We start from the raw sequence: 72,089 nt of genomic DNA, 5'->3' as shown, positions 1-72,089 counted from the left end.
GGTAGCTCTTAACCATTTCCCTGGAGAACAGTAGAGGAAGAAGGCTTTGCACTGCAGCAGGGCCTTGTACCAGCTCAAAGGAAATGCTTCCAACCTAAAAGGGTAGTGAGAGGTTGTTAATAGGAAACATTTCTCTGTATCTTTCTAGAGATCTTTAGAAATGGATCTGAAACTCTGTAAGAATGGATCTGAAATCCTGTAAGAATAAACAAACCATTGTTTTGTGTCTTTCTTTCCCCTGCCTCATTCCCAGGTAATAGATTTGGGAAATAAACTAGGTCACCCTCAGACTACAATTGCTTCTTTATTTTCTCCAACCTTCCAGATTGGTGTTAGCTTCCTCATTAAGCAGGTCAGAGTACTGTTAACACCTAGTATGGTCCTACTTACCAATCTTGGTGGATTGGTTATTATATAGTAAATTTGCAACAAAACAAAACAAAACAAAACAAAAAAAAAACTTATGCTTATTGAAAAGTAAGAAAAATTACATTTTTTAGTCGTATTTCTTTCTTATTTTATCTTATTTAATTTTATTGAGACAGGGTCTTGCTCTGTTTTACAGGCTGAAGTGCAGTGACCCAAACATAGCTCACTGCAGCCTTGATCACCTGATCCTCCTGTCTCAGCTTCTCGAGTAGCTGAGACCACAGACATGGGTCATGATACCAGGCTAAATCTCCTAATTTTAACTATACCAACTTTAAAACAAAACAGAAAATTTAGTTTCAGGCTTTGAATTGTAACATTTTAGGTATTCATGGAGACTTTATTGAGATATATTAAAGCATGGTAAGCTCTAATGAGAAATATATCTAGATAGACAGCATTTTCTTAAAAAGTGTAGCCAAATTATGGCTGAGTGATTGCCTGGGTTTTTCTCCTGTACATCAGTTTCTTAATCTTGCATTATAACCTAAATTATTTGGGCCTGGAAGTATCTTAGCAGGTTCTCAAGCGATTCTTAGAAAATACTCGTGCAGCAGCCTCTCCTAGACAAATTCAGACAGCAACGGGGGAAGTTTTTATGATGTGGTGGATTAATTAGGTTTAGAATAATTTCTTGCCTCCAAAGTAAGCAATAGCATCCTCAGTAGTTGCGAGAACTCCTTTTCCCACATGGACAAGTTCACCATGAAATCTGAAAGTTAGGTGCCGCTTGGCAGTGCGCTACACTTTATGTCTGGGTGACCAAGAGTCACAGATGGGATGGGAACACTAGGATTCTGGGAGGCAAAGAGAGAAAGCCCGAAGTTTAGCAAACAGTCTCTACACTGTCACAGCCACATGGTAGCCTTTTTCGAATCAAAGAAAAAAAAATTCACCTATTTAGACCATTTTAGAATTGAAGGTTGTCAATTTTATGATTTAAGAACATTAGGAAAATATTTCATGAGTCACTGTACCATACCCAGAATCAGGTGCCTGGATACACAATTAGAGAAATTAATTGCACTCTTTTTACATTAAAATTACTCTTCCATATGCCAGGTGACATGGCTCCACCTCATTCAAATGTTCCTCCAACTTTCCTGGCTTACCTTAGTAGAAGAATATATTCCAAAATTTCAGGACATAGTTGTAACTAAGAGATCTTACTAACATACAAATGGCAGTGTGTCCGGAATTGGTGGGTTCTTGGTCTCACTGACCTCAAAAATGAAGCCGCAGACCCTCGCCGTGACTGTTACAGCTCTTAAAGGTGATGTGTCCAGTTTGTTCCTTCTGATGTTCGGACATGTTCGGAGTTTATTCCTTCTGGGGGGTTCGTTGTCTCGCTGGCTTCAGGAGTGAAGCTGCAGACCTTCAAGATGTGTGTTACAGCTCTTAAGGCAGGCGCGTCTGGAGTTGTTTGTTCCTCCCGTCCGCAGTTGTTCATTCTTCTCGGTGGGTTCGTGGTCTCACTGGCCTCAGGAGTGAAGCTACAGACCTTCACGGTGAGTGTTACAACTCATAAAGGCAGTGAGGACCCAAAGACTCAGCAACAGCAAGATTTATTACAAAGAGCAAAAGAACAAAGCTTCTACACTGTGGAAGGGAACCCCAGCGGGTTGCCACTGCTGGCTCCGCCCGCCTGCTTTTATTCCTTTATCTTTTATTCCACATCCTGCTGATTGGCCCATTTTACAGAGAGCTGATTGGTCCATTTTGACAGGGTGCTGATTGGTGTGTTTACAATCCCTGAGCTAGACACAAAAGTTCTCCAAGTCCCCACTAGATTAACTAGACACAGAGCACTGATTGGTGCATTTATAAACCTTGAGCTAGACACAGGGTGCTGATTGGTGTATTTACAATCCCTTAGCTAGACATAAAGATTCTCCAAGTCCCCACTAGACTCAGGAGCCCAGCTGGCTTCACCTAGTGGACTCCACACCTGGGCCCAGATGGAGCTGCCAGCCAGTCACCCGTCATGTGCCCCCACTCAGCCCTTGGGTGGTCAATGGGACCGGGTGCCATGGAGCAGGGGGCGGCGCTTGTTGGGGAGGCTCGGCTGGGCAGGAGCCCACAGCAGTGGGGAGGTTCGGGCATGGCAGGCTGCAGGTCCCAAGCTCTGCCCTGCGGGGAGGCAGCTGAGGCCCAGCAAGAATTCAAGCACAGTGCCCGCGGGCCAGCACCGCTGGGGACCCGGCGCACCCTCCGCAGCTGCTGGCCCGGCTGCCCGGGACCAGTCCAGCCGCTCCGAGAGCGGGGCCCACCGAGCCTACGTCCACCCGGAACTTGGGTTGGCCCATGAGCACCACGCGCAGCCTCGGTTCCTGCCCACGCCTCTCCCTCCACACCTCCCTGGAAGCCGAGGGAGCCGGCTCCGGCTCTGACCTCGGCCAGCCCAAAGAGGGGCTCCCATAGTGCAACAGCAGGCTGAAGGGCTCCTCCAGCGTGGCCAGAGTGGGCGCCAGGCTGAGGAGGCGCCGAGAGTGAGCGAGGGCTGCCAGCACACTGTCACCTCTCAGTAGTACAGTCCTTATAGATGATATAAAGTAGAAAGCCCTTTAGTTGAGCTTTGGAAAGAAACACCAAGCCCCAGATAATTAAGGGTTGGCTTAAAGACAAACTATGACTTTGGCAATTTTGTTTTTCATTTTCATAACTTCTGTTTTATTGGATCAAGAAGCTCTTTTGTGGGTTCATTTCAATGATGTGCCTGTCAGTTTAATCCAATCATAAGTAAATTTAGTCAAATAATCAGTTGGAATTGATTTAAATGGATTGACAGGTGGTTTTGAGGTCTTCAGATTATTACCTCTGAGGCTATTTACTCTACGTGTGTGTGTGTTCTAAAGCCAGGAATGTGGCCCAAGGGAAGAACACAGAATGGTAACTATAAGAGAAAGAATATTACTTTGTGTAAATATAGGTGAGGCCAATGCAAACATGACAGGCCAAATGTAATCCTGTGTGATGGAAATTTTTTTTTAAGTTCCAAGTCAGTAGAATTATTTTCACATAAAAAGATGGAATCAGATCCTTTTGTAGTTTATGAGCATGATGATTGAGTGTTCACACACGGGTGTGAGATGTGCCACCCTCAAACTTGTTACGACTTCGGCTTATTACCCAACTGACCTGAAGAAAGGGAAAGAAAAGGAAAGACTGACTCTTATTTAAATAACAGTATTGATACTTGACACTGTTAATTTCCTTTTCATATTCTTAGGAGTATCTATTCATAACAATATGAAAAACATTGCTTTGACTTATATTCTCAAGCATTTCTTATGTTTGGTAGGTAAGAAAGTATATTCAGTTATATCTCAAACTAAGATATAGTACTATCCCTGCCTTCATCAGAAACTGTGTGAAAATAAGTAGTCAACATTTTGTACTGTTTAGGATATTGTGTGCTTATTTAGTGGTTTGACTTCAAATACATTTACAGGTAATGTAGAGTGGCTGCCTTCACAAAGAAGGGATGGAAAGGCAGTCAGAGAGAGGTACAAGGAGAACAATAACCACAGAGATGGTTTATTCCTTGTTCAGAATATTAGATATAGACTAGTTCATTATAGTACCTTAAATCATATCATATTTCTAAGATATTTAATGATAATCATTCAAGTACTTCACAGCCTGAAAAGTCTCCATGCACTTCCCTATAGAGATGGGTCCAAAATATATTTGAACACATTTTAAAAGTAAGTTGTTTATCAAACCTTCAGTTTTTTCTACCTCTCTGCTCTTATCTCAAAAGGAGACGTTCCCTAAAGCTTGCAGGTTGCCATAAATTACTGAGCTTTGGAGAAAAGTAATGAACGCATTTGCTTTGTTTTTGCTTTACAACTTTACAGCAACCTTGAAAATAAATGAAAACTAGCAGGATGTTTATTTTAGGAAATTTTCATGGACTTTATATAAACTGCAGTAAGTCATCAAAAATAAAAGAAAAGGCAATGGGAAAGAAACTAATGTGATAGTGATGACTGAACTGTGATCTCCTAATTGCAGCTGTATATTATCTACCTATAGCTACATGGCAACATAATATATTTATATCAATAAATTAGCAGCAAATTCCAATGCTCTTCGTCATTGTTTGCCCCATACTACCTACTTAAACCTCTTCGTCAAACTGCTAATTATTAGATTTTTTTCACCTTCTGCATGTATCTTCAAAACATCTTCCTCTTATTGATTAATGGCCAGTCACTACATTTTATCAACTTACTCTTTCTGATGTCTGATAGGATTAAGCCTGAGGGTGTCAAGGAAGCAGGAGGGAAAAGTATTCAGATCATACCTTAATTTGCATTCCTTTTAAATACAGGAGAGTTTACAAAGCATTTATTCTATTACAGCTATCAATTTGCTATTTATATAGGCGTCCTGAGAGCCAGATGGTATCAGGTTAGAGGTTGGTCCTATCATTTCAGGAGCAACCTCCACTTCTGAAGTCACAGGCCCCAAGAACAATGACCAAGGTCACCCTCCACAGCAGGGCTTTGCTTTTCTTTGAGGAGAGATAGCCCTTCAATGCTGAGAAACCCAGCTTCCAGGAACTGCAGGCCTCAGCCCAGGCACTGTCTTTCACGTAGTCCTGCAGAGAACAATTGTGTGAAGCACGGTGACCTCAGAAGCCCAAAGCCTGGCAGGCTATTTATGAATGCAGCGTGCTCAGAAAATGGGTTCAGGATGAGGAAACCCTATCAGAGCCCAATTTAGCTCCCACTCTGCCTGTGAGAGCATCCTATGAGAAAATGAGGGTAAATATAGCAATAACCAGGTTGCATGTTGTGCTTCTGAGAGCAGAAATGAGAGATCTTCAGAGAAGTTTTAGCCAGACAAATAGGATTTTGGGAGCATTTGTTGTGAAGCTAAATTATTGAGGTGTTTTTCTATTGGCTTTTTGTCTTTTTTGAGGGAGTTGAAAATCTGGTCAATGAATTCCCACTTTTACGTAAGAAAACATTTTACAATGAATATGGGATAAATAATATTGCTCATCTTCGAAATGTGATGGCCCCATTGTTATTTCCAGAGCAATCTAAATAGATAAAATAGTTTCTTTCCAAGCATGTCAGCCACTTTGGGCTAATGCAGCTTATCATCTGTGAGAATTAGGCCTGGCCTGAAAATGCCCTCAGCAGGCTTCAGTATAGTTTCCCTTATGTGATATAGCCATGTTAGTAATAATGACAGAGGACACTCTGTCCCAGGTGTCAATCACCTAGTAGAAGAAGGACAAGAGCTTCCTCAAAAGAATGCAGCAGCTAATGCAGAATGCTGTAAGACTCCAGCTTCACTGCTTTGAAACCTCCTGCAGATTCTTTTGTTCTTCACACACGATATATTTCACTCTTCAAATAGCTCCATGCTGCTTAATATCTAGAGTTCCTTTCATGAACTGTCACATGCTTAGGTTGAAGCAGACAGTAACTTAATTAAAGCCTCAGGGAGCGCATGTATTATCCACTATAACTGGCCCTTCACTGAAAGGAAGATGGCATTTAGTAGCAGTTTTGGGCTGTGATAACCAATAAAGTTAAAGTAAGAAGAATACTGCAAGTGGAAAATGCTACAACCTTACAGAAAAGCAACACGACTGCATGAAGCAGGGGCTGCCAAGGAAGTCATAATGTTGAGCCAATAATTCTTTTGGAGTTTTTCATAAGCAAATAATCAATAAAAACCCAAAGCTATAAGGACACAATTGCTCATTGCAATAACTGATATCCCAATCCCCAAAGAACAGAAAACAAAATCTCTGTAATTATAAATATGCATATTGGGAATCTCAGTCTGGTCATTGACTAAAATATATTTTAATTTTAAAAAGCATATATTTATAAACATACACATTTGAAAACGTGAGCTATGTTCTAGCAGTTCAAAGGCATTTGCCAAGACGTTACAATAATCTTGATGTAATTCCCTATTGTTCGCTTAAAAGATTATAAAACTTCCATTGAGCTTTTCTGTATTAAAACGAAACAACTCCATTCTACCTTCATCCCCTCTGGAAAGAATATAACACCACCTTTACGTGTTTCTGGTATTAAAAATGCATATTTTAGCCAGTGCTAAGTGGAGAATCTGTTGCTTACTATTTGTAACCATGGGCTGGTAACAATTTCTCTCCAGAGTCACAGGTCCATGCAAAATGAGAGTACATGACCTCAGGCCTTGCCCTTCTCCTTCTCCGTCTTTACTAACATGCAGGAGTCCATACCCAGGACAATGGAACTGTATATGAAACAATATAATTCATGATAACACAATGACTCCTTAAAAACAAAGCTTCCCAAGTGGTGTGAAGGAAATGACATCACTTTTAGACTGGACAAGAGACTTAGTGTTTCAGCAAGCATATGAATACAAGTTCTCTACCTGGATGAAATACATGCTATCATAAAGTAGTATTCACAGCATGATTAGGATGAGAATACAGTCAGAGATGACAAAAATAACCTTTTTATGTTTTTTAATTCTGCACAATTATTCTGGGGCTTTTAAAAATGATTAATGACAATGGCTGCCCGATTCTGAGACTTTTTACCTGTCTATGACTTTAAAAAATTAGAAATGCATGAGTTTTTAAAAAGTCAAAGTGAGAACTCAGAAGTGTTAAACTGAAAGTAATAAAAGCACTTTCACAAAATTATTTTTTACCTAAGGGAATCTATTTCAAGTCATATTCAGGATTCTGACTGATGAGTTGATGGATATGTCTGAATTCCATAAAAGAATATGAATTCAAGGGCACAATGTATTTGGGGGAGGAAACAACTTTATTTAAAAGGCATTGAAATTGATGTTCAAAAATTGTGTGCTTCTGGGGAATAGGAGAGGACAAATTCTCTAATGAGAGCTGAGGATGAAAGTGAAGCGTGTAGGAAGAGAGATACAGACACATAGAGAGAGGCTTTGCAGATATACATGTAAGGGCAGTCTCCATCCACAGCCTGAAGAAGTACAAAAGGTCACTTTCTTGTCTCTGACATATAAGAATAGTATTCTATCATGCAGCAGCCTCTATGAATTTGGATACCTCAGCTCATGTCTGAAAACAAAGAATAAAATGTCAAATTCGCCAGTATAAGTTCTGAAAAGTTTCATTATGAAGTCCCCAAATCCAGTAGCATAATTATTAGCGAGGTCTTGACAGCAAGTGTCAGGATGTGTCAATATTGCCTGAACCCGGTCGTGATTCAGGAACTACAACACTGACCTTTACCCCAGACACAGTGAGTCTAAAGGCAGTTGTGACATAAAGCTCATTTCAAACAAATGAATAGGGTTGTAAACTGAAGTATAAACAGGATTGTACATAAATCTTTCATCCCTGTATATGTTCATCCTTTTTTTTCAGCTGCCCCAAACATACAAAAAAAGGGAGCTGTGTTTATTTCATTATTTGTATTATAGACTACTTTCAGATTGTGTTTAGAGAAGATGTCTCTTCCTATATGCGTAGGTAGATATACATTGATCTTCCTGGTTGAAGAGAGTTATAAGCAGTGTTTACCTTTTGGTTCCTGTTGTTGCTCCTAACACAGTAATTTTCCTTCAATAAATATTTATTAAATAAATAAAATATAAATAGCTTTCCTCATACGTTACACCATAAGCATAATTAGAAATCATTTTTATTTTAATATCAAGGAGCTTGCTGCATATTTCTAGTTATAATTTGCATGCCACATAATGTAGCATACTGCGCTCTGATTCAGGTGGAGCTGAGTCCTGCCCCTGATCCTTTTTATTAGCTAGATGATCTCCATGGAGGTCATGACAATTTTAAAGGCTCTACTTCCTCAACTGGAGGACGGGAAGGGAAAGGAGGAAAGGGAAGAAAAACTTACCTGGCTTATTTCATAAGATTGCCCTGATGATTGATTGAGATATATGAATGCCGGGTATAAAATATACGACCCCCATCGGTACGCAGTTTGAAAAACTCTAGCAATCATGTCACTCCTTCCAACATGCTGTCTATAATGTGAATTTAGCCCTTATCATTTTTCTCACATTTGTATTTACAAGGCATTTTTCTTTTTTCATTCAGGAACAAAAACTAGGATTCAGTTAGTACACAGACTATTAAATGGGGCTTTCATATAATGAATATTACAGCTTTTTAAAGCCATTTCTCATTATATTGAAAGCTTTAATTTTGAAAAGAAACTCATGTTTTGCCAACCAAGGTAACATGTAGTCTATTGTGTGCAAACAACACAAAATTATTGTTTGCAAATCTTTTTGTACCTAATTCTAGGATTGTCAGGGAAGTGGAAAGATGAAAATGAAATACACGTAGCCACTCCAAGCTTTTGCTTTACTTCAGCCCACCCACTTTTCAAGCACCAAAGTTTGAAGTTGGTTTCTAAATTCAGAACACAGTTTCCTAGAGGATCTATATTTGGAAGATGGATATTTCCCTTGTCTAGAAATACACCCTTTCCTGTGTGCTCTGCAGATATCCAAATGGGAGTTTTCCCAAAACCGAGTAAACAATATCAACTCTTTTGCTTGTTATCTTAAATTTGAATTGAAATCAGTAACTTTGGAAAAACGGTTGGTAATTTGACACAAATGGTGAAGTCTTCCAGTGCTGTGTTCGGACCATGCCTCTGCTCTGCTTTTATGCCCTTTACATTCTTGCATTATTGTACCTACTGTAATATAATCCTATTCTATCTTCCTGATATAAACTCATTGAGGAGAGAGACCTTATTTTTCATTTTTAAGTCTCCTGTGTTTGGCATGGGTTTGGTATAAGGTAAGTGTCTGGTAAGTATTTGTTGAAGGGATGAATAAATAAATTGCATATGAATATACAGACACACATACAGTAAAATGAATTTATAAGGTCAAAACACAGCTGTTTACACAAATGATAACTAGTCCAGTCATGGAAATATAGTAACAGTGACTTAGAGCACAGATTTGTGGTGAGATAAAACAGAGTTCAAAGCCAGCTCTGCCCCTTTGGCTGGCTCTTTGACTTGGGCAAGTTACTACATCTCCTTGTAATAATTGCAGTTATTACATCTCTCGGAGCCTCATTCTCCTCATCTGTAAGGTATGGAATGGGTAACACGATTGAAGGAGGTAAAGCCTGCAAAAATTTTTGTAAGGGTCTGGCCATGTAGCAAGTCCTTGATAAATGGTAGCTCTTAGCATTAAGTGGTAGTCATGGTAGAAAAATAAAGGATGTCCTAATAATTTGTAAGAGATTTTACCACTAGAAACACTATCTTTTTCTTTTATGTAGTGTCTTTCTTTATACACCTTTTCATTCAATCTTCTTGAAGCCAGATTTCCTTCTGACAAATTATTCCATTTTCAGTTCTCCCTAATGGATGAATTCTTTTTCTCTTTATGATAAAATAAATAGAGGCGGCTGATACAGCCACAAATCACTCCAACTTCCTACGGAAATTACTTCATTGATTTCTGAAATGATAAAGGACCTGTAATGTACCTATAAATACACTCATTAAGTCACAAATTGCTCATGGCAGCACAGGAAATCTCAATATACTGTCCAGGCATCATCCTCCCCCAAATACACATTTTCCCAAGGGTGCCCAGCACGGATCCATTATCATAAGTACAGCTGGAGCTAGAGTCATGAATCAAAGGGCAGCTTTCCAGTTCCTCATCCTTTCTGAGTTCATTAGAGTGGGCAAGTTTTCAGACTAACATGTTAGGTCAGAAGTAAGATCATTTGCATAAAACAAGATGAGTATTCACCAGGCAACTTCTCTGTGACATGGTCAGAGTCTGGACTCTAAAAGGAGCCTCTCTTGAAACCCAGAAGGCTCTGATGCAAAAGTAGGAAGGCATCACAGACTTGGAAAGTGGACTGTATTCCCTAGCAACAGACATTTCATTTGTAGGCATGCACCATGTCTCATGTCTGGGGCCTGCTCATATTGTCTTCATGGACAAAGAAGAAAACGATAAAGATTTTGGGCACTGGAAGGTGCAAACAGTGGCTTTATTGCATGTAAGTTCCGTCCCCGGATGCCTGCAAAAAAGCAGAGACCTTGACATCCCTACCTGGAACAGAGACAATTCCAAGATCATTGCACACCCTTTGTGGAATTATACTTAGCAGTGAAAATCTTTCAACCAACTTCTGAACTTGTTAGGGGTGGTTACTGGCAAAATTCTTTGTTTCCCTTTTATATTTATTGACTTTGCCTTCCTCTTACCCCATACTGGCTATATTTCCCTTTTGGGTTTTATTTATTTTGCTGAGGCTTTCAATTTGTTTCTCCCCAAATCTTCTAAGATCTCTAGTCTCATAGGTTAGGTGTTTAAATAATATATTTAAATGGCTTGTGGAAGAACACAAACACAGTGGCATCACGGCAGGCACTAGGCTCCATGACCTGAAAAACAAACTTATTAATGCCTTTGTGTTCTTTTCAGCACATCCCCACTAGTGGAGGGCTAGCTGGCAGCCGCAGCTCACTGCTTAAACCAAAATGAATTTCACAAGAAAACACAGTTCATATGCCAAAAGGAAGTAATTCAATCCAAGTACAGAATAATTTTTTCTGGTACCTTATATTTATTTTTTATGTGCCGTATTTAAACTTTTAATCATCCAGCAGCAGCAGGAATTACTACCCATCATCATTCTTCCCATTGCATTTGGGAACAGCACCAATACTCAAGGATTACCTGGAGTGTAGGGGGTGCGTATTAAATTCCTATTTTCATTTTCCTAAATGTGTCCCATTATCTCTCTATTGTCCTTGGCTTTTGTGAAAGAAAAAGAGGCAAAAATAGGCCTAAACCTGTTCAGACAAGCAGCATCTAGTGAGCAAAAAGAAAATCTCCTGGGTAGGTCTTACTCAAATCTCTTTAATGGCACACTGATTATATATAACCCTATTGACATCTTTAGTGTCACTTTCTTTAGAAAAATTATCAAGTGTTTATCCCTGGGGTTTATGTTGTTACTCTTGGAAAGAATCCACCAAATGTCTGAAATGACTCTGAAGCTACTCTCCTTGAACCTGCCCTATGCTTAGCCAGAGTTTGTCATTAACTGCAGGTGGTTACTGAGCAATTCTAGCTAATCAGAACCTTAAAGGGAGGGCTTTTTAATCCCGTTCGTGGGACGCTTTCCCCCTGAAGTTCTGTTTACTTCTATTTGATGCTTTAGGCAATCCTCTTAACATTTGGGAATAAAGTTTTTCTATTTATCAATTACTATGAAATGTCTTCATGATGTGCTATTATTATATTATCTTTTAAAGGGAAATTTGAAAATTTCTTTGAAAATGGAATCTAGTTTTTTATACAGGATGAAAATTAATCCCTTCTAGGTTTGTCCTCAGCTGTCAGAAAACTCTCATAGCACTCAGTAGTTTTTAATGTCTTTTCTGCTGCAGTTTGAGTCTGGCTAGGGTTTGTGACGAGCCTGTTTAATGGCTTTGTATCTTTTGAGAGATCTTTATGATAAGGGACAACATATACTTTCGTATTTCAAAGACAAATAATTTCAGAAGGTAACATTTTTCTTGAGAGTTGAATTAAAAAATCTTCTAAATTTTGGATAGGAAGTTTTCTAAAATATATTATGCACTTTATTTCCTTCTTAAACAAACTATTTGATGCATATTTCCAAATTTTTAAATAACTAAAATAATCATCATGGACATCGACTATTTTCCTCTGCCTAAAACATAATTGTCTTGGGAATAATTAAGCTATTTGTGGCTGTTTGCTCCATACCAAATGGTCCTGTACTGCTGGTCTTTTACGATCCTTTGTATGGCTTTTGTAAACCATAGATTTTGTCTATGGTCTTCATTGCTTTTACCTCTGTTTGCTTTCACTTCTTGCTGTGCCCTGGGCACTGCTGAGAGCCCTTAGCTAATAACTGACCCCTGGTGCGTGAACATCAGGACATATTTTGACTGCTAGCTCCCTTGAGAACATTGGATTCAGCTGATTTCCCTGTTCCACATATAACTATGATGTACATTACTCTGACATTGAATGGAATCTTTCAAAATAGTCAAAATGGTGGAACACTAAGTACAGGTTGATCCTTTTACTTTAAATGAGTAGAATGTAAAATGCAGAAAGCCAAATAGATACTACCTCTAATAGTAAAAGCAGATGGGCTAGAATCAAAATTTTGTCTATTCTTAAGCTTTATTTAGGAACTAAAGTGGTTTTATTATGTTAAAAATGTAGATTCCTGGACACACTTCAAACCTTCTGGATCAGAATTTCTGCAGGCAGAATTCTTGATTCTTAAGCATGCAACCAATATAATTTTGACAAAAAAAAATTGGGGCCACATTTTGCGAAGTGTTAAGCTATAGTTATCATTATAATAATAATAAATATGCTGGTGAATCATAGTGATCCTTGTTAAAAAAGAATTCTTACTGATAAATAATAGCATTTCTCTATAGTCTTTTCCTTATAATGAATCATCTATTTTTAGAAAAGTTCTGTGAAGTAGAAAATTCATCTTAGCATAAAAAAAAAAATGTAAGATAGTGTTTTTATTCTCAAGAGGCCGATTGGGCTGCAGAACATCTGTGAACTCCTTAAAAGTGCATGCAGCCCGGCGCGGTGGCTCATGCCTGTAATCCCAGCACTTTGGGAGGCCAAGGCAAGCGGATCACGAGGTCAAGAGATCTAGACCATCCTGGCTAACACGGTAAAACTCTGTCTCTACTAAAAATACAAAAAAATTAGCCGGGCGTGGTAGCAGGCGCCTGTAGTCCCAGCTACTCGGGAGGCTGAGGCAGGAGAATGGCGTGAACCCGGTAGGCGGAGCTTGCAGTGAGCCAAGATCGCGCCACTGCACTCCAGCCTGGGCGACAGAGCAAGAATCCGTCTCAAAAAAAAGAAAAGTTTTTTTGGATATACACATTTTTCCGGGAAGAGAGTTGATAACTTTCAAGTGATTATGCCCATTTTAGAGATGAGAAAACTAAGGCTCAAAGAGATTAAGGAACTCGCCCTTAGCAGTTAAAAAATGAGTTATTCTTGCTCTGAATAGTTAAAGAATTTCTCAGCTGAATAGAACTGGGGTCCTAAAGACAGGTGTGTCCGATTCCAAATCCATGCTGTTTTCCATCCAAGGTTAGGGTCTCTCAAGTGGCTTCAAATGTTTTCTTTCATTATTCTTGGAAGAGTTGCCCAATTTTGCCATGAGGTTGCCCTTCCCATGGCCCTGGCCATTCTTTACCACTTTTGTTCACCTACCAGGTGAATCTTGTCTTCACAGTCTAATCATAATGTAATCAAGTGCTTTTCTCTCTTGGAGAAACAATGGCCCTCATTCTCTGTCTTATCTGATCTCATTTTGTTTCCGGTGATAGCTAACTCAGTTTCTCCAGGAGAATTTTCCCAAAATTGTCAGAGAACAACCACACCAGACATATTCAGCAGGTTAGGGGGAACCCAGTTCCCCATTGTGTCCTGTTCCATTTTTATTTTTTATTTTTCAGCTTCTCTTGAGTAAGCACTTGAAGCAGCTGGGAAACTTATACCACCATCTAAGTAAAGCCAGCATGATCTCTGCCTAGCAACAGGAAGCAGGATCTCTTGCCAGTGGCAATGTTTGTTTATCTCAACCAAATGCCTACTCATTCAAGAGACAAACCTGTCCTCTTGGTTGAGTCATTATTTTTTTTTCTAAATAATTATTTCTCTTTAATTATTTATTTAAGATGAGGCCCTTTTTAACAAGTGGGCTTCCACCACCTCCAATACTCCCCACATGGCTTTGTAATATTAGTAATCCTAAAGCGGGTGTTAGAACTCTCAAACTCCTCCACAGAGTCCAAGAACAGAAAAAAATAAGAAAAGAAATCAGAGTCTTCACTAGAGGATCCTTCGGCTGCAAGGAAGAGCAGACATCCAGCAGCCTTGTGAGATCACTACTGATTCTGCTTTTTCACTGCAAGAAATATTTGTTCAGGCATTTGCAGTGTACTATGTGTATGGCTAGGAGCTAAGGATACACATGATTAAGAAACAATATTTGACCTCATGAAGCTCAACATCAAATTAAAGAGACAGAGGCTCATACATAGGGAAGTGGCTGCAGTTTGCGTATGCATTGAGACACACTCAATGATGAAGAGGAGAAGCAACTGTTATCACGAAAGATAAAGGAAGCGACTGCTTCCTTGGGCTGGCATTGTGTTTTCTCACTCATCACCATCCAGAGTTAACGTCAATTTGATGGTCTGCTCTAGGAAAAAAGAAGAAATGCACGTGGGTATGGTTAAATTTCCAGAAGGCTTGGGGCCTTTAACCAGCTAGAATTGCTTCTCTACAGAGGCTGAAAGTGCATCCATCTATCACTGAAATCTAGTAGGAACGTATTGTCCAGCCTAGAGGAATTAGTAAGTAATCTTTTCCAGAGAAAATCTTTTCCATGGTTGAAATCAAAACTGCCCCCAGAGAATAATATTCCTAGGAATATACATAATACAATAAAAACAAAGAGCACAGATGAATAAATCTATGGCTAGACTGAAGAGTTTTGTTTCATTGAAGTATGTTGCTGGATTAGCTAAATCTTTGCTTTTAGATTTTCTTTCTGAAATACATTGTAATCATTGCTTCAAGTGTTTTATATTCAGACTTGGCCACAGTTATACTATTGAATTAGTTGGATGAATTTTAACCAATTTAAATGCAATCGGGCAAGTAAATAAAATCAATCTTATACCAGTTAGTTAACACCGTGCTAAAAATGTAATTATATGACACAATGTCTTCCACAATGGTTGAGCTAATTTACACTCCCACCAACAGTGTAAAAGCTTTCCTTTTTCTTTGCAACAATAGAACTTTGAATGCTAAACTGAAAGAAATTTGATATGATCAGGTCTACGTACCTATCAAGTAAAAATAAAATAAGTTATAGCTTTAAATAATTAAAAATAATTTTGGTGCAACATGATGAACTAGTATGTCCCACTTCATCAGACTGGAGTACAAAATAAGGGGATATTTATTTTGAGGTTTCAACTATAATGATTATGATTTCCCAACTTTCTCAAATTGGGGGTATGTTATGAGACTTCTCTTTTGAAGCAATGTCTGTCAATCCCTGAGGAATTCTCACTTGTAAATTCCACTAATATTTGTCCACTCACTAAATACCAGACCTTGTTCCAGGCATTAGGGATAAACAGGATGCCCTGATTTCATAGAGCTTGCATTTTAGTTGGAAGACGCAGTCAATAACCCAACAAATCAACAGGATGACCAATAGAGAAACAGCAGAAAAATAAGGAGGAAAATGTTAAGTGTTATCCGACAGCTAAATTTCAGTGATTTGATGAACAGTGAGGGGTAGTCAGGGCGGGACTTTCTGAGGGCAGAGCATTTGAGGTGAGGTCTGAAGGAGCAGAAAGCAATCCATTTGGCTGGAGCACAGGAGTGGAGGTGAAAGTGAGGGAAAAGCAGGGATGGTCCCGGAGAGTCTGGTGGCAACGTAGATTTTAATATTCCTGTGATGGGAAATCACTGGAGACTCACAAGTAGGGGGAGTGGCATGGTGTGATTAGCAACTTCAAAAGATGTGTTTGTATGGAGAATAGATTGTAGCTGGCAAGATTCGAAACAGGGTGAGCAGTTAGAAGCTATGAGAATGGTTCAGGTGAGATTCAGAGGGGACTTGGAAAGTGTGAAGCCATGGGGACATGTTCTGTAGGTGTGTTGATTAGACCTGGATAAGGTGTGGAGGTGAGATTAATGATGGCTTCTAGATTGTCTCGCCAACACACTTTTAATGCTTTGTGATCCCAGAGATTTCCGGGTCCCCATATGCAGTCAGGCAATGGCGTTTCCTAAATGTTGCATCTCCTGGTACCAGCTTACTACAGGCACATTTAAAAATTCAATACCCACCTAAACCAAAGTATGCTATTGAACACTTTTTATTGCAAGTTTGGAATTTCAGCACTTGCTGATGTCTTATCAGGCTCAAAGTTCCCATCCAAAGACCAGGTGGTAGAGGTTGGCTTTTTCATTTTGGCCAAAAATAAATCTTAATTCGCTCATAATTTCGAACCTAGAAACCTCACACTTCCAGTCATTTGCTCAGTATAGGTGAGCTTTTCCTTTCCAGTCATCCCTGCATAATTAACAGGGGTAAATCTGTTTCCTATATTCGAATCTATAATATGTAATTAGAACAATGTGTAATTAAAACTTCTACAAGATATAACTAGAACTTCTCCACCCAGAAAGAGCTATTACAATAGTGAACCCAATATTTTACATATTTGGGGAAAAATTTTAGCTAATAAGTGCCCTCCAATTTGCATTATACACTAACTGTGTAATATTCTGCAGCATCCATATATAATCTTATGGTCACTTTATTATGTTCTTAAAGAGCAGGTGGGTATTTGCTTTATTTTACTCTTTTGACTAAAGCTGCTATTTAATAGGCTTCTCAATGAATGTCTGGCTCATTTTAGAACAAAGAGAATCTTCTCTAAAAACAATTTATTCTTAACCTTCAGAAGCCAACTCTAACAAAATCCCTATTTTACAATTTCTCACAAATAAAAAAACAAGTTGAAATTACTTTTTTGATTGCTCCTCCATTTATAATTTTTGTACCATCATCAAAGGAAGAATTGAGAAGAGCAAGACAATAGCCTGTATAGGCTTTTGAGTCTTTAGTGAAAAGTGGAGATTATGTGGTCCAGATACGATCCACAGCTGTGATTTTGTTGAAGATGGTTCAAATCACCTGAAGAGCTGTTTCAAGTATACATGTTTCTGTCGCCTCCATGAGAACTACTAATTTACAGTCAGCTATATCATAGAAAAGGCGCAAGTGCATTAAATTTTGCAAAGCTATCTTTATAAATTCTAATTAATCATGAAAGAATGAGTCATAGAAGTAAGGTACAAGGGACACTGTTATATAATTTACATGATAACTGATTTTGATAGTTTCTTTTATGTAGAACTTGACTATATAAGGAACAGAATTTTATGACTCTTAGATATACAAGTGATCTTTGTACATTTAATGCCTTTTGGGTATAGTAGGCAACCAAAGAGTTCTTAGTAAGTTCAAATAATGTGTTTCTCTGTAGAATAAGGAATATACACATAGCAAATTAAACACTTAAGATTCTGACTTCTTTATGCAGCTTTCATTTTCCTTGGATGTTCATTGCTACATATCTTAAAACAAGCAGGACTCTCAAAATTGAGTAGAGAAAGAATCAGGAAATTTTCCATGGAGAAGAATGGTGTCACTGAGGTGTGGCAGATGGCTCTCAAGTACGCTTTCTCTAAGGGGTCACAGGAACATGTGTTGTCTTTGCCTCCCTTCTTTCTCTGTCAAAACAATAGAAATATTGGCGAATGTTCCCAGAAAATTTTAGCAAATTCTCTCTACTACAAAAATGGCCTTTAGAGAAAATAAGTGTGAAAAGTAGGAAGTTATGAGAAGATAAATTTGAACAGTCCAATGTGCTTTTGTTTATTATAATTAGCTGTGTGTACTGGACCTTTCACTTTATAAAATAACAGCATTCAGTTGGGCAATATCCTTCATAGACACGTTCACTTTATGTTTCCATCAGTCTCAGAGCTATCACCGCTTACTGTAACTCTTCTTCAAATTTCAGAGATTAAAGTCATTTGAAAACACAAATCAGGTAGCTTGGGAGACATTCCTGGATTTCCATAACATCCATTCTACTTCTTTAAGCTGTAGATTCTTAGGCACACATTCCCTCTGCCTCATTATTCTACTGGCAGCTAAAGCAAAGTGCTACTTCCAATGCGAGAAGCCAGCCGGGAAGCCCACCTGCTCGTTCTTTCTCGCAGTAATATTTCTTCCATATTCTGACTTTGAAACTTCTCAACTACTCAACTATCTGACTTTGCCTTTTTTTTTTTTTTTGAGAAGGAGTCTCACTCTGTAGCCCAGGCTGGAGTGCAATGGCACAATCTTGGCTCACTGCAATCTCCGCCTCCCGGGTTCAAGCGATTCTCCTGCCTCAGCCTCCCGAGTAGCTGGGACTACAGCCTTTTTCTTTTCAGGATAAGTGCTGCATATTCTTCCTATCCTTCCTGAGGCCAACACCAGGTACTTATTACACATCTGCTTTCTAGCAGAAAATAACATACTTGCTTCAAGGGTCAGACCTCAACTTGCATAAGACTTTGGAAGAATTGTCTCTCTTTCTACATGAGTTGATCTGCTTTTTACTGAAGGCCTCTGCCACCCAGCAGTCCTTGTTTTCTATGTGAATGACATATAGACACTCAAAGGAGGGATTCGACCCATATTTTCCAAAATGATATTTTCAATCTTCCTCCTCTTTTAGCACAGACTACTACGGGCAAGAGCAGCTCCATTTTGCCCCCTATTTAAAACAGAAAAAAAAAAAAGATTTTCCCCAAACCGAATTTTATTGAAACTCATTTCCTCTGTTAATTTTCAATGATACATGTTTATTTATAATTTAAAAATGAAAGGAGATGTATAATATTCTGGGAAAATAAAAATATCACTATTTTTCTCCAAAATGCTATCTCTCTCTAGTGTTACTAATGCTTTTACCTTAGGTTTCTGCATTGATGTTATGGATGCTATGCTTTTGTCTGAGAAAACTTTCCTCAGGGAAAATCCTTAACATCCAACTTCATGGGCCTCTCTAATAAAGTGCATGGCCAGATGAAAGGTGAAATGAATCATAGCATGCCTGCAGCATTCAGTCAACAACACGGGAAGCTGTGCCAACTGTGGGCCAGCTGGCTTCGCCTACACACTCTTCCCCTCATATAAATGGACAGATTTGATACTGTTTTAGCTGTGAGTCCAGGCAGTTCTATGATAAAGTGAATTCATGAAGATACTCTTATCTCAAAACCAACAACTCCATGTATTCACTCCAACATCTGAGAAAGAACTGAAATCTTGGAATATTTTTCACTGGGTAGTCAAGTTTTGGGGATGCTTCAGCTAATCATGGAGGCACCTTGAGGTCAAATACAAAGGGGTGATGCCCCAGACTTCTTTCTAATCTGTCAAACTTCTGAATCTGGAAAATCCAGCGATGCTAATCCATGGGCTCAGTAATCTGAAGGGATCTGGGGAACTTGAGAATCAGCCGCCATTATTTTTAAGTGTTTCATTGTCTTCCTTCTTTCAGGCAAAATAGAATAACTAATGGAAACACAAGTCTTTCCACCTTATCAAATCCAACTCATAAATAGAAATTATCTGGTATTCTAGCCCTAAATATTTGGGATTCTTGAGACATTTGGATAATCCTAATGTCTGGTTAATATAGCCTATGGCAACCTATAATCAGGTCAGTCGAAGCTACATTAAACTGCACTGATACTGTCATCCCCCAAATTTACAAGTTTTCCATAGACTTGTGTATAGACATAATCCTTTAAACTATTTGCGCATTACAAAAGATTATAACCATGATTTTATGACATAAAAAGAAATTTGAGTTTTGGTGTATGGTGTAGTAACCTCACCTTTATAACAGCTGATTATTAATTTGCACGTAGAAAAATCAGACTAACTGGAATCTTCCAGGTTTCATGAGAATAAGTATGGGCAAAGTATCTTTCGCAGCTATAAATCGGTTCTTCATTAGACTTTCTCTTCCTCCAACTCAAAGACAAATATCCTAATAAACAAATTCCTGTGTTGATATTTTTATAATTTTTAACACATTTAGCAGCAGAATAACTAAATGGATTTAAGACTTCATTGAAAATTATTGTCAAAAATCTGTAAGAATAAATCATGTTTGCTTCATTTTCTAAAGCTCAGGTCCATAATACATGGTATTCTAATTAACCTATATAATCAAGGCAGCCCAAAGAAACTTGCTCCAGACTTGATGAGGAAATTGAATTCCAGTTAAGGTTCTCTTTTCCAGAGACCTCTTTGCATGGCAGAGAATTGAGTAGTAGCAGGAGGAATAGTTTGGATATACAGGGAGTGAGTTCAGTAAGTTTTACTTGGAGCCGAGGGAATTTGTTACCTGGGTCTTTCATGTGTAATGATGGAATGGGGCTGGGTCAGAGCTGCTAGGGCCTTTCACAGAAGGGGAAGTCAGAGTGTTCACAGATGGATGGTTATGATATATGAGTGAGGACAGTGGAGAACAGCTGGAATATTATTGCTATCTATCCAGACTCTCAAAAATATATCTGTGACAAAGAAGCCCACTTTTCTCCCAAATAAGAAGAATAGAGAAATTTTGGAGATGGAGATGATTAGTGTGCATGCTTTCCACTAAAATTTTTCAAAGTTTAACAAGCTTTTTGTGTGTAGCCTTGCAGAAAAAGACATTGTGGTTGATATGGAAAGGCAAACAAGGTTAATGGTGGTCATATAAATACTTTGGGAGAACAAAAAACAACACAAAAAATTAAGCAAGTTTCAAACAGGTCTCAATATTCTCATCATAGGAGGTGAATAATAAAGGATATACTTAAAAATCAGGAATTCAGATGCACTTCAAATCACTCTCAAAGATTAAACGCCTCAATGATGTTAGCTCCCTAACTTAACGATGCCGATTTTCTTGTAAAACTTCGAGAATTTTCTTTTTATCTTTAACATTAGGAGAAATAACATATTTATAGGCTTGCACTTTTAACTTATTTAGACCTGGTTTCAGAAGAGAAGGCAAATCATCTCTCTTCCTATCCAGGGTTTTGGTCAAGGCCCATAATTCAAAAACAACCTTGATTCTACTTGTTTCTCAGGGCCTTTTAGTACCGTGTCTGGCTAGTGATTGGATGACTTGAGCATGCATTATCCAGCCCCCTGTGTCCTTAAAGCCATCTTAGGCTGATTTAGGCATGTAGTTATACAGCTGCTGGTTTCCACTGCAGGAAGTGGGTACGTTTAGGGGGAGGACTAAAGTGAGGTGCATGTCTAATTTCTTTACTAGGCTATAAACAACTTTGAGATATTTCCCGACAAAAGATAGTATTTAAAGGTAAGATATTATAAAGAGTGGCAATAATAGTAATGACAGTAATTAGTGTTATAATAAAATACAAAGGAAATGAGAAAAATGTATTTTTAATAATCTGAAGTTAACTTGACAAACCAAACAAAATAAGTGAAATCAGCTTTTTGCTTGTTCTTTGGAATTGATAATGACTTCCCCACTGTTTATATTTAGGACTTTGCAGGAGTTCTGTGAAAGCTACCACATGAGACAAAGGAATAAAATATATACATATACTTATATGTATATGTGTATATATATACACATATACATACATATATATACGTATATGTATATATACATATGGTTCCTATATTTCTTCAGTACATTGAATCTAGCTTCAGCATTATTGAAAAGAAATACAACTTGTCAGGGTACAGTGTGTAAACCTACATGCTGTCAATTGACAAGAAAAAAAGTACTTTTTCTCTTCTAGCCATTCTTCCTCTTTTTATGAGGGGACAAAAGAATATGCTGTGTTGGCAAGAATTTTAAGGGCACATGGGTTATATCTGATCACCTTTCCTTGCAGGTACTTCTAATTAAAGTGAGATTTGGAAAATATAGATTCTCTTTGGTGATACACAGATAACCAACTAGCAAACAGAGCTTTTAAATCTAGAGGTGTGTCCAGAAGGTCATGTGGGTTCCCAGGTGTTCGTGGCCTCAAAGGCAGAAACTGCCCTACGGAAATATTCTCAAAGGATGGTGAAGATAAGTTAATAATAACAATGTGTGTTTACCATAGATGGAGGGGCCTTTCAAACCCCCAAGTTCTCTTCCTCTGACACATATGCATTTGTGTGTGTGAGTGTGTGTTGTTCCTCTCATCCATGTGACCAGACGCTCCGGTAGATATTAACAACAGGAAATGCAAGGTGTGAGTGTCCAGAGTGGGTGGTGCTGGCATTGGACAGAGCAAACCTTTGAGAAGCAGGAAACTCTTCCAGGAAGCAGGAGGCTGGGAAATGCCTGTGTCTTCGCTGTTTTGTTTGTAAAGGGCTGTCCTGAGACATCTAACAGTTGGAGTTTTCTCTTGAAGGAGGAAGTAGGCTTTAGACAAAGCAATTGATTTGCAGTATGCTCTTGCTTCAGAAAGGAATTAGAAATTATTTTCTTCTCAGGGAGGAATGATTTGGCTCACAGTGAAATGCACACCACAGATAAGGTGATGAAGTTAGATTTGCTGTTTTTATTGTATTGGGAGTTTCCTCTCAGCTTTAGATAGGGGTTTCTGTGGGTTATAGAGCTTGAAGAGAATTACCAAGAGACTAGAGATCAGTAAACCTATTATATTTACTAATTTATTCATTTATTCATAGAACAAACATGTATTTAATACTTAATATAAAATGGTCAGCGTATTACTTCAAAATTATATGGAAGTATGAATAATCCTGAACCATTTTCTATTTGAAATTTGCTAAGATTATGACACTGTGACATATGAAGGAATTAGATTTTAGAAATAAAGAACATTTGTCACTAATATTTTTCAGTAACTTTTGTATTCCCATTAATATATTATGTACCTTTACATACAATCATATGCTACATAATGGCACTTTGGTCAATGACGGGCTGCATCTATGACTGTGGTCCCACAAAATTAAAATGGAGTTTAAAAATTCGAGGGAAGCCATAGCCATTGTAATGTCGTAGCACAACGCATTACTCACTTGGCTGCAGTGATGTGGGTGTAAACAAAGCTACTGCACCGTCAGTCACATAAATGTAGAGCACATACAATTATGTGCAGTACATAATACTCGATAATGACAATAAACAACTACGTTGCTGGTTTACATATTTACTAAGTCATATTGTTATTGTTATTTTTTAACAATATTCCCTGTATACTCCTTCTGCTTACAGAAAAATAAAAGTTAACTGTAAAACAGCCTCAGGCGGGTTCTTCAGGAGGTATCTAGAAGAGGGCATTGTTCTCATAGGAGATGACAGCTCCATGTGTGTTATTGCCCCTGAGGGCCTTCCAGTGGGACAAGATGTGGAGGTGGAAGACAGGGATACTGAAGATCCCGACCTTGTGTAGGCCTAGGCTAATGCGTGTTTGTGTCTTAGTTTTTAACACAAAGTTTAACAAGTAAAAAAAAAAAAGAAATTTAAAATCTAAAAAGCTTATAAAATAAATACACAAAGGAAGAACGTATTTTTGTGTTTGTGTTTTAAGCTAAGTGATATTACAAAAATGTCAAAAAGTTAAATAATTGAAAAGTTTAGAAAGTAAAATGTTACAGTTAGCTAAGATTAATTTATTATTGAAGAAAGAAAAAAATTTTTTTAATAAATTTAGTGTGGCTTAAGTGTTTATAAGGTCTATAGTAGTCTACGGTAATGTCCTAGGCCTTTACATTCACTCACCACTCACTCACTCACTCAGCCAGAGCAACTTCCAGTCCTGCAAGCTCCATTCATGGTCAATGCTCTATGTAGGTACACCACTTTTGATTTTTTTTAAGCCATATTTTTACTGTACCTTTTCTATGTTTAAACATGTTTAGATATACTAATACTTAACATTGTGCTATAATTGCCTACAGTATTCAGTACATAACATGCTGTACAGGGTTGTAACCCAGGAGTAATAGGCTATACCATACAGCCTACGTGTGTAGTAGGCTGTGCCATCTAGGTTTGTGTAAGTACACTCTACGATGTTTGCGTAATGATAAATCACCTAACGGTGCATTTCTCAGAACATTTCTCTGTCGTCAAGTAACACATGACTGTCTATGACCTCCTTTAATCTTCCTTTAATGCTCATAGCAGTAACTACTACTATCCTTATTTTAGAGATGAAGAATAGAGGCTTATAGAGGTTGTTTCACTTTGTTAGAGCTGCCATAATAAAATACCATTAACTGGGTGGCTTAAAAAACAGAAACTTATTTTCTCAAAGTTCTGGAGGCTGGAAGCCCCATATCAAGATGTTGGCACAGTTGGCTTCTTCTGAGGCCCCTCTCTTTGACCTGTTAGTGGCCATCTTCCACTGTGTCTTCACAAAGTTTTCCCTGTGTATCTGTGTCCAAGTTTCCTCTTTCTACTAGGACACCAGTCATAATGGAGTAGATCTACCCTAGTTACCTCGTTTAACCTTAATCACCTCTTTAAAGGCCCTGTCTCCAAATACAGTCATATTCTAAGGTTTTGGGGATTAGAACTTCAACATATGATTTTTTTTTTTTTGGTTGCGGGTTGTGGTGCAGTTCAGTTCATAACAGGTTAAAACGTTTCAAGATCACACAGAGAGTAAGACAAGGGTAAGCCAGGATGTGCAATTCCCTCCTTCCCTCTTCATAAGCCTTAGAGTGACCTTAAATAATAGTGCTTGCCCTGTTTCCCTGGCTAGTCTTTATTGCACACCTGTTATGTGCCAGGCACTGCTGCAAATGCTGAGGGTAGAGAGTTCCTTCCCTTATGGGGATTGCTATGTTGTGGACGAGCCAGACAAGAAGTAAGTTAGCAAACACGCATGTGGTGGTGGCGGGCGCCTGTAGTCCCAGCTACTTGGAGAGGCTGAGGCAGGAGAATGGCGTGAACCCGGGAGGCGGAGCTTGCAGTGAGCCGAGATTGCGCCACTGCACTCCAGCCTGGGCGACAGAGCGAGACTCCGTCTCAAAAAAAAAAAAACAAAAAAAAAACACGCATGTGAGGCAACTCCATAAATACAGTAAGTACCACACAGGAAATAAATAAGGCAATGTAACAAAACATGACTAGGTGGGGTGAGGAGATGGGAGGCCACTTTGGAGAAGGAGAGTCCCAAAAGTCTTCTCTAGAAAGGTAATCTTGAGCTGGAAACTTAGGAGAGGGGAAGGTGCCAGCCCTGTGTCAAGGGTGGGAAAAGTTTTCCTGCAGAGGGGAGGGAAAAATGCAAATGCCCTGCATAGGGACAGAGCAGGCCTGGTTGTGTGAGAAGACCTGTGCTATGTAGGTGACTTTCCATGCTGCCCAGCAGAGGCATTATTGGCAGCAAACTTGGAAAGCAGAGTTGACCATTGTAGTTTAAGAAGCTGTGAAGCCCTGAGTTTTAATCTCAGCTTCAGCCCCTACTAGCTATGAAACCTGAAAGGGCACTATCTGTGTCTGAGCCTCAGCTTCCTCAAGAAAGAGGAGGGGAATATGGATAGAGCAACACACCGTATCCACTGGCCTTGGCCTAGAGCTCGTCGCGATGCACATATGAGAGAATATACATGACAGTGCTTTTCAGACTGAAAATGAAGTGTCACAGAGAAGACCTGGAGTCATTGTTTCAACATGTCTGTCTGTTTGTCTGTCTGTCTATCTATCTATCTATCTATCTATCTATCTATCTATCATCTATCTATCCATCTGTCCATCTATGTGTCTGTCTATCCATCCATCCATCCATCAATGCATCCATCCAATCTATCTAGCTACCTAGCTACCTATTTTTCCCCCAACTTTTACCTAAATCTAATCAAAACTCAAGTAGAACTCAAAGCATCCTACTTTATGAAGTGATTAAAATCATTTGTCATGGCAAAATTATACGAAGTTAAGTAGGTCATTTCCTTTCACTCATTAAACAACTCAAAGTGAAATTAGTTATTTTTGTTTACAGAGAGGCTCATGGAGTGTGTTGCATATTCCCTTTGAGAACTCAAGCATGAGCGGGCGTGCCCTGACCAGCCAGCAAGTAGGGGTGAGGGTAGGGGTGGAGGTGGCTGGTTAGGGCTTCATTTACAGGAAGGTCCACAGAGTCCTAAGAGAGTAGCGTTAAAGGATAACTCTAGGTTGACATCCACACCTCCGCATTTTATAGCTAAGACCCCCAAGACACAGGGAAACAGTTCTCACCCTTGATGATCTGGGCACTCCTTTATCATAACGAGGAATAAACCACTCAGAGGAGAGAAAGCAGCAGATGCACAATCATTAAATCCTTCCTGTCTCCTCACCTTTGCACATGCCGTTTCCTCTCTTTAGAATGCTCTCTCCCGAGTCATTCACATGCTTGTTCCTTCTCATCAGTCCTTCCCTAGCTCAAATGGAATTCATCAGGGAAGCCTTTCTTCACCACCCAGTTTATCCTTCCTCCTCACTAAAATCACTTTCTATCCTTTCCTCTTTTTCTGTTTGCCTTCACAGCATTTATCACTCCAAATGTGTCTCAAATATTTATTTAACTTTTTTTTACTGTCTTACCCAAATCAGACAACAAATTCTATGGGAGCAGGGAACTACCATGTCATCACTGCATCTCATTGTCTGAATCAAAGATGTTGGTCATTACGTCGCCTATGAATCAATGAAGGGATGACTAAATGTGGGGTACTCTTTTAGGTAAAGCTGGGTCCTGGGGAAGGGGTTAATTCTGTGAACAGTACATTTTTACTTAAATTCTGTTCTAGCCTTGGGTTCCGGGGACTTGGTTTCCAGGAGAAAAGAGATACGGAGTTGCTGTAGGAAAGCTAATTAATTGTAGACGAAAACCTACAATTGTAGACGAAATCTCAAACTCTCCACGTCTCAGTCTCAGCTAAAAAAGACTGGAAATAATAATAGTAACTTGCAGGATTGTTGGAAAGATTAGTGAAGTAATGTTTTCAAAGCACATGGCACGAAGATCAATAAACGGCATCAGTTATTGTTAACTGAGTCATTAAAAGGGCAAGGCACTCTGTCTTTTGACCTAATAGAAGTTTTACATAAGTGTGAAAAGCCAAGAGCCATGCTAAAACCTTAATGCAAAGAGCTAGTGGGTCTTATCCATCTGGAAAATCTGGACCAGGCTTCCATAGCACTGGCACTGGAGGTCCTTCCTGACTCTATTGGCCTCCCTTAGAATACAATGAATCCTGCACCTTAGGACCACAAGGACCCTTCTCTCAGCAGATGCATCTTCATACTGATGCAAGTTTCTCAATTTTCAGGAAAGTTATTGAAATCTTTTAATCTGTAATTACTTAATATTAATGTCATGGGAAGAGGGCTTTAAAAGAGCCCATAGGCTTATTTCAGCAGCATCAGTCACCTTGCATGCCAAGCCACTGTGCCATTTCTCAGCTGTAATTTAAGGGAAGGCAAAGACTCACAATGCCTCTTGAGTTGGCTTATGCTGATTTCAGCAGGCTCACGAGCGGCAGCGCCCACAGGAAGGATATGTACAGGATGTGTGCAGGTGTTCCTCACGCTCTATTCTTATGACATGTTTTGCTGAGTGATGACAAGTCATCATTTTCCCATGCACGGCCACCTTCTCTTTCCTCAAACTTCTGAATCATAAAAGGCTCAGGGCTATTTTCTCAGCTTGAGCAACGGCCAAGGAAAGACAGAGTGCCACGAGCATCCTTTCTCATGTCCTCTTTTTTTCCTGAACAATCCCAAGGAGAAACCCTGGGAGCCAAGTTTACAAGAGTAAATACAAGGAGGAGAAAGATATTCTTTACAACTAAGTGCACACCAGGAGAATGTTTAATGCAGTTCTTGCATGTCAGTTCTGTAACATCTCAATCTGTCTTGATTGCCCACTTACCCTTGGAGGCCATGGGCTCTTCTGGAGGGCTGTGGGCTCCTCCACTTCAGGAGCTTTCCAGACAGCCTCTTCCTTATCCGCTACCATCCTATAGGAGGTTCTGTGGAGGATGACAAACGATGCTTTTCTTTACCTTAGAGCACTTAAATAAGAACAGAAAAACTAAGTTGATTTTCCAAATTTCCCTCTGAAAGTAAAGAGATTGGAGCCAAAAATATCTGGGTTCCCCATCCAACATCCCAAATCTTCATTGTTCTGCTCATGAATTTCTTCCAACCAAAGGCACTCCTGGCCTTCCCCTATCCAGTCTTGGAAGCAAATGTTACATGGCCACTTCCTTTTCTTAAACAATTCACTCACTATGTATCATCCCTCAAATTAAGGTGGGATATAAGGTGGCTAACAGCTTCCTCATAATCTACACCCTCCCTCTTTTTTATAGTCTCCTTTTGCTCCTTACATCCCAACCATAGAATTGGTCACATTTTCTGTTCCTAACCCTTGCACGCACTACTACTAACACCTAAGGCAGTGATTCTCAACTGCAGAGAATCATTTGAGATAGCTGTGTCCTTGACAAACTGTTGGGAATCTCTGGGGTAGACTGAAAGTTTCCCAGGTTTAAAACCCAGCGTGTATCAAGAGTCACCAGCTCAGGTTCTCACCCTTGGCTGCACATTAAATTCACCTGGAAACATTTAAAATCCCAATGCTCGCCTACATTCAAAGCCATTACATCGGAATCTCTAAGCGTGGGACTCAAGCATCAGTACTTTTTTTAAAGTTCTCTAGGTGCTTCCAATTTTACAAAGCACTGGCCTCAAGGGTTCTCTCCTACAATCTCTGGATACCTTTTATTTATTCTTTAGACCTCACCTAGATGGAACTTTCTGAGAAGACTTTACTGACCCAGGTGCTCACTTGAGTGCTTATACAATGTCTTTAGGCCATGAAAACTTGACATAATTCCCTGTTTATTTATCTGTGTCCCCATCAGCTCTTGAGGGCAGAGACTGTGTGGTGCCCTTTAGATCCTTTACAGCCCAAGGCAGGGACTATCAGGCAGTAAATGAGCATCCTTGAGCAGCATCTCCTCTGTACCAGGCGCTATGCCTGAAGCGCCAAACGGTTTCTGTCCTCATGCGTTTCCAATGCTCTCCTAAAATCCCCTATTATTCCATCCTTTCAAAAGAGAACATATAGCAGCAATTTGCCAACCAATTTCTTTGCCCCAGAGACGTGGTATGATGCCCAGGAGATAGAGCATGGCCCCACCCAGCTCCTAGTTTTACAAGGAAATCATCCAACAGGAGAGAGAGAAACTCTCAGGATATTTCTGACCTTAAGAACACTCTTCTCATCTTGTAGGTCCCAAATAAAAAACTGAAAAAGTAAAGACACCAGTAAGGATGACAAATGCATGAAGGATAATTTTCAGAACAGATTCTGGATACATCTGTTTCTATTTCAATTATTATTATGAACATAAGCAGGCTTCAGCTGGAGGGTTCTAAATGCAACCTGTGAAAAGTTGACTTAGGAAGCAACTAACAACATTGTCTATAAAAAAGGAAAGGTACCATGCCAAAGAGATATTAAGTAAATGAGTATAATAAGAATTGCGTATATGTCCTTACTTTTAATCTTTGCAATAAAATGCTATTTCCTAGGCATTGCAGGATCATGACAGATTTGGATTCTGGTACTGACTTTGCCACTAGCTATATGAACTCAGGCAAATTACTTCCCTTCTCCGAACCTCAGTCTTCTGGTCTGTGAAATGTGGACAGTCCAGTTATCCACCTCAGAGGGTTGTAAGAATTACATGAGATTGTTCAAGTAAAATTCTTAGCATAGTGTCTATCCTACAGTAATTTAAGAGTAAATGCTTGCTCTTCTCATTATATTTTCTAGGCAAGGGTGGGAAACCCAGAGAAGAATTGCTTTTGATGGTAAGTGGGCTAAGACAGGGGTAAGAATTCATTGGAGAAGATGTTTTCCTCTTCTTGGTGATGGATATTCAAGCTGCAGTCAACCACAGGTTGCACAAGTTTTATTTCCATAATTTAAGGAAATAGTAAGTAAGTAAATAAAACTTAGTCAGGAAACTAGACATTGTATAAGCACTCAAGTGAACACCTGGGTCAGTAAAGGCTTCTCAGAAAGTTCCATCTAGGTGAGGTCTAAAGAATAAATAAAAGGTATCCAGAGATTGTAGGAGAGAACCCTTGAGGCCAGTGCTTTGTAAAACTGGAAGCACCTAGAGAACTTTAAAAAAAGTACTGATGCTTGAGTCCCACGCTTAGAGGTTCCAATGTAATGGCTTTGAATGTAGGCGAGCATTGGGATTTTAAATGTTTCCAGGTGAATTTAATGTGCAGCCAAGGGTGAGAACCTGAGCTGGTGACTCTTGATACTGAAATTTGGCTCTACGTTTTTATCATTGCCCCCTTAAATGACTTGCCATGGATACTTAACCATAGTTTTCATGTCTTGCATGCTATATTCTTTCCCTTTTCTTCCCTTGTTACATACGAACATGTATGAAGATCAAAACTCTGGAGTTATCATGCCTCACTTAGACAGTAGATCCAAGTACAGGACTCTCGGGTTTCTTCAGCTTCTTATTGTTATTCATGGATCATTGTCCTGGTACGACCACTATCACTGGATTTCTTGCTGATTCACATTTATGGGACTGTTTTTAAATAATGGGAAGTGGATAACCAATTAGGGAATGATTATGGGATAAATGAAACTCCTCAGAGTAGTGAAATATTAAAGTCTGTTTGCTATGATTTTTAAAAGTAACTTCAGTTTCATAGATAGAAATAATTTTTAGATCCCTGCAAATGGTGCTACTGCAGCTATTTCAGTTGAAGTATTTGCTGATTGTTATTTTGAAGGAAAAATTGGGTGGAGCATGTACCAGGAAAAGAGGGGGCAATGTATGTTTGGTGGTGATGTAGGGGTATATTTGTATGGGAGTTGGACAGTTGCTAACTTTGTATGGATAAGAAAATCCATATAAGAATATGCCATACTGAGGAAAATTGTCATCTTATGAATTTCCTAAGGCCCACATCCATGGGTAGTAACATTAACTCATGTCCAACAAATCCATAGTTTTCCCAAAGGATCAGGAAACTAGACATCTAAAACATCATCTTTTCTCTAATTTTTTTCTTAAGTGTTCCTGATGCTATGTTGATGAGAAATTTGTATTGCAATTTGTTTTCTCTCCTCTAAACACAATCTCCCTAAATATTCCCTACTAATCTTATATTCATGCTTATGGGAGATAGATGATAGATAGATAGATGATAGATAGATAGATAGATAGATAGATAGATAGATAGATAGATAGATGATCGATAGAGGCAAGAAGTCTAAGATAGAGTGTTCCATTTCCCCAGACCCTCAGATTTCCATGCTATAGTCAGATAATATAACCCAATCATCATTGTTGCTATCACCCCGAGTATTTTGACTGTGCCTTCATAGTGGCCAGTGAAGCCAGGCATGGTGTGTCACAGCAATCTCATACTTGAGCATCCCATCCACATGAATTTTAATTGCTATAGCCAGATTGTATCCTCTTTTACTGTATTTCTTAGACTTAATGGTGCCCATAATATTGACCCAATTCAAATAGTTCAACCTTATGCCTGAACTCTTTGGTCACATGAGATCTCTGCTGGGAAAGTCTATCATGAGCAGCTCTGTTTGGTAGAGAGCTTAGAAAAACGTGTCCCTGACATGGAAAATGTAGGCCCAATGGTTTTCGTGCTATCATTACATGTTTCTGGATGACAAACCAGGCATAGTGCCCAGCTGGCAAATTGATGCCCCACTGACTCCAGGTTGGATACCAATACTGGAATTCCAGATTGAAATCTTGCTGCAATGCAGTCAGCCATATGCACAGTCATTTTTCTCACTGATTTTATTGAGGTCTAAGCTCTCCTACATCTTAAACCTGACTAGATATACACCAGGCAGGAGTTTGTTCATTAATAAGTAGACGAGGGATTGGAGGAAGAAGTTTTTTTTGAGGCAGATCTGAGTTTCTGAGAACATGTCTACCCTAGTGTTAGGAACTGAATCGTGTCCCCACAAAATTCATATGTTGAAATTCTTACACCTGGTACACCACATAACGTGATTCTATTTGGAGATAAGACCTTTAAAGAGATAATTAGGGTTAAATGAGGTTATATGGATGGGGCCTGATTTAATATGGCTGTGTTCTTATAAGAAGAGCGACAGCAGGGATGGGTGCACAGAAAAGAAGGCCACGTGGGGTCACAGTGAGAAGGTGCCTGTCTGCAAGCTAAAAAGAGAAGCCTCAGAAAAAACTGAACCCGCCAAGAATTTGATCTTAGACTTCCAGCCTCCAGAACTATGATAAAATAAATTTATGTTGTTTAAGCCACCTAGTTTGTAGGATTCTGTTATAGCAGCCCTAGCAAACTAATATACCTGGAGAAAAATTACGGCAAAGTTAAACCATCTTACTGAAGGTGAAGAAGAAGGTGTCATGTCATTTTTATATTACATTGCTTAGGTTTTTCTTATTCCTAGTCAATGAAATTACTGTAACCCTTAAATCTCAAAATATGTTATATTGGTGCTTTTTGTTTTAAGTTTCCTTTAAGGAGGTTTCCATTTGTTTAAGCGTCTTCTTTTGCATGTGTCCATTCAGTGGGCATTTTCTTCACACGTTTCAGGGCATAAGGAAATGAGTAAGAGAATGAGCTCTATGTCAGACCAACCAAGGCTGTCATGTCCAACACTAACTAGGATTATGACCATAGAATCTTACTATGTTCTCACAAGTTTTATGACCTAGACCCCTGTGACCTCTATGACTTTTCATAGGCCTTTGTCAGCTCCACATAAATGCCTGTAAAGGGAAAGTTAGTAGGAAATCTTTAATTTTTTCTCATCCGTCTCCCTGTTCTTCCAGTGACAATACTTTGTCAAGATTCAATTTCCACTTCAGGAGTGCTATCAAAATATTGTTTATAAGCATATATAATTGTACATGAAAATTAAAGCGGTAGAAAGTTATTTTATGAGGCAGAACATGTGGAGCTAACTACATATGTTTAATTCTGTATACTCCAGAAGATGGTGGTTTGATAAAATGTTAAATATAAGTTGGGGACTAGGATTTTGCTTAGAGAAAGGAATCATCTGTAATACTCAGTAAAAACCATCTGCCAAGGCATCAGAACTCACACATGGAGGAATAAAATCCTCAAATAAACCACTGCAGAAAGGAATGGCTTCAGGGACCCTTCCACTTCAGGATGCCATCTGGCACACTCTTTCTTTCAGCTTATATGACTTCAAGAGCCTTGGAACTGGTTAGCACTGTCAGAGAAACTTCAAGCATCAACCACAAACATCAAAAGTAAAGGTCTCATGCCCTCTTCTTCTTCATCCTTCATTACTACTTTTTTAGTTGTAGTTTGTTGCATAAATGGGTAAAGCAGAGAAGATAGCAGGAATATACAGTCACGTCATTTAAAATATGTTTGTCTTCTCTTTCTTTTTTTATTTTTGCTTTGTTATTTTAAGTGGGCATTTGTCAACTACAAAGACAATAGTAGGAAATTTAATTTGGATTATAACTCAACTTGCATTATAACTCAACAGAGGTCTTGACTTTTCTAAGATTCAGTTTTGTGATCTATAAAATGGGGATAACAACACTTTGATATTGTAAAGATTCACTGTGGTAAAACACATCTGAGTTCCTACATTAGGTGTTTGTCCTAATGCTATCCCTCACCTAGCCCCCAACCCCCTGACAGGCCCCAGTGTGTGTGATTTCCCCTCCCTGTGTCCATGTGTTCTCACTGTTCAACTCCCACTTAGGAGTGAGAATATGTGATGTTTGGTTTTCTGTTCTTGTGATAGTTTGCTGAGAATGATGGTTTCCAGCTTCATCCATGTCCCTGCAAAGGACATGGACTCATCCTTTTTTATGGCTGCATAGTATTCCATGGTGTATATGTGCCACATTTTCTTTATCCAGTCTATCACTGATGGGCATTTGGGTTGGTTCCAGGTCTTTACTATTGTGAACAGTGCTGCAATAAACATATGTGGGCATGTGTCTTTATAGTAGAATGATTCATAATCCTTTGGGTATATACCTAGCAATGGGATTGCTGGGTCAAATGGTATTTCTGGTTCTAGATCCTTGAGGAATCACCACGCTGTCTTCCACAGTAGTTAAACTAATTCACACTCTCACCAACAGTGTAAAAGCATTCGTATTTCTCCACATCCTCTCCAGGATCTGTAGTTTCCTGACTTTTTAATGATCACCTTTCTAACTGGAGTGAGATGGTATCTCACTGTGGTTTTGATTTGCATTTCTCTAATGACCAGTGAGATGAGCTTTTTATTCATGGTTTTTGGCTGCATAAGTGTCTTCTTTTGAGAAGTGTATGTTCATATCCTTTGCCTACTTTTTGATGGGATCGTTTGTTCTTTTCTTGTAAATTTCTTTAGGTTCCTTGTAGATTCGGGATATTAGCCCTTTGTCAGATGGATAGATTACAAAAGTTTTTTCCCATTCTGTAGTTTGCCTGCTCACTCTGATGAGAGTTTCTTTTGCTGTGTAGAAACTCTTTAGTTTAATTAGATCCCATTTGTCAATTTTGGCTTTTGTTGGCATTGCTTTTGGCGTTTTTGTCATGAAGTCTTTGCCCATGCCTATGTCCTGAATAGCATTGTCTAGGTTTTCTTCTAGGGTTTTTATGGTTTTAGGTCTGAAGTTTAAGTCTTTAATACATCTTGAGTTAATTTTTGTGTAGGGTATAAGGAAGGGATCCAGTTTCAGGTTTCTGCATACAGCCAGACAGTTTTCCCAACACCATTTATTAAATAGGGAATCCTTTCCCCATTGCTTGTTTTTCTCAGGTTTGTCAAAGATCAGATGGTTGTAGATGTGTGGTATTATTTCTGAGGGCTCTGTTCTGTTCCATTGGTCTACATATCTGTTTTGGTACCAGTACTAAGCCTTTTTGATTACTGTAGCCTTGTAGTACAGTTTGATGTCAGGTAGCATGATGTCTCCAGCTTTGTTCCTTTTGCTTAGGATTGTCTTGGTTATGCGGGCTCTTTTTTGGTTCCATATGAACTTTAAAGTAGTTTTTTCCAATTCTGTGAAGAAAGTCAATGTTAGCTTGATGGGGATAGCATTGAATCTATAAATTACTTTGGGAAGTATGGCCATTTTCACAATATTCATTTTTCCTATCAGTGAGCATGGAATGTTTTTCCATTTGTTTGTGTCCTCTCTTATTTCCTTCAGCAGTGGTTTTTAGTTCTCCTTGAAGTTCCTTCATATCCCTTGTAAGTTGTATTCCTAGGTATTTTATTCTCTTTGTAGCAATTGTGAATGGGAGTTCATTCATGATTTGGTTGTTTGTCTGTTATTGGTGTATAGGAATGCTTGTGATTTTTGTACATTGATTTTGTATCCTGAGAATTTGCTAAAGTTGCTTATCAGCTTAAGGAGATTTTGGGTTGAGACGATGGGGTTTTCTAAATATACAATCATGTCATCTGCAAGCAGAAACAATTTGACTTCCTCTCTTCCAATTTGAATACCTCTTATTTCTTTCTCTTGCCTGACTGCCCTGATCAGAACTTCCAATACTATGTGGAATAGGTGTGGTGAGAGAGGGCATCTTTGTCTTGGGCCGATTTTCAAAGGGAATGCTTCCAGTTTTTGCCCATTCAGTATGATATTGGCTGTGGGTTTGTCATAAATAGCTCTTATTATTTTGAGATACGTCCATTGATATCTAGTTTATTGAGAGTTTTTAGCATGAAGGTATGTTGAATTTTGTCAAAGGCCTTTTCTTCATCTATTGAGATAATCATGTGGTTTTTGTCACTGGTTCTGTTTTTGTGGTGGATTACATTTATTGATTTGCATATGTTGAACCAGCCTTGCATCCCAGGTATGAAGCTGACTTCTTCGTGGTAGATAATCTTTTTGATGTGCTGCTGGATTCATTTTGCTAGTATTTTTGTAGAGGATTTTTGCATCGATGTTCATCAGGGATACTGGCCTGAAATTTTCTTTTCTTTCTTTCTTTTTTTTTTTGTTGTGTCTCTGCTAGGTTTTGGTGTCAGGATGATGCTGGCCTCATAAAATGAGTTAGGAAGGATTCCCTATTTTTCTATTGTTTGGAATAATTTCAGAAGGAATGGTACCAGCTCCCCTTGGTACCTCTGGTAGAATTCAGCTGGGAATCTGTCTGATCATGGACTTTTTTTGGTTGGTACTCTATTAATTACTGCTTCAATTTCAGAACTTGTTATTGGTCTATTCAGGGATTCAACTTCTTCCTGGTTTAGCCTTGAGAGAGTGCATGTGTCCAGGAACTTATCCATTTCTTCTAGATTTTTCTAGTTTATTTGCATAGAGGTGTTTATAGTATTCTCTGATCGTAGTTTGTATTTCTGAGGGATCGGTGGTGACATTCTCCTTTTTATCATTTTTTATTGTGTCTATTTGATTCTTCTCTTTTTCTTCTTTATTAGTCTTGCTAGTGATCTATCTATTTTCTTGATCTTTTCAAAAAACCAGCTCCTGGATTCATTTTTTTTTTTGAAGGGTTTTTTTTTCTCTATCTCCTTCAGTTCTGCTCTGATCTTAGTTATTTCTTGCCTTCTGCTAGCTTTTGAATGTGTTTGCTCTTGCTTCTCTAGTTCTTTTAATTGTGATGTTAGGGTGTCAATTTTATATCTTTCTTGCTTTCTCTTGTGGGCATTTAGTGCTATAAATTTCCCTCTACACACTGCTTTAAATGTGTCCCAGAGATTCTGGTATGTTGTGTCTTTGTTCTCATTGGTTTCAAATATTTCTGCCTTCATTTCCATATATACTCAGTAGTCATTCAGGAGCAGTTTGTTCAGTTTCCATGTAGTTGTGCCGTTTGTAGTGAATTTCTTAATCCTGAGTTCTAATTTGATTGCACCGTGGTCTGAGAGACTGTTCCTTATTATTTCCATCCTTTTGCATTTGCTAAGGAGTGTTTTACTTCCAATTATGTGGTCAGTTTTAGAAAAGGTGTGATGTGGTGCTGAAAAGAATATATATTCTGTTGATTTGGGGTGGAGAGTTCTGTAGATGTCTATTAGGGCCGCTGGGTCCAGAGCTGAGTTTAAGTCGTGAATATTCTTTTTAATTTTCTGTCTTGTTGATCTGTCTAATATTGACAGTGGGGTGTTAAAGTCTCCCATTATTATTGTGTGGGAGTCTAAGTCTCTTTGTAGGTCACTCAGGACTTGCTTCCTAAATCTGGGTGCTCCTGTATTAGATGCACATATATTTAGGATAGTTAACTCTTCCTGTTGCATTGATCCCTTTACTATTATGTAATGCCCTTCTTTGTCTCTTTTGATCTTTGTTGGTTTAAAGTCTCTTTTATCAGAGACTAGGATTGCAACCCCTGTTATTTTTTTGCTTTCTATTTGCTTGGTAAATATTCCTCCATCCCTTTATTTTGAGCCTATGTGTGTCTTTGCACATGAGATGAGTCTCCTGAATATAGTACATCAGTTGTTCTTGACTCCTTATTCAACTTGCCAGTCTGTGTCTTTTAATTGGGGCATTTAGCCCATTGATATTTAAGGTTAATATTTTTATGTGTGAATTTGATGCTGTCATTATGATGATAGCTGGTTATTTTGCCCATTAGTTGATGCAGTTTCTTCATAACATCGATGGTCTTTTCAATTTGGCATGTTTTTGCAGTGGCTGGTACCAGTTGTTCCTTTCCATGTTTAGTGCTTCCTTCAGGAGCTCTTGTAAGGCAGGCCTGGTGGTGACAAAATCTTTCAGCCTTTGCTTGTCTGTAAAGGATTTTATTTCTCTTTTGCTTATGAAGCTTAGTTTGGCTGGATATGAAATTCTGGGTTGAAAATTCTTTTCTTTAAGAATGTTGAATATTGGCCCCCACTCTCTTCTGGCTTGCAGGTTTTCTGCTGAGAGATCAGCTGTTAGTCTGATGGGCTTCCTTTTGTGGGTAACCCGACCTTTCTCTCTGGCTGCCCTTAACATTTTTTCCTTCATTTCAACCTTGGTGAATCTGACAATTATGTGTCTTGGGGTTGCTCTTCTTGAGGAGTATCTTTGTGGTGTTCTCTGTATTTCCTGAATTTGAATGTTGGCCTGCCTTGCTGGGTTGGGGAAGTTCTCCCAGATAATATCCTGAAGAGTGTTATCCAAGTTGGTTCCATTCTCCCATCACTTTCAGGTGCACCAATCAAATGTAGATTTGGTCTTTTCACATAGTCCCATATCTCTTGGAGGCTTTGTTCATTTCTTTTCATTCTTTTTTCTGCAAGCTTGTCTTTTTGCTTTATTTCATTGATCTTCAATCTCTGATATCCTTTCTTCCACTTGATCATTTTGGCTATTGATACTTGTGTATGCTTCACGAAGTTCTCATGCTTTGTTTTTCAACTCCATCAGGTCATTTATGTTCTTCTCTAAGCTTGTTATTCTAGTTAGCAATTCATCTAATCTTTTTTCAAGGTTCTTATCTTCCTTGCATTGGGTTAGAACATGCTCCTTTAGCTCAGAGGAGTTTGTTATTACCCACCTTCTGAAGCCTACTTCTGTCAATTTGTCAAATTCATTCTCCATCCAGTTTTGTTCCCTTGCTGGTGAGGAGTTGTGATCCTTTGGAGGAGAAGAGGCATTCAGGTTTTTGGAATTTTCGCCTTTTTGCGCTGGTTTCTCCCTATCTTTGTGGATTTATCTACTTTTTGTCTTTGAAGTCGGTGACCTTCGGATGGGGTCCCTAAGTAGACATCTTTTTGTTGATGTTGATGCTATTCCTTTCTGTTTGTTAGTTTTCCTTCTAACAGTCAGGCCCCTCTGCTACAGGTCTGCTGGAATTTGCTGGAGGTCCACTGCAGACACTGTTGGCATGGGTGTCACCAGCAGAGGCTGCAGAACAGCAAAGATTGTTGCCTGTTCCTTCTTCTTGATGCTTCATCCCAGAGGGGCACCTGCCAGATGCCAGTCAGAGCTCTCCTGTATGAGGTGTCTGTTGGCCCCTGCTGGGAGGTGTCTCCCAGTCAGGATACACAGGGGTCAGGGACCCACTTGAGGAGGCAGTCTGTCCCTCATCAAAGCTTGAACTCTATGCTGGGAGATCCATGCTCTCCCCATCTATTCTTATATATATATTCACTGCATGTTAGATACTAGGTGGATTAAGCATAGGGAATTCTCCTTCTTGTTCTCTTGGGAATTTGATTTAAAAGACTCATAGCAAAACTTCAGTTTGGTCCCAATGTTCTTTTGATGTCTATTTATCTATGCATTGTATGATGCAATTGGGAAGGTCTACTTGCTAGGAGTGCATCTGTTTTACTTTTACGTAGTTCTCGATGTCACCATATTACCACCACTCTAGGTAAGCAGCTCTCCATGTTAGTCACCATGTAATAGGTTTTCTGGGACCACAATACCACTCCTAGAGCAAATTTCAAGTGTGGCTGCAATCCTTTCATCCTTGCCCCAGGCCATAGACGTCACAATTTACAGTTAACTCACCTTTGTAATATTAAGCACTCCTTTCTTCTGCCATCACCTCAGGTATTTTTTAAAAAGAGAGGGGCTTCCCTCAGCAGAAGCCTTATCTTCCTATTTTAATTTCTTTCCTCAATCTTTGCCCACTTTCCTGACTTATGGAATTATATTTTTTTTGACCACATAATCCACCATAGTCAAGCAAGGGCAGACAATAGAACTTTCTGTGATGACAGAAATACAAATACATACACAAAGATATGCACACATATTCACAGCATATATGTAAATATGTGTGTGTGTGTGTGTATACTGCCTACCAGCCGTGTGGCTATTGATTATTTGAAATGTAGCTATTGAAACAAAGCACAAAGCATATTTTAAGTTTTAGTTTAAATTTAAATAACCACACATATTACCCTGTTGAACAACCTGCTCTAATACATATGAGATTATTGCAGGAAACAACTAGATTCTAGTCAGGGACTCTCATAGGTACATGTGACCCAGATACCTTCAGTCACACTTAGCACCAGCATATCACCTTTTCCGTTGGAGGGGAAAGCTGAAGTAGAAAGTGGACAACTTTACTCTTAGTTGTCCCTCCCTTTATTTCCTCATTAGACTAACTAATAACTGTTAACTCATTGCATTTTGCTAGGGACTAATATGCATATATTAACTAAAATATTCACAATAGTGCAGAAATACAGTAATTATCCATATTTTATAGATGAGTCTCAGAAGAATGAAATAAGTTGCTTGACACTGCAAAGTTAATAAGCCACAGACTTGAGATTTAAACCAAGGTCTGCCTTAGAGACATCTCATCTTCTCATTGTCACTGCTCTCCAGCGTGTGACACACATCCGTCTTCGGGATTATTTGTCATCATTGCACATTCAAAACACTGCCTGCTACTCAACTATCTTGGCTTCTTGGACTGATTTGTTCTCTTTTTTTTCACAGCCTTTTCTCTGCTTCATATTTTTCTTTCCTAGATTTGTTTTTCCTCTTATATTTTTGTCCTAAAAGGCCACCATCCCCTCAGTTTTCCTGGTTTTACTGCCCTGCTCCCATATCCAGGTTGCACTCTAGGGGTTAAGCTGTTCTGATCACATTGCACTTCCTTACCGTGTTTCCTATATGATTAAGCAATGCACAGCTGACTTTTCAACGCAGTTCCATAGATTCCTGACTTATTTTTCCAAGTCCATATTTATACTTGAACACAGATGACTTCAGCTGTCATTATAGCCTCTTGTAAACTCACTAGTACACATTTGAGGAGATGGGATGCTCTTTCAAAGGGCCAGATCTTTTTTTGCCATCAATTTGTAGGGGCCTTATAAAAACAATCCAATGGCTATATTTCCTCACTTCATCCTCCCAACCCCTAGATGTGTTACTATTTCTCATTTTGCTAGTGAAGAAACAAGCTTACAATTATTTTGCAATTTGCAGCAACCACATGAGAAAATCAGAAGGGGCTCAAAAAATAGAAGCTGTGCAACCTAAGGGTAAGGCACGATTCTCAAAGGTAGTAAAGAGTAACCTCTGCCTAACAAACTCAGTGGCATTTATTTGCAAGCAGTTCTCAAAAATAAAAATAGGCAAAACTGGAAACACTATTTCAGACCACATATCCAGACTGCTTCTCAAAATGACCTAATTGGAAATTTCTCAAGGCCGAAGTAGTCCATCACCCTAGACATACGATTTGCTAAGGGCAAGGAGTTAAAGGTAGCTACAGCAGCAGAGTAGGACTCTTTGTAATTGTGGATGGATTTATGACAATACTCTGATGGCAACATAAAACCAGTATTTCCAAGCATGAGTCAACTTAGTGTTCTCGTAACTTGAGTAGTACACGATGGCCAGTAAATGCTCTGTAAATGGAATTGTAAAACATTTGATTTAAGCCAATTCACTTATCTTATGGAATTGCTGAGAGGTCTCTGTGGGCAGTTATTTCAGACAGCCCTTCCTTTGAAGGGCCAGAGCTATCTTCCTGAGTCAAAGAGTACTTTAGAGCATGGGAAGTCAACAACATTATCTTCCAAGGCTTCTTTACTGTTTGTGTAAAGCAAACTTCCATTTTACCAGATACTTTAAATGAAACTCCTTTTATGTCTTCATTGGATTTTTTATTCACCTTCTTGCAAGATCATCAGTAGATATTCCATATGGGAGACATTGTCTATTTTTGAAAGGCAACAAGAACAATGTTGTATAACTGTAGGTTCAAGAATTTTTCTCAGCATAACTTATCACTACTCATGAAGAAAATTTAGAAGGACATAGAAGGACATTGCTATATCCAGCATTAATACCCAGGTCAGCTAGTCTAAAAAAAAAAATGGAAAGAGACCAAGTGGATCAGTGATGGGAACAACATGTGAAGGTTTTTAAAAACAATATTAGTAAAAACATAAACAGAGAGCAGTAAATCACTGCATTAGTTTCTAAGGCCTGTCATTACAAATTACTACAAACTGAGTTGCTTAAAACAGAAGTTTATTCTCTCACAGTTCTGGAGACTAGAATTCCAAAATCACAGTCAGCAAGGTTCGTTCCTTCTGAAGTTTCCAGGGAAAAATCTGTCTTGTGCCTCTGTTCTGGCTTCTGGTGGTTACCAGTGAGCCTTGACATTCCTGGCACTATTCCAATCTCTCCCTCACGATGATCCCTAAACATGATGCCAGTTCACAGTGACAGTCATCAAATGGCCTTCTTCCCATGTGTCTCCACATGACCATCTTTGAAGGGCACCAGACATTGGACTTAGGACCTACCCTAATCCAGTATCACCTCATTTTAACTGATTACATCTGCAAAGACCCTTTTTTCAAATAAGGTAACATTTTGCAATTCCAAGTAGAATAAATTTTGAAGATGCTATTCAATCAGTACAATCACTTCAGGAATTATCAGTGCTCCCTTATCTCAGAGCTCTGTAGAGAGCTGACATCATGATCAAGAGTAGTGGGACTGGGAACCTGGCGGCCAGTTTATGCTACAAGCTGCTCTGACTTTGGATTTGACTTAGTCATTCACACACACCGAGGGGATTGGGGGAGTTCTAGAGCCCTTAGCATAGATCTGTGAATGAGCTTTAAGGCCTCCGTTAACGTTCTGAAATTGTATGCACATTGTTTTGTCAGGCGGTCTTATGTTTTCTTCAAAATGGAATTTCCTTGCCTTTTCTGAGGTCCTCCAAGGTGTCTTTGACCCGAGAAGGCTAGTAACAAGTGCACCAAATCATCTATAAAGTCCAGCAAAGGATTCTCATTTCTGGACGTACAGTTGACCTGTGTTGTGTTATTTTATGATACCTTCAGGGCTTCTGGATAGCATGTTAAAAGTCTAGCCCTTAAGATTATTTTATTTTGAAATGTTTCTGGCTCATTGATTTCCAATCTGCTTCTTTCTACATAACCCACAGGTGGATCAGTTTTTACTTGGCTTATGTTTTATGCAATAGGAAATGTAAATGAAACTCAGAACCAGGGGTAAACAAGCTAATATCAGCATAAGGGGAAGAGAGAAACACAGGCGAAGAGGTTTATGGCTTTATGTGCAGGGTTTGATATCAAAGGACTTGGAAGGGAGCTGGTGAAAGGAGAGAAGTAGAGGAGAGGAGGAAACGCTGGAGGTTATGCTGTGGGATTTGCAGCTTTATAGCAGGATTCACTTTCCCTCTGTCTGGAATGACACTCACCTGACATTTTAGTGTCTCCCAGAAAATAACAACTTCTTACTTATTAAAAATAATTCCATTCGAGAACCACTGTTATCAGATTACACATCCTCTACTGTGATTTTAAAGGAACACACTCCCTCTGCCCTTCATAGCACCTTTAGTGGATATCCACATATTAGCACAGCCGGCTCTTCAGAGTAGAGTTAGTTCATTCCACAGACCATCTGGCCTCCTTTTACTTCTCCTACCTCTTTTTTTTCATCTTCCTGATCTCTGTTTTTTTTTCATCTCTTTGGAGCCTCCCCACAAAAGGATGAGTGAGAGGAAGGAAAGTGAATTATCGTCTACTGATCCAGATTGTTGCTTTTCTATCATGTGCAAAAGGTGTGATCGAGAGCACTGATTTTAGCTATAAACATCTTCTCTTGGCCTATTGCCACAGAAAATCAAGTTAAACTTTTTCATGTTATAGTATAGAATTAAAAATTCACCTTTATTTAGTGAAGGTTGAGTTTAAAGTAACAAAATGTCTAAGGAAAATGAAAAAAAAAAAGCCTCTTTATTCATGGTATTTGGTGCTTGTTTTTTTCCTCATTATTTCTACTACTATAAATGGAATATGTGAAAAATACACCAAATAATAAAACAATTTTTATTGGATTTTTCTACTGTAGTCTGGAGATGCTCCAGTCTCATATATACTTGACCAGACTCTATTTCTCTCACCTATTCTTGAATCTACACTACTGACTGTTCCCCTCAGATAATAACAAAAAGCCCCAGAAAAAGTCCTTCAGAAGTGAGTGCTAAATCTTTTGCCAAGAGTAGACTTTCTGCACATCTTTATTAAATAAAAGAGTAAACCATGGTGTAGCCTGAGCCTCCCAGTGGATGTCGAGTTTATGATTATTTTTTAAAGGTCAATGAAAAGAATGAAAAGCACTGAGCAGGGTTGGAAATGGCGTCCTCAATTATATTGGCCAGGAAATGAATCCCAGGCAGGCAGGACTTGAAATCTACCATGAAAACAGCCTTGATCTTTCAAGCTTGAAATACAAGGGCGATGGGTAGGATTGGAAAACTGGAAGAAAAAACTACAACCCTAAAGAATTCCTCACTACCCAGATAGCATAGCTAGAGACCACTAAGGGTCAACGTGGTCACTGTCAGTCTTGTCCCTCTTTTTAAAAAGTTAGGACTAGTAGATGTCAGTTGAAAGCTCAATAACTATATGAATTTAGCCATTTTGAATTTGTCATTTTAGCTTTCTTATGATCAATTTGTCACTTTCCAAATAGCTGAAAATAGCCAGTTAACTAATTTACTTTAAAATAGGATAGAATTTTGATATAAAAAGATATGCATACATTTTAATATATATGTATGATATATGTATATGTGTGTATATATATGTGTATATATATACAGAAAGAGAGAGAGAATTTTTTTTCTAAGTAGGGTCATAGAGAACACATTACCTCGATAAGAGCTTTCTAAGAGAAAATCTTAACCAAGTAAAGCAAAAGCATTGTGGATAATTTCAAGTTCATAGTTTTCAATAGATTTTAATTTTTAAAATACTATATTCAAGTAGAGACAGCTCAATTGAAGTCATTCATAATTAAGCTGTATCCTCTATTATAGTTTTTCTTGTCTCTAAAAAATTGCAATTTAGTGGGGGGAGGGGAGAGGTGGGGGGAGGGGGGAGGGATAGCATTAGGAGATATACCTAATGCTAAATGACGAGTTAATGGGTGCAGCACACCAACATGGCACATGTATACATATGTAACAAACCTGCACGTTGTGCACATGTACCCTAAAACTTAAAATATAATAAAAGAAAAGAAGGTAGAACTTAATAAAAAAAATTGCAATTTAGGGGAAACTGCAATACAAACAGAACTGAGGCTAAGGCTTCACATTTTACCTAGCTAATTTCATGAATCTTTATCAATTCAATGATCTCTCTGACAGTAACAAGTTCTAATTTTCTTACCATGCCCTTCCTCTCTTGGATCTAAAGGCTTCAATAAGAGATGAAGCCCATTATGTGAAATATATACTAATATCCTCCAAAGGCATGGAGAGGCTGGGTAGGGTTTTTCCTACTAATTTGAATGTTCAAGTTCAAATATTAAAATGTAAAAGTTGTTACTATGCCACAAGGAAGGAGTAGTGGCCAAGGTAAATTTCAACCAAGTTCATATCAAAAAGCATTTCCTAAAGTGGAAAGTTTCCCCAAAGGCAGAAGAAAAATCTATTAACAGAACACTTTGAAGGAGAGGGGCCAAAATATAAAGGAAGTCTTTCTTACCCTCACAGCAAATTGGCAATCCAGAAGACACTTTCAATACCCTAGCTTATGTGTGTGACAAAAAAGAAAAACAGAAGCTGATTAAATATTTATCTAGTTACTCTAAATGACCTTGTATGGTGCTTAAAATAGAATTAATTTTAAAAAATAAATAATTTCTCCTGTTTTTGCTACGGTATCACACCACAGATCTTCCTTCCTTCCACACACATTAATGCTCTGATACCATTTACTTGGGTCTAAGAAATCTTAGACAAAGAAACTGCTTTAGTCGTGCCTAGCGAAACTTCTGTTTGTTCTGGAAATTTTACTATTCTAAGAATGGACTTGGCCATTAACTATCAGTGTCCCTCAAGATAAAGTGGCATTAGGTAAATGATGGCTTAAATAATTCTCAACATTCGGTATCACAAGGCCATAATAAAGCTATTCCTAGTACATATAACTATGAATGTTAATCAGAGTCTGTCTAGAGACCCAAATAATTTGGTGAAATTCTGAGGCTTGCTAAGACTTGAAACAGCAAGTTAGAATGTGTGGAAATACTTGACCCTGTAGGAATTTTGAATTTGAGGATTCTTTGCTGTGCATCACTAGAAGAGGTTTAGTAGCATCCCTGGCCTGTATAGAATAGATGCCATGTACACCTCCTTCCCCAAGTTGAGACAACTAAAAATGTCTCCAGACATGGCCAAATGTCCCCTCAGGGACAAAATCATCCCCACTTGAAAAAAAACTGCTTTAAATTATGGCAGACAGGCTAAACAATTCATCTTAAATCCCATTTATTCTTTTCTGCTTCAAGATTTTTTCTAAACACTTTATTCTTTTCCTTTAATACCTGAAAATATGGCAAATCTCTGACAACTTTGTGTTTTTACTGTCTTTATATTTTATACTATTGGGGAATGAATCCTATAAAAATGCCCACCTCATCCTGGCCAACATGGTGAAACTCCGTCTCTACTAAAAATACAAAAAGGAGCTGGGCATGGTGGCGCATGCCTGCAGTCCCAGCTAGTTGGGAGGCTGAGGCAGAAGAATAGCTTGAACCTGGGACGCAGAGGTTGCAGTGAGCTGAGATCATGCCACTGCACTCCAGCCTGGGCGACAGGGCTGAGACTCTCTTAAAAAAAACACACACACACAAACAAAAAAACCCACCTTTCCATCTGGTCCAATGTCCAAGCTGCTCAGCCCTAATCTCTCTACTCTAAAGGGAGAAAAAAAAAAAAACAAAAAAAACAACTCTGCTTCAAAACTGGAGCGCCTTCATTCTTCCGTCTTACGCCAAGCTGCTTTCTGGGCTGGAGGTCTCCCTAGTAGTGTGGACCCAACCTGCAGCTAGGATTTTTGAGTTCTGCGGTTCCTCTGCTGGAAGGGCTTCAATGGCTGCTTCGAGGGGATGTTTCAGAAATTGCTGGAACTAAGCATAGCGGGGATAGGAAGGAGCTAGGAAGAAATTTAGAGACCCCACCCCCAAACTTGGGGCCACCTGAACTCCAACAAAACAATAGGACTTATTGTTTACTAACTATACAGGAAACGTTTTCGATAGTGTTCTGCACACAAACTCTGGCAGGGCCCTGGTTCTAAACATTCCTTAAGCTAAACAAGTCAATTCTCATAAAAATGATCTCATGAACGAATTTTACAGCTTTTTTTCTGAAAAGATTTTTTAATCCCCCAGCTTATTAGAAGGCTGCTCTGTCTATTGTTTCCATTGTCTTTGAATAGATAATGGACAAAGGAAAGTAAACTAGGTCTCTTTCCTCTTGCTGATCTTGCCATTTCTCCCCTGTGTTTACATCAAAAGTTTCTAGGTACAAAGACTAAATCATTATTTGCATTATTAAAAATGAGTAAAGTGCACATAGTCTTCTCCATCAAGTTTTGATTCCTACAGCAGCTTTGACTCTGAATACCACATTTAATGCTAACGTAGAACACAGATCGCAACAAAGAAATGTGAAGTGATAACAGACTAATAATAATGCCATAGATATCAATAATTGTAGATTTACTCTGTACCAAAGATTATGCTAGTTATTATTATTATTTTTTTTACATTTAATCACATACAGTCCTCATTGCAGCCCTATGAAGTAGGTCTCATCACTCTATTTTGAGAGAAGGAAACTGAGGCTTAAAGAGATTAAGATCACATATTTTAAGTAGAATTCAAGCTCATTTGTGACTAATGTCAAAGCCTGTATTGATAGATATATGATACATAGATAGGCAGGTACATAGATGATAGATGATAGATAGGTAGATGATAGGTAGATTTGATAGATAGATGATAGATAGATAGATAGATAGATAGATAGATAGATAGATAGATAGATAGAAGTTGGATAATCATGATACTACATGATGCTAGGATCCCTCCCCCCTGCCAGGAATTCCCTAAACAGAACATCATGATGTGAAAGTTGGCTCCCAAAGGGCAACTTGGCTACAAAGAGAGACTCTCTTTCTCTACTCAAGGAGGTGTTTCTCATAGTTTGATCCAATGAATACCTGCTTAGTAACTGTCACTGTTGAAGAAGTAGATTCAGGAGTCTTATCCCACGCCTAATGAATCAGAATATCTGGAATGTGTGCGAAGCTGATCCAAGCATATGCATCTTTTAAAAACTCAGATTATTCTTCTGCCCCGAAAAGCTTGGGAACCACTGACTTATGTGGTCAGAAGTGATCGACTCCATGGCCTGGGAAGCTCCAATTTTCTCCTCCAGATTTCCTGGGTCGCCCTCTCCTCCCTGTCCTCTGCCCCATTAGAGAGGATGCATGAATTCCTTCAGCAAGCTCCTTGTCCTTTGGCTTCCAGGTGAGTTTAGGCAATGGGAGGGGTGGGGAGAGGCATTAACAAGAGATCAAAGAAGGGAGAGAAGTGAGGACACGGTCTGTATATCTCAGGCTCTTTCCTATGCAGTCATTGCAGATTGGCTGCCTCATGCTCCCAAAGGTCACGACACCTGACAAAGCGGCCCTCTCAGCATCAGAAAATCTCCATATTCCAGGATCAACACCCTCTTTAAGTGTCATTTAGGTTCTGGGTGAAAAATGCTCCTTTCTGCTACTAGTTTTGGAGTACTGCAGTATTCTCTATTGTTTTTTAAGTCTGCCCACATCTCTGTGAATAGTCTCCTTGTTAAATTCTCTACACACTTTCCCCATTTGAAGGTGTCATCTGTTTTCTGGCAGAACTCTGACTGATACCCTTATAAATGTGACTCAAGCATCTATAATTTGTCTACTTCTTTTGGGTTATTCTTGCTACATTGCACCTATTAGGGACTTGATGCCTGTAAGTTGCTTAATCTATTCTCTTTTTCTAGCTGTGGTGATAATCAAATGAGATGAATATATAACATGCTTTTCATGTGCTTATTATTGACTGTCAGTTAATGTTAGTTCCGGCCCTCTATTTACAGCACACTCTTCATCTCATCATTCATCATTTAATGTAATTTGATTGGTCTTTAAGGCGTTGCTTACTCTCTCCAGGCCCTCTTTGTTTCTGCCCCTCCTCTCCTCCAGTTGTCCACTAGCTCTTGCCATCAGAGGACCCGTTTGTTCACTGGGTCTTTCCTAGTTTGTTCAATCTTATTGGTACTTACTGTGTTCACTGTAAGAGCTAGTCTATCAGCTCACATGATCTCCAAGAAAGCCACGTCCTTTCTCTCTGTCTGTGCACCAGACTTTCCCACGGACTCCAGACTTACGCTTCTTTTCTACACTGCTCTGATTTGAAAGCATCTCCAGACTTAGAATAAAGAACTTTCCTGAACTAACCTTCAATTCATGGGGGAGTCTATAATCCTTCAGCACCTAGAGATTGCCTCTACAATTCAAAACTTTCTTTTATCCCCCAGTTATACTTATAAACACAATAATCTCTCACCATCTGGAGCTTCAAAACTCTTATTCTGGAATATCACTCTGCAGCTAGCTGTCTTCAAGTTGTCGCCACTGTCCAAATATTTATGTGCAGGTGATGGACCCTTCTCAGCCTGGCTGCAATATAAAATGAGTTCTGTAACCTAAGAACAAAGATATCCAGGGAGATTAAGTGAATCTGTGTACTTGAGCACCAAACAGGTGCTAGGCATTCTGTTCAGCTCTAAGGTTGTTTCTGTCCCTACCACATGCAAGAATACAGGCAAGGAGTAAGTCAGGGTCTCTTCACTCAATCAACTTTCATAACTCTTTAAGAATTAACCTGAGAATTTTTGAAGAAGGCAATTAAACTTGTGGAGAATGACAGCCCAAACCCTGTAATTGAATCCCTCTAAGGTTATTCTGTATGTTACAGCAAATGAAATATAGAAGATTTACAGTAGGTTATGATTCTAATAAGGCACTGTTTATGTCTGCTAATCCATCGTGATCCAGCCTGAATTCCATGTTTTAGTTGGAGTATGTTATGTACGCTAAGGTACCTGCTTCCTGCCTCAGGATTCTGATTCCTAGGTCTCATAACTTGATTGTGATTTGCTTGTTTAAAAGTAGTTTTAAAGTACCTACATGTTGATCAGTTGGTAGTGCCACAGTCTTCCTAAAGGGTTTTCTGTAAATGTTGACTCCAGTTGCTGGACTTCTCTGCTGCGTGCTCTAGGGCTTTCATTCTGTGATCTATGGCAGTTATGTTTTCTTTGGGAACACAGTGTTATTCCACAGTTGCTGTTTCATTTGCTCTTTGTTCTGTGCCTAGTGTCTGGAAAGAAGGTTTAAAATCTTTTGTGAGGAAGATTTGCTTATGCTTAGGATATAAACTGAGGCTTCATTTGTGCAGATCTCAAGTGTACTAGGCACCAATAGCGTAAGATGCAACTGTTTGATTCCTTCAACCCACATACACTGAGGGTTACCCACGCATGCTATTTATGCGCAGAAAGTAATGCTATTATCTAAAATGTCTAAGATTGCACTTGTCTTGAAAATTATTAGAGCTCTTTGTTTTATATATGAATTTTCATAGTAAGAAACTCAATTTTGAAAGCTAAAAAGATTTCTCCAAGGTGGTTATTCCGAAATAACCCACTTTTCACATTTTTTCTTTGGAATAGATTAGGTAGAGCTTTGGAAGGTAGAGTGGGATGGATATTTATCTTTTTCTTGTCCTTATTTATCTTTTTACTTGTCCTTATTTAGCCTTTTTTTTCCTAAATATATCCCACAGGTGTGGATGAAGGGGCTGGACGGGTGCAACCCAAAATTTGTCTGAGAGAATGAGGGAAATAAACCTAGGATTTAAAAAATATTAAACAGTCCCCAAGCTAAATAATCCATGTGTGGGAAACTCACACATTACTGAAAATCTTAAGCAGGATCAGAGGGTAAAAGAAATAATGCACTCAGTTAAGATAAATTCATTTTGGTCCTAGGAACCTAAGCCTGCAGAGGTTCAAGCAAACACAACTCTAGCTAAACTTTTGATATCAGCATAAACTCTTCACCGTGTAGACAATAAAAAACTGCAGTAAAAACCAGTAGTTCATAAAGTAAGTTTCTTAAGTTTATTTCCCAGTGGCTACTCCAAGCTACAGATTTTTAAAAATGCTTTTAGCAAGGTAGAGTACCTCTTCACTCTCAGAGAAAAGCAAAGGAGGAAGATAGATTGCTTTTTTGAAACATAATACTGAAACTTCCTGGAAGCCATCTATTTCCAGATTTCTAAAAGATGTTATCTTTCACCTTCAGTGGAGAACTAAACATTATCACCAAGGCTACTGCATCTTCAAATATTTGAAGACAATCGGTGTCTGTCTGTTCTGATTGCATCTGACGCCAAGCCCAGGTTAAATTACAACCATTAAGAGCTTGAATAATGTGCCTCAAACAAAATATATTATCTGTACTCCCCAGTGGAAACCTACTGAGCTGTCTTCCCAGATCACAACAATGTCCCTTCTTCTGAGGGCCCCATTGCTGTGCTGCAGAAGTAGAATTCTGATAAGGCTTTCTCCCACCATATGACCCTGGTTCCTGGCCACAACTAATTGTTACATGGGTGGACACTGGACCCAAACTGGGCCAATCAGAGAATCAAAGTCTCTTCTAAAGTACTGGAATTCATACTGGGAAATATTTCCCTGTATGTATCTGTAATACACCAATTTGGTGATCATGCTTTCTGCCACCTGTACTGGAGAATCAATATGTGTAGACAATTGTGGTAATATCCTAAATGAATTTCCAGAAACTGTGGTCTCATCCATCACACTGCTCACCTACTACTTAAATGTGGTACCTTTTATAAAAACAAATATGATCATATCACCCCATTGCTGAAAATCTCACACAGCTATCATATATGAAATCAAATCCAAACCCACAATATGGCTTACTCACGTCTTTATAACTTAATTTCCACAAATCTTTTAAGCCCTGTATCCCACCAGTCCTGTTGTTTCTCCCATTAGATCTTCTAAATGACCCACAGACACAAATGTACAGTCTAGTCATGTTGAACATCTACTCTTTAAACACAAGGCATGCATCCTAACTGCTTGACTTTGCATACCTGCTCTTCCCTCTCCTGAAAGATTCAGTTGTGACTAACCTGAAAAAGAAGGAAGAGCAGGTTTTGGCAAATTGTTGTTCATCCTTCAAGTCCTAGCTCAAATATCATCTCTCCCAGAAGCCCTCCATGTCTGTTGTGTTCTTTCTTACAGTGCTTCACCTCTTTTAGGAAACCCTCTGCCAAGTCCTAGAGGAAAAGCTAGCAGCTCCTCTTTCTTTCTCTCACTGTGCTTTGTTTATGTCTGTCTTTCATAGAATTATTAGCATTTACTGTAATTTTTAAAGTCATGTCTGTCTTCCCTTCAAGACTAAGAGTTACTGGAAAACACTGATCACATCTTACGTCCCAACGCCAGTGTAGAGACTGGTCTTTTCACTATTAAGTAGCTTGACAGTATAGAATTCAGGATGCTGTTCTCACCAGCAAGTTTTTGCTTTATATGTCTATCACCTAATTCTTCCAACTGGCTAATTTATTTAAAAATCACAATAATAGGAATTAAAGAGTTACTTATTATTACAGACGTAATTTTTCAGCAGGCTTCTACATAGCCCTCAATAAAATAAATGCTCAAATTGAAATTACTCTTTCTCATATATTTTCAATTTTTAAAAAGTGTCTGAGAAGAGGACCAGCTGTTGACCTTAGCAGTACAGTACTTTTAAAAATAAGCAACAGCAAAGCAGAAGGTATGGGAGAAAAAAGTGACTTGACTTTAGACTTCAAAAAGGTCAACCTTAAATATGGGTAGTCACACAACCAGATAGTCCTCTTGTGGTTTGTTTCGTTCAGTTAAGAAGTTCTTTCTGGGAAAATGCGATTAAAATAAAATAAAGTCCACTCTGAAGAGTTTAAAAATAACCTAATATGCTGAGGAAGTGTTTACTTTTATTCCATCTCAATTCATCTTATCTTTATTTGGAATTTGTGCAGCATCTTTGAAATAAACCACTGAAGATGACCTCATGAAAAAAATATAAAGTTTTTTTTTCTTTTTTCTTTCTTTTTTTTTCAAATATGAATAAACCCCTAGCAAGTGTATCTATGTACTTCCTGTTCACACTGCTTAGGTTTATCAGTGCAATTAGTATTGTTTTAGCATGCTTTACTTAGTGGTTCACTTAATTAAGACTCATTTGGGATTTTTCTTCCAATAGGTTAGGTTTGGGGTCATTAGGGCCGCTGCTGTGTCACTTCAGTGATTTCAAGCTAAAATATGCATACCTTAAGAGGTAGTTTTTCCATGGATTACTATGTGAGAACTTGCTATCAGCCTTGCACTCTTTCAAAGTAAAATATAAATGGACCAAATAATCTACTCTCTAAGGTGTGAAACTCAAGATAAAATATAGGTCATATATATTTTATTATTTGAAAAATATTTTGTCTACCTCTTTAATAGGTATTATTATAAAAAAAAACAATCTATTTAAAGCTTTAAGTAAAACAAAGCATATCAAGGATATATCCACTTAAATATGATTGAAAAGCATAAAAGGAATTTCTGCCTTAAAAGAAATATATATCATCTCTTTCTTGCATCACTGACCATCATAATGACCTCTGTAATAGCCCTTAAGTTTGGTGTCTGAGCTTCCAAGATTGATGCTACCAGTTAATTAACCTCACATGCTTCTGGGAATCCAGTCAAGTCGACCTTCATGTTATACATAAGCACATCTTCCCAGAGATGTCCCAGATCACAAATGATCTAGAAAACTGCTTTAAATACCTACACACACAACACAGAAATTCCTTGACAGTGATGAGCCATTAATACCCAGCAAATTAGTTATTAATAGTGAATATAAATAGCAACTCCCCTCTTGACAGCATTCTGAGCTCTTTGTCAATCCTCGGGAATATTAAAGTGTTCGTCTGCATGTTCTCTGTACTCTGTAATTAAAACGTAATGCTATTGTACCTAAATCTTAGACTTTTGGAAAACTATGAATTATGCTGTATTAGTTATCTATTGCTGTATAATAAATTACTCAAAAACAATGCTTAAAACAATAAGCATTTCTTATCTCAGTTTCTGTCAATCAGGAATTAGAGAACAGCTTAGTTGGGTAATTCTAGCCCACAATTGGTGAGTTTGTTGTCAGGATGTCTGTGAGAACTTCAGTTATCTGGAGGCTGGCCTTGGGCTGCAGAATCAACTTCAAAGATGGCTCACTGACATGGCTGTTCATTGGAGAACTCAGATCCTAGCCACATGAATCTCTCCATAGGGTATAGGGCACAGGGTAGCTGAGCCCTTTGATAGCAAACTTCTCCCAAAATAAGAATTTCAAAAGGGAGAGCAAGGAGAAAACCACAAAGCTTTTTATGCTTTTTATGACTTAGTCTAGAAAGCAATATACTGTCACTTTCACTGTATTTTATTTGTTGGAAGCAAGTCATTAAGTACAAGCCATACTCAAAGGGAGGTAATTAGGCTCCACATTTTGAAGGAAGGAGTATCAAATAGTTTGGGACATATTTTAAAGGCACCACACTTGCAAATTTGTCTTCTACGAATAAATGTTAGATGCATGTGATGCCCATCAACAGATGTATTGATAGAAACGGAAAATTAAATGGATACATTGTATGGTGTGTGAATTATTTCTCAATAAGACTGTTAATATTTTTTAATAGAAAGAAATGGAGAGTGCACTTTATTAAAAGAGACAATTAAGATCTTTGGAGCCTGTTACATACCCAGTATTTTACCTAGCATAGTTTATTTAAACTTCAAAACAAACATAAAACAGTGGTGTGCTGGAGCTGGTTCACACTGGCTTGTGAGAGACAACTGTTAGCATCTCTATAAAGTTCCATGCTTAATAGCACCATATTGGAGGTTTAAAGTCAACCATGGTGGGAGTATCATATACTAAGGGGGATCACTGATTTGTAGAATTTACCAATTTCCATTGTATAATTGACCCTAATTTACAGAGAAGGAAAATTGGAGAATGAGAGGCTTTTAAATTTGTTCTAAAAATTGTCTTGATATTTTTTCTTCCTCTAAAGGGTAGTAAATGGAAAGGCCAGAGTTTGAACCCAGTGTTGAATGCATCTAAAGCTAGCTTTGTTTTTAGTATGCATGCTGCCTCTCTAAGCGGATTAATTACTATACATTGAAAATCATCTTCCTTGGCTCCATCATGATACTGCTGTGTTTATGATAACAATGAGGACTAACTACTGCTAATTGGCTGACCATTTAAGGTTGGGAAAGGATTCTATTTAAGTTCAGAGACTGGAAAAAAGACTAGTAAAAATCAAAAATTAAAAGCGCTAACTTCAGTTTAATATTAAGTAGAAAAACGAAGAGAGAGAAGGTAACATGGGGGAGAACTACGGTCTGTTAAATAGGATATTGTTAGAAATTAGATACATGAAACATCTCTGCATTATCCAGCAGTGTGAGAATATTTTTTGCAACACAGAAAACACTGAATCTCCTTTCTCTCGTTTGACACTTATCTCTCAAATACAATATTCACTACCTCTAACCTCAGACAAACACTCTTGAAAAATCATTTTTTATTTATACAATTTGGCCCTATTTTGCATATCTAAAACATCTATATTCCACACATACGTACAGAGTTATGCAGACTTATTCCCATGCAGATATCCACACAAACCCTAATGCACACATTCCCCAAAATGGAAGCTAGCAATTTTGTGTGGAAGATGAAGAGAGAAGATGAAATTGGCTTCTCTGGAGCAATAGTTTTTCAGCAATAACCCTAATAGCTCAAAAACGATCACATTTAGAGACACTAAATTAAAACACTGTGCCAGAGACTATGGACCTGTGCATTAAGTCACACACATATGAAATCTCACCACCATGCTAAAGATGAAAACATGACAGTTAGGTTACCATGGAGACAGAAGCAGAGACACCAGCTACTAACTCTGAATACCAATTAACATCTAGCACTTCTTTATGTTACTAAAATTGGTTGCCAGGGCAACTCAAAGGATTGGCTCAGGTTATCAAATTAATTACAAACCAAATCTAAAAAAGTCAGATTCTTTAGAATTTTATGAGCCTTAACTTAAATAAATTATTTATGGGGATTCATGCTGGTCTCAAGATGGCAGCTGTTATCTGCCTGTGATTCTTTTATCATTCCCCAGTCTCTCTTTTCTTTCTCTTAAAATATTTCTCAGGCAGAAACTGGTATATATTCCTTAATATTCTCAGTTATGCTTCCAGCAAAAGAAAGCTGAAATGAAACTTCTATATAATAAGTTATTTTAATATATATTTATTAAAACTTAGGTTATAGCTACACAAAGTAGTTGATCGCTAGGTACCTACATTTTATTAAGGAACCTTCTCTGACTATGTGACAGATGCTACATATATCTTATTTAGTAGTTTAAAAGTCTGGCCATGTAGATATTTACCATATTTTTCTGAGAACCAACTGTCAAACTAAATGGTTATCTATGAGCAGGAGCTCTCCCGAAGCCTTGCTGTTTTCTGAAGTTTGTAGTGTAAGCAACAGCAGAGACTAGTAGATAAGATCCAGCTTGTCTCATCTAAACACAGAGTCTGCCATTCAACAGCTAGGTAACCTTGAACAGGGCATTTAATTTCTCTAATTCAGTGTCCTCATTTACTGAGAGATTTACTGAACATCTGACTCCTCCTCCCCAACTCTACTGCAGCTGCCCTGCTTCAAAACACCAGCCTCTTTGCCCTGGATTATTGCAATAGCTTCCCAACTTGTCACCGCAGCCAGAGCGATTCTAATAAAACACAAGTCAGTTCATGTTATTTATCCTGTGACTCCAACTTCTTAGAATTGTAGTAAGGTCAAATGAGATATCCCCTGTAAGGGACTCGGCACAGTCCCAAACATCCAGTACACATCCATTCACTGGAGAGCTATCTACTGAGTGCCTACTATGTGCCTGGTGCTGGGGAGAGAGCAGTGAACAATACCAAGAAATATCCCTGACCCTGAAGAGGTTCCCGGAAAACACAAAATATGTTAGATTGTGTTAAGTGCTAAGAGAAACACTGAAGCATGGAAGACTTGCATGGAAGGGGGACACATGACCACAGAAGACCTCATTGAGAAGATGACATTGAGTAAATACCTGGCAAGTGAGAGAGTGAGCCATATAAATATGTGGGGAAGGAGCAGCCCAGGGAGAGAGTTCGGCAAGCGGCAAGTCCTTCCATGGAAGCAGGGCCATGTTTCTATGAGAAGAGTGTCTGATGAGTGGCAGGTCAGAGACATTGTAAAGGGAGATGTGTATCACTTAGGGCCTTGAGGGACACAGCAGGGGCCTTGGTGAAATGAAAAGTCAATGGAAATTACCATGAGTTGATTGTGTTTTGTTAAGACTCTTTTGGCTGCTGGTGACAAGTTAGGAAGCTGTTATAATAACACATGGCAGACAGGCTGGTGTGCCATTATATCTGCCCATGTATGTACTCAGCATATAACTGTAATGTTATTTTATTATTATTTTCCTTCTTTTCATTATTTCTTAAACAATACAGTGTAATGTTATTATGGAGGGCATTTTTGTTTCTCAGAGCTTTCCCTCCAACACACTACTACATTTCTCCATGAGAGTTAATAAGAAGACTGTTCTCTGTTCCTTAATGAGAAGAATTAAATATTTGTCAACGTGAAAGCTTTGAGCATTCAACTGAGAGTTTTTCTTATTTCTTGAACCTTACATAATTCTTCCTGGAGTCTAAGAACTAATCGTATTCCATACACATACCTGGTTTTAAGTATTTTGTACACATACTGTACAAAATGTAACATGAATGAAAGTCATGGTTCAAGCTTTCCAAGTTGAGGTTTTCCTTTGTCTCAGCCACAAGGACCAAGTAAAAAACAAGACTTTTGTTCTAATAATTGTAATAGCAGTTAAATGGTGGCATAGCACTTACTTTTTACCAGGCACTGTTGTCAGTGCCATAAACCTGTAAACTCATATATAAAATGAAATTTAGAATAGAAAAAGGAAGTCCAAGAACAACATAGGATTATATTTCAAAATATTGCCCTTTTGACAGGCAATGGAGTAGGGTGGTTAAGAGGATAGGCTCTGAAGTCAGGCTGCCTGGTTTGACTTTCAACTCTATGCTTATTAACTGAGTTACCTTGAGTATATGACTGAATCTCGTTGTGCCTCAGTTTCCTCAGTTATAAGGTGAGGATGATGTCAATAGCCTAGCTTACGATAATTCCTATAGAAAAGGGCAATATTTTGAAATATAATCTTATGTTGTTCTTCTTAGATTTCTTTTATTCCATTTCTAAATTTTCTCTCACTGTTATCATAAGCAGTTCAGGCTGGGAACTAAACTTTTGCATTCCAAAAGCCCAGGCCTTTATGGAAATGTATAAAGTTTTGCAAAGAAGGTTACAATAATTTTTTTTTTTAAAAAAAGAGGATTGCAAAATGGAATGGGGAGGCGTAGAAATGGCTTGGTCATAAGAAAAGAGAATAGCACTACTGCTCCTGAATTTAAAAGTGATTCTTCCCCCTGTGGTCATGGGGAGAAGCATGAAGGTTGAGGTGAGGGGCTGCTTGCTCTCCCTCAGCTCCTGGGAACAGAGAAGACCCTTAGTCTGAAATGGTTATCTGATGTGCCCAGGTTGATGGGAGGGAAGGAATGAAGACGAGGATATTTTTCAAGACTTTGGTTTAAAAACTCTGCCAGTCCAGCAGGATTGTGGCTTAAAATAGAAATTAAGTTGGGTTGTTGAAAACAAAAGAATTCATAGTTCTTATAAATCTGAGTTTGTGAGCATGTGAATGAGACAATGTAGATTAGATATCTACCTCAACCTCAGAAAATTCCAATCACGATTCCAACGACTGGTAATTAATAAATCTAAAATTTGTCTTGCCTGAAGCTTATATAGCATTTCATTGCTCTTCCTGGAGCATGTGGATCTACTAGCAGCATAATAGAGATGACAAATCACACCAGTGTTATGCTGGCGTTGTAGGGCTAACACATATCCCATTTTGTGTTTAAATAGACTTGACTGAGGTGCTTTGTAAGTACATTTTATTGTTGAAATAGGCTATAGATAGAAATAACCAAATAACATGAGAGCTTTTTAGTTAAAAAATAGTTGTATTTCCATATCATAAAAACTGACTGGATGGATATTTTTGGGCATATACTCTGTTCTAAATTTGGTAGAGAAGGAAATAAAGGACAAGCATGATAGACAAAAATCCTTAAACTACTTCCAAATCATAAATTGGCATGTTAGAGGTTACAGTCATGAATTGCTAGAAATCAAAAACAAAAAGTCCTCTTAGTAGGCTATATTAGAAATGAGTAGAAAAGGTATTTTTGCTTTTATGAGAAGTCACCAGAAATATAGCAATGATTAAACTACACAGTTTTGAAAATAAACATGCAGTGTTACTGAGACTGGCAAGATTTCCCATAAGCAGAGTCATTAACTCTGATCTCATTATGAGGTTAAAAGTCATCATCTGAAAGCTATCTTCCCAAATACTGTAAGAACAATTTCTGATCTGGCTTGCTGAAAGGAGTAAGCAGAAGTCCCAGTTAATGGCATATTTTAATAAGTTAATTCTATTGTGCTCTCTATTTATTACCTTCTCAACTCTAAATATCACAGAAGTATTATGCAATCTATTATTGATTCAAATGGAATTCAGGATCTTGGTGTGGGTTCACCATAATGAACACCTATCAAAATGCTGCTGAAGCACCAATAAATAAGAAGCAAGTTTAAGACAGTGCTGGAGAAGACAGAATTTATGGGGCATTTCTTAGCATGTGAATACGTTTGACCTCTTGACTGGCAGGATAGGACAATGGCCAAATACACAAACTCTGTGCTCAGACACTCTGGGTTTCTGTCTCAGCTGTGCCACCTACTAGCTATATGAGCCCTGACAAATGACTGAACACTGTGCCTCAGTGCTCCCAGCAGACAGAATAGGCATACTTAATAATACCGATGTCATACGGTTGCCTGAGAATGAAATAAATTATTATATGGCAAGTGTTAAGAACAGAGACTAGCACATAAAAATGCTATGCAAGCATTAAGTATTATTATTGGCCATGAGAAAAATAGAAAATGTAGTCTATACTCTCCTTTTTAAAAACCATGCTATAAATAATCATCCTTGCAAATACTTGAAAAAATAAATAGATAGATAGATAATTGAGTCTGCACTATGTGCCAAGCTATTATAAGCAACACACATATTTTAAATCATTTTATATGGAAACAAGATTTTTAATAAAATAGTTTATTATTAGAGCTCAGAGGAATATAAAGGATATTTCTCCATTGAATTTTTTTGTGTAAAAAAATGACTTAGTTTTGGCAGTTATTGAGATAATCAGCTCCTGGGAGATGTATGAAGTTCCCACTCATCAACATTGGGATGAAAAGTAACTTTTATGAAGCAACTGAGATGATCTATTCAATTGCCTATGCAGTGTACAACTTGACATTCTTAGTGTGCAAGACCAAAGCTGGCACAGTGTCTTTAGATACCATGAAGGATATTTTAAATACAGGTTAACCAAAGGCCAGACTGGATCCTAGCTAATTTAGGGTCAAATCAAGCTAATATAAACATATACCCCAAATCCAAAAGGCATGTCTACTACCCCTTTCTCCCTCCATACAAGAATATCTCTATTTGTTCTTGTATCAGCATAAGTAGCAACTTATGTCACCCTGACTCTGAGATAAATACTAATTAAAGAACATTTTTTATGCTAGTAAACACTTGCCTCTCAAATCAGCTCTTTGAAATGTTTTATCACCTGGTTCTATAAAAAGCAAGCTGGGTGAGGTAGCTCCCAGACCTGCTGAGATAAATATTTGCCATTACACTAGTGGATGCTTCTTTTGCATACAAACCCCTTTGTAAATATAGCTCACAATTGTCAATATGAAGCCCAGGGAAATGAGTTTCTGTGGAGAAAACAGAACTGTTTGCTTATTCCCACAGATCCGGCCATTCTGTGCCCTCTGTTTGCTGGCACGCAGCGACAGCTGGGCATTCCAGGGTGGACAAAAACATTTCCCCCTGGCATGTTCTCTTCACTGGCCTATGTTGGACAGAGGCCAAGTTCATTTATAGCTATTTCAAGGACAGAATTTAAGATTATTTCAATGGCACTAACAACATTTGCTTTTCTAAGATGGCATGGCAGGATACCCAATCTTGGTTGGTTCAAAGATTTAAGCCTATAACCTCTCGACAAGCTGGGCAAACGTTCCTAATTATCAAACACACACTCTTGCCATCTAGGAGCTTTAACAAAACAACTCAAAAACAATGTACACTTTCTCCATTTCCTTTAGTATAAACTTCCTCAGAGGGCTCTCAGGTTTCTTGATAGCAGAAGGAGGTTAAATAAATGTTGAAAACAAACCATTAGACTTGCTGGGCTGGATTTTTGAATGGCCTCCAAATTCCAGTACAGCCTCTTCTTTCTGATGTTCCATTTTTAATCCTAGAATATTAAAGCAGTTGGTAAACATTAACTCACAAATCCCCTGAAAAATCTCTCTGGGTGGTAGATGACTTAGTTCCTAAGCGGGAAAGTGTGTTTACAGGCTTTCCCTCTGGATGTCACGGCAGGTACCTGGCCATATCCTGTTCAGATGGGATGGGTGCATTTCCGCTTTTCACAGTCTAGCGTTATAACTCCAGTGCCTGGTTTAGGGCTTCCTTCATTGCTGATGCTCACTGTGTCTTTATTGAATGGCTGAAACTCTGCTCATGATTAAAATAATCTTTTCTCTTGTTACTTCAATGGTGTCACCTAAAATCTAAATTAGGAATAGAAGGGTTCCAATTAATTAAGTAAAAAAAAACAACTGCTCTCTTTTTTAAATTCTTCTGAAAATGAAGATTCATTCCACCACTGAACTCCTGTACAAAGAGAAATGATCAGTCGGTCACACAATGTGAGTCTAGATATATTTTATTGCTCTCTAAATATGTACATCCTAATTTCTCCTTTCTGGAACTGTATTTTAATTTTTATTCTGCATTGGAATAAGAGTTCTAACCTTATTTCTTCAAAATCAGTTGAATAATTTCTAACCAGTTTCTTCTTTATTCCCTAAATGTTTTCTTTTTAGAATTTCCTTAACACTTTCTTAGAAATAATGGACACCAGATGTTTAAAGCTGAGAGCTCAATATGTGTTTTTTAAAGCTGGTATGAAGCACTTTTAAATCCATCAGCATTATAAATTATCATAAAAGAGATGAATTGTGAAACCATGCTGGTCATTACATTCTTAAAATTATTCCTTTCATTAACATGGTGTTTGGTTGGTGGCCAGGTGTGGCGGTTCACACCTGTAATCCCAGCACTTTGGGGGGCCAAGACCGGCAGATCACAAGGTCAGGAGATTGAGACCATCCTGGCTAAGATGGTGAAACCCCGTCTCTACTAAAAATACAAAAAAAAAGAAAAAAAAAAAGCCGGGTGTGGTGGTGGGCACCTGTAGTCCCAGCTATGCGGGAGGCTGAGGCAGGAGAATGAATCACTTGAACCCTGGAGGCAGAGCTTGCAGTGAGCTGAGATCGTGCCACTGCACTCCAGCCTGGGCAACAGAGTGAGACTCCATCTCAAAAGATAAAAATAAAAATAAATAAATAAAATAAAATGCTGTTTGGTTGTTTTGTTTTTTTGTTTTTTTGGGTCCCCTGGGTTTCAGAGTGTGCAATAATTTCCAGCTGTACTTTTTTCAGCTTAGGTTGAGGGGGATAAGAAAGAATGTGGAAAATTTAATGGAAAAGAAATCTTTTTATACTTCAGTTTCTGGAGCATTGCTTTATATTAGGCGTCAGCAAATGTTTTCTGAAAAGGGCCAAATAGGTCATACCATATGACCATACATATGACCAAATGTGGGTAATACAGTCTCTGTCAAATCCTCACAACTCTGCCATTGTAGCATAAAAGTCATGACAACCTATATATACACCATGGAATACTACTCAGCCACTAAAACGAATGAAATAATGTCTTTTGCAGCAATTTGGATCCAGTTGGGGGCCATTATTCTAAGTGAAATAACACAGGAGTGGAAAACCAACAGTTGTATATTCTCACTTATAAGTGGGAGCTAAGCTGTGAATATGTAGAGGCACATAGAGTGATATAATGGACTTTAGAGACTTAGAGGGGGAAGGTGGGAGGGGGGATAGGGATAAAAAACTACACATTAGGTACAATGTATACTACTCAGGTGATGGGTGCACCAGAATCTCAAAATTCACCACTATATAACTCACCCAGATAACAACAAAAAACTGCTGTACTCCAAAAGCTATTGAAACAAAAATAAATAAATAATAAAAATAAAAAATACAATGTACGCTTCATGAGAACAAAAAAAAGTCACCAGAAGCAATACTGCATAAATGGGTGTAGCTATGTTCTAATAAAACTTTATTTACAAAAATAGGCCACAGCAAGGATTTGGCTCCCTTAGCCATAGTTTACCAACCATTTTTAAAAATACTCTGCTTCTTGGATTTTGTGATGTTAAAAGAATACAGTTCATCAGAAAATTAAATTTAAAAAGCTTAGTCTAATAATATGCAGACCCTCTAGTACTGAGGGATATGAACTATACAATGTGAGTCTAGATATGGTATTTTATTGTTAAATAAAGGCAAATCAATTTAAAATAATATATAATTGGTTTCTATTTTACTCTTCCAACATTTCCCTTCGCTTCTTTTCCCTCCCCTCCGCTCCCCTCCCCTCCCCTTCCCTTTCGAGACAGAGTCTTGCTCTGTCACCCAGGGCAGAGTTCAGTGGCATGATCTCCACTCACTGCAACCTCCGCCTCCAGGGGTTCAAGTGATTCTCCTGCCTCAGCCTCCTGAGTAGCTGGGACTACAGGCAAGCACCACCGTGCTCTGCTAATTTTTTATTTTTAGTAGAGATGGGGTCGCATCATGTTGGCCAGGCTGGTCTCAAACTCCTGACCTCAAGTGATCCACCTGCCTCGGCTTCCCAAAGTGCTGGGATTACAGGCATGAGCCACTGTGCTCGGCCTTGGAACTATGTTTTCAAAAGTCTGTAAACTACATAGATTTACTTTTAAAAAATGGGCAGAAGGTAGGCACAGAGTAAAAATACTTCCCATCCAAAAAAGTCTTCATTCAAATAGGAACATCGGAGGCGATTTGGTGATTGACATTCAGTCCAGCTCCTGATGAAAGTTGTTAAGTTTCAGCTTCTCACTCCTGCAGCCCTGCTCCTTCATCCCCACCAGCTCTGAAATCAAAGGTGTTGCTAAAAAGGAAGAATGCAAGGAAGGATCACAGGCAAGAGGGCACTGGGCCCAACGCCTGGCCTTGCTCCATGTTCTGGTCCCAAGTAAATTCCTGAGCCGTGCTTCAGGAAGGGAAATAGCTTCCTGTGAATCTACTGCTCATCCCGACTCCCTGCAGTGGAAGCCATCAATTGAAAATAATATGTGAATGGTTTCTATTTTACTCTTCAAACATTTGCCTTGCTTTAAGGATTGAATGGATTTCTACACTTGAGAATGTTTAACCTGATTTTGAGATTATCTTATTGTTGCCAACACCAAAACATACCTATGTGATTTTACCAAAGATAAGCGATAACACAGTTCACATTATCACCCTAATAAATACTATTAGAAAGTACAGTTTCTAATATTATCTTCCTAGTCTATTGTTCAACTATAATTTAATATTGCAAAAATTTCTACAAACTTAACTTTGGTAAAATCTTTTGTCTTAGAGTTAGGGCAAATATTCTCAAATCATTAATATAACCCCCTTTTTTTTAAATGTATGAGGAGGTCTTGAGCGAGAAAATCCCTGCCCATTATAGAAAATAATATCATCTCAGAGTTTAAGTAGCAAGGCACATATAGTTTGTATGATTGACCAACTGTCACAAACAACTAAGAACTTGTCTCTAAACCTATATCTCTGCATTCAAGACCTCTGTTAGAATGGTATGGGAATATCTCAGGCTAAAATGAAATTGCATTTTAGTAAGCAGAAACTTAATAAAATGTAATCTACTATATTTGAGGGAAGACTACCCAGTTTATTGATCATCTACCAATCTGTAAAAATTTTATTTCATTTTCATTTGTTGGCACTAGATGAATGATCCTTTCCCCCACCAAATTCTAACACCAGCAGCTGCAGGGATGACAGGAAGCCTTGCTATGCCTTCTGAGAGCAGGGTGTGTACATCACCCAGAGAAGGCTGCTGCTAACACTCATTCAGGGTGGCATTTGCTTGTTTGGATGCCTTAAAGTCCAGGGTCCAGCCTTCAAACTTGAAGCCTGAATTGTTGGCACACACATTGTCTGGAAGCTGGGGATTCACAATAACCACCACTCACAGAGAGCACTGTATTAAACCTTAATGAAAGGGCTGAAGTGTCTAGATTAGCAGGTCAATATATTATTTCCCAGTAGATGAGCTACTTGGGCAGACATGTTTTCATAGGTGGGATGAACTAGAACCAGAGGAAAAGAAATTCATTATAAAGTAAGAATGTTAAATCGTCTCAGGGTTTCATAATTTTCCATCTTCATAATGGTCACATCTATTGGAAGGGTAGTCCTCTTGCTGGCTTGACAGGGTACTACTCACCTAAATAGGGTGCTGGAATAGGCATAGCTTCTCTTTTCCACCACAAATTCCTTACTCTCTCATCCCCTCTCTAACCCAAGATCAACTGAATTAGAATGGAAGTAACCCAGAAATCTTCTTGTTTAGGGGATTCTGATACAGACAGACCCCGTTTCTGGTGACCCCTGTTCTTTGATGTCAGACTGCCATGAATCAAAATTTTGGATCTATCACTTATAAAAATTAACTTAGGAGAGTTACATAATCATTTGGATCCTCCATTTCTCATCTATCGAATAGGTCTGATAATAATTTCCTATCAGGGATGTTGGAAGAATTAAGAGCAATGATATTTGTAAACCCAGTGCTGACTAAACACTCAATAAACTAGGTAGCTGTTTACTGTCTTTCCCTAAGTAGGATGTGATGCAATTGTTTAAGTCATTGCATGTTAAACCAAATTTCTATTTTAGCCCTGGATCTTGGAGAAAATTTCTTTCTTTCTTTTTTTGAGACAAAGTCTCACTCTGTTGTCTAGCCTGGAGCACAGTGGTGCAATCTCGGCTCACTGCAACTTCCACCTCCCGGGTTCAAGCGATTCTCCTGCCTCAACCTCCTGAGTAGTTGGGATTACAGGCACACACCACCACGCCCAGCTAATTTTTGTATTTTTAGTAGAGACGGGGTTTCACCATGTTGGTCAGGCTGGTCTCGAACTCCTGACTTCATGATCCACCCGACTCAGCCTCCCAAAGTGCTGGGATTACAGGCGTGAGCCACCACACCCAGCCAAATTTTCTAATTAGTCTAATTACTCATTTGTAGTCATGTGATGATATACCTATGACTCCAATCAAACTAATTGGGGGTGGATGTCTCATCAATGCCCCAAAATAGAGACAAAGAGGCTTTTAAAAATAATTTTCATTACAAAAAAACTCAAGGCACATATCAGTGGGTTGAGAATATTTCAACAGAAAGCAAGGCTCACCAGAGTCAACTTTTGAGAAAACAGCCACTGACTATCTGTGCCACATATTGTGGCTGCTTCTGATACTGTCAAGCCATGTTGGTGGCAAACCAGGCTTCAAATTCTGAAGTTCTCAAGGAGCTAAATCCAATGGGTGTTCCACCAGCAAAGAGGATCTCTCATCCTCCGATGGTGTTAAACTTCAAAACATGTGTGTAAAAAAGCTGACAAAGATTACCATTTTTTTTTTCCATTTTTAAAAATAGCCAGCAAGGCAATTTACCCACCAAGGACTATTCTGTTCATGTTGTTCCTTCTACTTTTACTGCATGTGCCCATATGCACGTTAACCATTTATTTTAAGTTGACACAGCTAGCAGCTAGTGATCATCTTAAAAAGCACATATGTGACCTGTTAGCTATTCTCGACAGATATATCAGCCTCTGGTTTTCCGGTCCTGTTTTGGTAAAAGAAGAATCCATGAAATGAGAGGTTGAAAATAAGTCCTTCTTGCCTTGCTGTGAGATCTTAAGAGAAGCCACTGACCAAGGCAGGCAGACAGATGACAGCTGCCTTATATTCAAACAATCCTGATCTGCTTCCAAAGATTCAGAAAACTCCAAGCATTAGCCATATTTTACTTAGCATCTCGTATCATCACAAGTATGTTTTCAATCACTCACCAGTTTTCAAAGGGTAATTGCTTTTTTATATTGCTTGAATACCTCATGTATGTGTCTTTTCTCAGGCTTTTGTGGATTTTATTTTTTGCAACAATGCTCATAAGCTTGTTACCAGGGAGTGGATATCAAACATTGCCACATGTCTAAATATGACAGATTGAATTAGAGGAAATGTAAAGAGTTGCATGACTCAGTGTTAACAATAAAGGACTTTTAAATTGCATTGTAAAGAAACATACTGTAGAAATTGTCATAAAGCACTAGGGTGCAAATATTTCAACATCATTACTTCAGATAATTGCCCTTTTGAAAATTTCAAAGGAAGTTTAATTTAACTGAACTCAAGTTACCCAACCTTCTTTTATTTCTCAGAGCATGTGTTCTGCAGACGTGAGTGACAAATCTAAATCCTGGGAGCTAAGCCAATGTTACATTTGCAATTCGTAAAATTTAAACCATCTCTGTGAAGATGCTTTTAAGTCAATGTCCGGAGCATGTTTAAGCTCTACTTTCCATATAACTTTAGACTTGTGGATTAATGATTATTTTTACAATAGCCTTTGCTATTTGTGCAACATAGCCACATTGTTTTGCAGTTTAGGAAAAATAGTCTTAAAAGTAGATTTTTTTTTTTTTTTGACAAGGTCTCACTCTGTTTCCCTGGCTGAAGTGCAGTGGTGTGATCATGGCTCACTGCAGCCTTGACCTCTGGGGTTCTAGCAATTCTCCTACCTCAACCTCCGGAGTAGCTGGGACTACAGGTGCGTGCCACCATGCCTGGCTAATTTTTGTTTTTGTTTTGTTTTGTTGTAGAGACAAGGTTTTGCCATGTTGCCAGGGCTGATCTTGAACTCCTGGGCTCAAGCCATTGGCCCCCTCAGCCTCTCAAAGGGCTGGAATTACAGGCTTGAGACACTGCACCTGGCCTAAAAGTAGATTTTTTTATGATAAAATATTGTGTTCTAGAGTGACTTTGGGAGGTGGAAGTTGTTTAGTCAGGACTTTGAGTCTTGCCAGGTGTAACTCTGTTTCACATTCTGAAGATAACAGGAATGGCTGTTACAAATGTGTGATCAGTGATGCATCTAGAATCTTCGGCTGTTAAAGGCAGCCTGGTGGAGAAATGGGTGTTGGAAGTTCTGGGCCAAAGTCAGCATGGAATAGAAAATATTTTAATACTTCTCTTTCCATTGAGATAGGTATTACATGTTGTTGACAATACTATATTTAGGTACATGCATCAAAATACAATGATCTTATAATAGAGATTAGGGTTTGTTATTTTCATATACATTCTATAATTTGATCCATGTAGAACAAATAATATTAATTTTATTTGTTCAATGACAAAATTCAATAAAGCCCACAGAACATTGCTAGAAAATGATGCTACCTACAGCAAGCAACAGGTCAAAGAAGTCACACATTCCTGCTCTTCAAAGTAATGCCTGTCACTTGTCAATTATCAGAGGTTTGAGGGAGAAAGTAAAGGGATCCAAACATCCTTTTTATAAGGGGAACAGTCTCCTCTGTTTTCCTCCCCAAGACATGATCTTTCTAGAAATGCAATCTTACAGAGGAAACATTTGAGAGAAATTATCTTTCATATCATTCCACCTGAAATATAAGAAATTAGATTAGCCTGCTTTTCTGAAATCATAAATGCCACTGATCTTATATTATACGAACAGAAATATCTCCTATTGAATGGTCTTGTTAACATTTACTGACTATAAGCACATCTATCTTTTTTTTTCCCCATGAACCTTGGGTGGGGGCTGAGGAAGACTTGTGAGCCTGGCTCTTCATCTATTCTTCCAGGGACTTCCTTGTGTCTGCTGAATAAGCACAAGTCCTGGGAAAGTGATGCACCATCGCAGAAAGGACAGAGTTTTTCCAAAGCCCAAGGAACAGCTGCCAATAAGAGCAGCAACTTAGGGGAGATCCCAGGGCAAACAGATGCACATTGACTCAAGGGCTGACTGAGACCCAAGAGGTTTCTCCCCAGCTGAACGTGTTCTCAGGAATTCAAGAGGTCAAATCATCATGTCTTAATTTGACACAACACCATGTCTGTAATGAGAAGTAGAGAGTTAAACAAAAACTCACCCAGACCATTTGGCCTTCTACCTCTAACCCAGGAGAAGGTCCAATTTAACCTTTCTAAAGGCACAATTGTTATTCACGAAAAATCGTTTTCATCTAAATTCTCGATGGTGACTAAAGCAAAGATGAGTAATGCATGCAAATCCATTTCTGTAAAGTGCTATACAAAGTTTATTATTTTTCTTGATTTAACTCCTTTAAAAATAAAACAGAAAACATAACCAATGCTTTCCTAAGTACACAAGCACATGAGGTCATGCTTCCACTCTTTATTGTGGTTAGACGTGGGGAAGGGGGAGATGAGGACACAAAGGAGAAGAGGAAAGAGTCAACAATAAGCAAATAATAAGAGAGTAAAAATTTTTATATGCATGCAAAATGAGGTCACATCTTGCCTTTCCTTTAGGCTTCAAATTTTATTAAGTCTTCAAATGATTTGTTAATCTAACTCTTATATTTTAAGATACTGTTCTTATTATATAACAAGAAAAGTTTAGCAGAGTGAATATTATCCTCTGAGATGGAAGAGCTTACAGAAGAGCTGTACACCTCTCAGGGACCATGTAACTTCATGGTCTCACGACTCATAGCCACACAGGACCCCATGCTTGGGAGGGCCCACACTTCGTTTGATGTTCTGTTGTCTCAGTCTTTCCATTCTTAATAATTCATGAACCAGGTGTCCTGCATTTTCACTTGGACTGGGCACCACAGATTATGCAGCTGGTCCTGGACATCAAGCTAAGCCCTGGGCTACAGCCTCGATAGCCTCATTTAACAAAAACTGTGTGAATGTGTATGTGTGTGTGCTCTGCAATCTTCGAAAACAGTGTTAGAATCATTTCTAAAAAGGATATTTATATTTAGAAATTATAACCTTCTCAATGTACCTGATTCTTCTTGGAAGTATTTCATATCATTCTTAATCAAAATATTTTCTCTTCATCTAATTTTTACTGGGTAAAAAGAAAATACATGAGAAAAATGTGTAAATGAAAAACCAATTATTTTTTTATTATCAGTAATTTTGAAAGGTAGATAGAAATAAGTGAATAGGGATACATCTAGAATTTTCAGCTCTTAGGGCACCTGGAGGAGGAATATATGAATATTCCCTCAGGAATACTCACAGGTCCTGGCCTGAAGTAAGAAGAGCATCAGTAATTTAAAGATTTCCTTACATTTATCACCTAAATCAACTAACATTTTACGTCAACATCTGTCCCCAAACCAGTTTTCTTGCTCCCAATTCCCATGTTTATTTCTTGGTCTTTCATGTTTTAATTTCTCACTATGAGAATTGCTCATCATGGAAATGTTTGCATTCCGCTACTCACTTGACCTTTGCTGGTAGTCTGGACTTAAGCAACTGTGTACTCATCTTCTCAGAGATTAATTTTAATATTCCAAGCATTTTTTAGTTTCAAATCAATTGGGATGAGTTGAATTGTGTCCTGCCCTTCAAAAATTAGATATGTTGGGATAGACACATGGTGTAGTTCCAGCTACTCAGGAGGCTGAGCCCAGAAGTTCAAAGCTGCAGTGTGCTATGATGGGATCTGTGAATAGCTACTGTGCTCCATCCTGGGCGATTAGCAAGACCCTGTCCCTGGCAAAAATGAAAAAATAGGTATGTTGGAATCCTAAACTTCAGTACCTCAGAATGTAGCCTTATTCGCAGATATGGTCTTTACAGAGGTAATCAATTTAAAATGAGGTCTTTAGAATGGGCCGTACTCCAATATGACTGCTGTATTTATAAAAGGGGGATGTTTGAACACAGAGACAGACACACAGAGGGACAATGAAGAAACACAGACAAAGAGAAGATGGCTGTCTAAGAGAGAGTCAAAGAGAGAGTTCTGGACCAGATTCTTCCCTTAGAGCCCTCGGAAGTAACCAACCCAACAGCAACTTGATTTTGGACTTCTCATCTCCAGAACTGTGAGACAATTAATTTCTGTTGTTTAAGTCACCCAGTTCATGATATTTTGTTACAACACACCCAGCAAACTAATGTATCAAACATATTAAAAATCTTTAAGGCATACTCTTGTGGTACCCTAAGGTGATGGTTCTTAATTATGACATCTCAACACACTGGTGTGTGAGAGCAGTGTGGGAGGTTTATTATACATCATTGTTCTCACTATTAATAGTTACAGTAAGAACATACCTTTTAATACTTTTTTGTCTTATGTATAGGAATTGGTTAAGATTCTCTCCATAATAAAATGCATGACTCTCATTCATTTAAATTTTGATATGTTTCTTTGAAATTCATAGAAAGATAGCTAACGTGCTTGGGACAAACCACCCTGGTTAGGCCTAGTAAAATGTTTAGCACATGTGATTGCCATCTGTCCTGTGGGGCTGGGAAAAATATTTGCAACTGCTCTCCATAAGACCAACTATTAAACTCTAACCGCTCTCACAATAGACCCATTTTGAAAGAAGCTGCCTCACCTGCAATTCTATTTTCTAAATGATTTGTATGTTAGGACATTATTTCCCTCTTCCACACTATCATTATGGAATTTGTACCAACACAGCTATATCTAC

At 38.5% G+C, this 72,089-nt stretch overlaps 1 long non-coding RNA gene and 1 other non-coding gene across 2 annotated transcripts; one reads left to right on the top strand and one right to left on the bottom strand.

Annotated features, from left to right (window-relative positions):
* Positions 1-3,465: 3,465 nt before the first annotated feature.
* LOC129468736 (small nucleolar RNA U13) lies at positions 3,466-3,568 on the top strand. Its single transcript, XR_008652813.1, has one exon. It is a non-coding gene; the product is annotated as a small nucleolar RNA U13 (small nucleolar RNA).
* A 45,926-nt stretch (positions 3,569-49,494) lies between these two features.
* On the bottom strand, positions 49,495-61,940 carry LOC134733451 (uncharacterized). Its single transcript, XR_010116905.1, has 3 exons — positions 61,761-61,940; positions 50,119-50,308; positions 49,495-49,608 (listed from the first exon to the last, which is right to left on the bottom strand). It is a non-coding gene; the product is annotated as an uncharacterized lncRNA (long non-coding RNA).
* Between the last annotated feature and the right edge of the window lie 10,149 nt (positions 61,941-72,089).

The sequence above is a fragment of the Symphalangus syndactylus genome, chromosome 18 (assembly GCF_028878055.3).
Source record: "Symphalangus syndactylus isolate Jambi chromosome 18, NHGRI_mSymSyn1-v2.1_pri, whole genome shotgun sequence".
NCBI lineage: Eukaryota > Metazoa > Chordata > Mammalia > Primates > Hylobatidae > Symphalangus > Symphalangus syndactylus.
This window is presented reverse-complemented; position numbering and strand designations above follow the sequence as displayed.